This window comes from Panulirus ornatus, chromosome 52 (genome assembly GCF_036320965.1).
Source record: "Panulirus ornatus isolate Po-2019 chromosome 52, ASM3632096v1, whole genome shotgun sequence".
NCBI lineage: Eukaryota > Metazoa > Arthropoda > Malacostraca > Decapoda > Palinuridae > Panulirus > Panulirus ornatus.
This window is the reverse complement of record NC_092275.1, coordinates 7,109,016-7,181,104: the sequence shown is the minus strand read 5'-3', so window position 1 is coordinate 7,181,104 and position 72,089 is coordinate 7,109,016. Positions and strand designations below refer to the sequence as shown.

The 72,089-nt window shown below is 43.1% G+C and overlaps 2 protein-coding genes across 2 annotated transcripts; both read right to left on the bottom strand.

Annotated features, from left to right (window-relative positions):
- Nucleotides 1-33,445: 33,445 nt before the first annotated feature.
- Nucleotides 33,446-46,426, bottom strand: LOC139765025 (retinol-binding protein pinta-like). Its single transcript, XM_071692101.1, has 7 exons — nt 46,088-46,426; nt 38,992-39,280; nt 38,362-38,521; nt 36,747-37,005; nt 35,419-35,529; nt 34,489-34,594; nt 33,446-33,775 (listed from the first exon to the last, which is right to left on the bottom strand). Exons 2-7 carry the CDS (start codon nt 39,143-39,145, stop codon nt 33,621-33,623), a joined length of 945 nt encoding a protein of 314 aa, XP_071548202.1. The 5' UTR covers nt 39,146-39,280; nt 46,088-46,426; the 3' UTR covers nt 33,446-33,620.
- Nucleotides 46,427-47,361: 935 nt separating this feature from the next.
- Nucleotides 47,362-64,224, bottom strand: LOC139765026 (sarcosine dehydrogenase, mitochondrial-like). The gene is made up of 12 exons (XM_071692102.1): nt 64,086-64,224; nt 63,374-63,524; nt 61,549-61,712; nt 57,457-57,616; nt 57,156-57,344; nt 55,227-55,432; nt 54,777-54,939; nt 52,658-52,944; nt 51,611-51,805; nt 51,212-51,412; nt 50,240-50,567; nt 47,362-49,148 (listed from the first exon to the last, which is right to left on the bottom strand). Exons 1-12 carry the CDS (start codon nt 64,200-64,202, stop codon nt 48,556-48,558), a joined length of 2,754 nt encoding a protein of 917 aa, XP_071548203.1. The 5' UTR covers nt 64,203-64,224; the 3' UTR covers nt 47,362-48,555.
- Between the last annotated feature and the right edge of the window lie 7,865 nt (nt 64,225-72,089).

Below are 72,089 nucleotides of genomic sequence, written 5' to 3'. Positions count from 1 at the left end.
ATATCGGTGAGGCGAGGTAACAGCCCTCCTAGGTTGCTGGCTGTAAAATCCAGCAAACCAACCAACCGAGGTTGTAATGTTTCATTATAACTAAGGCAGTACTGTCGCCACTATCAGCAGTAACTTAAGTAATCTGTGATCATAAATGTTTCCAATATGATCTGTTTATAAGATTTAGCATCACCGGTTGTAGGACGTATGACGTTAATCTAAATTGTTTTGTAATGCTGAAAGTATATCAAAACATGAGGAGATTTGTGGAAGAATCTTTTTAGCAGCATTCGACAAGGAACAGGATTTGGTCAACAAATATACCATAATGTTTCTATTATGAAAAATGAGGTTAATAATAATTCCTTATTCTTACGTTTAATTGCATAATAATCAGTGCTAATTATGCGATCATTATAGAGCACAAAAAAAACTGCTACTGACGATCGTTAGCAAGGAAAGGAGGTACCCAGCTGTGATCATTTTAATTCCTGGTACAATACTCTGGCCAGTTGTTTACACTGTGTCTCGCCTGACTCTAGACTCACGCAATCAAGTAAATCCCAGCAAATTTAGTATTATTTATCAGGTGGTGATAAAGACTAGCTAATGTTACGCCACTGTTCCCTACTTCATCCTCAGAGAAGCAAGTCGTGATGAGTGTGGTGGACACTACACAGGCCACAGTCACCGTCCACCTCCCACCCCACAACACACAGCCCACACCTCTGAGACAGACCAGCCGTCACCACAGAAATAATTTAGTGAGTATAATTTACTCTAAATGTTCTATTTTCGAGTGAATTATATTCATTCACGGTTTTCTTGACTAGTATACATATTCATCCTATAAATGTGATAGCGAATAGTCAGTATAGCCTCGGCATATATGACATGAAGACATACACACTTATCTACTTGATATAGGGAATATAAAGACTATACAGCAGGGATCCGTGAATTGTGATGGTGGAGTTAAATTGTTAAAGAACTGGATGTTAAGGACAGAAGTCTTGTGTCTGTGTGTTGCTAATGAACAGTATCTATAATTCATCGATACATGAGTATCATTATATCACAAATATAACAATGTAACTGGCAGGAAGTTGGTTGTCTTATTCTCCTCGTGTTCTTCCTTGCTCCCTACTCCTTGTTCCACATAGACCCAGTAACGACCGGCCAACCATTTCCAAGTCTTGCTGACGCTGCATATATCTTATACCTATGAACTATTTCATACAAATTATTCTCTACATTTTATGTAGTTCATTAAAGCATTACACTTAATATCCATTATGGACATTTGAGATGTTGCCTTACGTCCCGTAATGACGACATGTTCCAAGAACTTATCATTCCCAGATTACTTACGTCATCACTGATACTGGTGATAGGTAACTCTGTTGATGGTGGACATTGGTTTGGCTTATTTTCAATACATGGAACTACAATCTGTGGCAGGGGAAGTATGGGAAAGTATACGCCAGACTTAAGACCCTCACTCTACCGTTCACCATAAATCTGAAAATTATATTTGAAGAAAAACTTTTATTCCATATTAAGCCATTAATGATATGTACATCAATATAAGTGATAAATATATTCCTAATAACACACAATCAAGCTTACGACGACACTAGCGGTAATATAATTGCAGACATACTTGTTATAACATTAAAATCTTCATTATCTTACAACTGTTTCATAAGTTGTTCAGTGAGTGACAGGAAACTTTTTATTTATATACCGTTTGGCGAAAATCTAGGATTTCACAGATAAGAACTTCAAGACAATTCGAACCAGGTTTCGAGATGTGATAGCTCTCTCCTAAGAATGAGTTCACTTGAATGTTTTGGGGTTAGGTGGTGTTCCTAAATCTGAGATGACTTGGCTCACATCTGGAGACGCTGTGGGAAGACAAGCTAATGAGGCGGTTAGTTAGTTGACATGAAGGAGGCAGGTGGCGCTTCTGTTTCGTCAGGATATGTGACGCGCGGTAGCAATGAAAGGGAAAGTAGCGGGTTCGAATCCTTAGCTTATTCAAGAACGTTTCTCTCTCTCTCTCTCTCTCTCTCTCTCTCTCTCTCTCTCTCTCTCTCTCTCTCTCTCTCTCTCTCTCTGTCATGAAAGGAGAAACAGTATAGCCTGGCGGCCTCTCAGGGATGAATTTAAACGTATTTGCTGTGCCCATGAAGTCTGTTAACATCAGCTAAGCAGGTTAGGAGCAAGTAATGCTGCAAGGCACTTCACTTACATTATCACTGGACACAGACGGAGGAGGAACATCATCCACCTACAGAACCTACGACAGCATTTATCATACTACCTACCAAAGCACCAACCATACCAAAAGTCACTATTATGTCCATGTGAAAAGGATTAGCAACGAAGTATCAACGAGATATGTCGCGTCCATTGTATACTCTTTTTAAAATCATACATATCTCTGTAGGACCATTCACTCGATCCCCTTTCTCTCTCGTACGTCAGACAGCGGTGTGACCCTTGGAAAACTTTCGTAATTTCTGCGGATTTGTAAACTCGTTGCTGTGTACCTCCACCTCTCCCATCGGCTCTCTGGCTCGCTTATTTCCTCTGATGCTTCTAGGCAAGTATTGTAAGTCGTATGACTGGCAACGATAACACGGCAGTAACACAACGTCGTACCATATGCACGGTCATGTTCGAAGGTTTGGCGAATACCCTCACCAACCCCTCACCACTGATTTTGTAGTTCCCAATATCGGTGAGGCGAGGTAACAGCCCTCCTAGGTTGCTGGCTGTGAAGCCCAGCAAACCAACCAACCGAGGTTGTAATGTTTCATTATAACCAAGGCAGTACTGTCGCCAGTATCAGCAGTAACTTAAGTAATCTGTGATCATAAATGTTTCCAATATGATCTGTTTATAAGATTTAGCATCACCGGTTGTAGGACGTATGACGTTAATCTAAATTGTTTTGTAATGCTGAAAGTATATCAAAACATGAGGAGATTTGTGGAAGAATTATTTTAGTAGCATTCGACAAGGAACAGGATTTGGTCAATGAATATACCATAATATTTGTATTATGGAAAATCAGGTTAGTAATAATTACCTATTCTTATATTTAATTGCATAATAATCAGGGCTAATAATGCGTTCATTATAGAGCACAAAAAACTGCTACTGACGATCGTTAGCAAGGAAAGGAGGTACCCAGCTGTGATCCTTTTAATTCCTGGTACAATACTCTGGCCAGTTGTTTACACTGTGCCTCGCCTGATTCTAGACTCACGCAGCCAAGTAAATTCCAGCAAATTTAGTATTATTTATCAGGTGGTGATAAAGACTAGCTAATGTTACGCCACTGTTCCCTACTTCATCCTCAGAGAGGCAAGTCGTGGTGAGTGTGGTGGACACTACACAGGCCACAGTCACCGTCCACCTCCCACCCCACAACACACAGCCAACACCTCTGAGACAGAACAGCCGCCACCCACAGAAATAATCTCGTGAGTATAATTTACTCTAATTATTCTATTTTCGAATGAATTATAGTCATTCACTGTTTTCTTGACTATTATACATATCTATCCTATAAATGTGATGGCGTAGATTTAGTATAGCCTCGGCATATAAGAAATGCAGATACATACACTTATCTAGTTAATATAGGGAATATAAAGACTCTACAGCAGGGATCCATGAATTGTGATGGAGTTAAATTGTTAAAGAACTGGATGTTAAGGACAGAAGTCTTGTCTTGCTAATGAACAGTATCTATAATTCATCGATACATGAGTATCAATATATCACAAATGTAACAATGTAACTGGCAGGAATTTAGTTGTCTTATTCTCCTCGTGTTCTTCCTTGCTCCCTACTCCTTGTTCCACACATACACTTGGTATCGACCGGCCAACCATTTCCAAGTCTTGCTGACACTGCATATATCTTATACCTATGAACTATTTGATACAAATCATTCTCTACATTTTATGTAGTTCCTTTTAAGCATTACACTTAATATCCATTATGGACATTTGAGATGTTGCCTTACGTCCCGTAATGACGACATGTTCCAAGATTTTATCACTCCCAGATTACTTACGTCATCATTGATACTAGTGATAGGTAACTCTGTTGATGGTGGACATTGGTTTGGCTTATTTTCAATACATGGAACTACAATCTGTGGCAAGGGAAGTATGGTAAAGTATACATCGACTTAAGACCCTCACTCTACTTTTCACCATAAATCTGAAAATCATATTTCAAGTAAAACTTTGTCTCATATCAAGCCATTGATAATATGTACATCAATATGTGATAAATATATATTCCTAATAACACACAAACAAGCGTACGACGGCATTAGCGGTAATATAATTGCAGACATACTTCTTAAAATATCAAAATTATCATTATCTTACGAATGTTTCATGAGCTGTTCAGTTAGGGACAGGAATCATTTTATTTATATACCGTTTGGCGAAAAGCTAGTACTTCAGAGATAAAAACTTCAAGACAATTCAAACCAGGTTTCGAGATGTGATAGCTCTCTCCTAGGAATGAGTTCACTTAAATGTTTTGGGGTTATCTGGTGTTCCTAAATCAGAGATGACTTGGCTCACATCTGGAGACGCTGTGGAAAGTCGAGCTAATGAGGCGGTTTGTTAGTTGACATGAGGGAAGCAGGTGGCGCCTCTCGTTAGTATATGTGACGCGCGGTAACGATGAAAGGGAAAGTAGCGGGTTCGAATCCTTAGCTTATTCAAGAATGCTTCTCTCTCTCTCTCTCTCTCTCTCTCTCTCTCTCTCTCTCTCTCTCTCTCTCTCTCTCTCTCTCTCTCTCTCTCATCAAAGGAAAAACAGTATTGCCTGGCGGCCTCTCAGGGATGAATTTAAACGTATTTGCTGTGCCCATGAAGTCTGTTAACATCAGCTAAGCAGGTTAGGAGCAAGTAATGCTGCAAGGCACTTCACTTCCATTGTCACTGGACACAGACGGAGGAGGAACATCATCCACCTACAGAACCTACGATAGCATTTATCATACTACCTACCACAGAATCAACCATACCAAAAGTCACTATTACGTCCATGTGAAAAGTATTAGCAACGAAGTATCAACGAGACTTGTCATGTCCCTTGTATACTCTTTTTAAAATCATACATGTCTCTGTAGAACCGTTCACTCGATCCCGTTCCTCTGTCGTACGTCAGACAGCGGTGCGACCCTTGGAAAACTTTCGTAATTTCTGCGGATTTGTAAACTCGTTGCTGTGTTCCTTCACCTCTCCCATCGGCTCTCTGGCTCGCTTATTTAATTTGATGCTTCTAGGCAAGTATTGTAAGTCGTGTGACTGGCAACGATAACACGGCAGTAACACAACATCGTACCATATGCACAGTCACGTTTGAAGATTTGGCGAATACCCTCACCAACCCCTCACCACTGATTTTGTAGTTCCCAATATCGGTGAGGCGAGGTAACAGCCCTCCTAGGTTGCTGGCTGTAAAACCCAGCAAACCAACCAACCGAGGTTGTAATGTTTCATTATAACCAAGGCAGTACTGACGCCAGTATCAGCAGTAACTTAAGTAATCTGTGATCATAAAAATTTCCAATATGATCTGTTTATAGGATTTAGCATCACCGGTTGTAGGACGTATGACGTTAATCTAAATTGTTTTGTAATGCTGAAAGTATATCAAAACATGAGGAAATTTGTGGAAGAATTATTTTAGTAGCATTCGACAAGGAACAGGATTTGGTCAACAAATATAACATAATACTTGTATTATGAAAAATGAGGTTAGTAATAATTACTTATTCTTACGTTTAATTGCATAATAATCAGTGCTAATAATGCGTTCATTATGGAGCACAAAAAAACTGCTACTGACGATCGTTAGCAAGGAGAGGAGGTACCCAGCTGTGATCTTTTTAATTCCTGGTACAATACTCTGGCCAGTTGTTTACACTGTGTCCCGCCTGACTCACGCAGTCAAGTAAATCCCAGCAAATTTATTATTATTTATCAGATGGTGATAAAGACTAGGTAATGTTACGCCGCTTTTCCCTACTTCATCCTCAGAGAAGCAAGTGGTGATGAGTGTGGTGGACACTACACAGGCCACAGTCATCGTCCACCTCCCACCCCACAACACACAGCCCACACCTCTGAGACAGAACAGCCGCCACCCACAGAAATAATCTCGTGAGTATAATTTACTCTAATAATTCTATTTTCGAATGAATTATAGTCATTGAGTGTTTTCTTGACTATTATGCATATTGATCCTATAAATGTGATGGCGTATAGTTAGTATAGCCTCGGCATATAACACATGCAGATACACACACTTATCTACTTGATATAGGGAATATAAAGACTATACAGAAGGAATCCGTGAATTGTGATGATGGGGATGAATTGTTAAAGAACTGGATGTTAAGGACAGAAATCTTGTGTCTGTATGTTGCTAATGAACAGTATCTATAATTCATCGATACATGAGTATCAATTTGAAGGAAAACTTTGTCTCGCATCAAGCAATCAAAAAAAAGTGCATCAATATAAAAGATGAATACATATTCCTAATAACACACATACAAGCGTACGAGGGCATTACCAGTAATATAATAGCGGACATACTTGTTATAACATTAAAATCTTCATTATCTTACAGCTGTTTCATAAGTTGTTCAGTGAGGGACAGGAATCTTTTTATCTGTATACCGTTTGGCGAAAAGCTAGTATTTCAGAGGTGAGAACTTCAAGACAATTCGTACCAGGTTTCGAGATGTGATGGCTCTCTCCTAGGAATGAGTTCACTTATATGTTTTGGTGTTAGATTAGGTTAGGTGGTGTTTCTAGATTTCATATGACTTGGCTCACATCTGGAGACGCTGTGGGAAGACAAGCTAATGAGGCGGTTTCTTAGTTGACATGAAGGAGGCAGGTGGCGCCTCTTCTCAGGATATGTGACTCGCGGTAGCAACGAAAGGGAAAGTAGCGGGTTCGAATCCTTAGCTTATTCAAGAACGTTTCTCACTCTCTCTCTCTCTCTCTCTCTCTCTCTCTCTCTCTCTCTCTCTCTCTCTCTCTCTCTCTCTATCATCAAAGGAGAAACAGTATAGCCTGGCGAACTCTCAGGGATCAATTTAAACGGATTTGCTGTGCCCATGAAGTCTGTTGACATCAGCTAAGCAGGTTAGGAGCAAGTAATGCTGCAAGGCACTTCACTTACATTGTCACTGGACACAGACGGAGGAGGAACATCATCCACCTACAGAACCTACGAAAGCATTTATCATACTACCTACCACAACATCAACCATACCAAAAGTCTCTATTACGTCCATGTGAAAAGTATTTATAACGAAGTATCAACGAGACTTGTCATGTCCCTTGTATACTCTTTTTAAAATCATACATATCTCTGTAGGACAGCTCACTCGATCCCCTTTCTCTGTCGTACGTCAGACAGCGGTGTGACCCTTGGAAAACTTTCGTAATTTCTGCGGATTTATAAACTCGTTGCTGTGTTCCTCCACCTCTCCCATCGGCTCTCTGGCTCGCTTATTTCCTTTGATGCTTCTAGGCAAGTATTGTAAGTCGTGTGACTGGCAACGATAACACGGCAGTAACACAACGTCGTACCATATACACAGTCACGTTCGAAGATCTGGCGAATACCCTCACCAACCCCTCACCACTGATTTTGTAGTTCCCAATATTGGCGAGGCGAGGTAACAGCCCTCCTAGGTTGCTGGCTGTAAAACCCAGCAAACCAACCAACCGAGGTTGTAATGTTACATTATAACCAAGGCAGTACTGTCGCCAGTATCAGCAGTAACTTAAGTAATCTGTGATCATAAATGTTTCCAATATGATCTGTTTAAAAGATTTAGCATCATCGGTTGTAGGACGTATGACGTTAATCTAAATTGTTTTGTAATGCTGAAAGTATATCAAAATATGAGGAGATTTGTGGAAGAATTTAGTAGCATTCTACAAGGAACAGGATTTGGTCAATGAATATACCATAATATTTGTATTATGGAAAATCAGGTTAGTAATAATTACTTATTCTTATATTTAATTGCATAATAATTAGTGCTAATAATGCGTTCATTATAGAGCACAAAAAAACTGCTACTGACGATCGTTAGCAAGGAGAGGAGGTACCCAGCTGTGATCCTTTTAATTCCTGGTACAATACTCTGGCCAGTTGTTTACACTGTGTCCCGCCTGACTCACGCAGTCAAGTAAATCCCAGCAAATTTAGTATTATTTATCAGGTGGTGATAAAGACTAGCTAATGTTACGCCACTGTTCCCTACTTCATCCTCAGAGAAGCAAGTCGTGATGAGTGTGGTGGACACTACACAGGCCACAGTCACCGTCCACCTCCCACCAAACAACACACAGCCCACACCTCTGAGACAGAACAGCCGCCAACCACAGAAATTATCTCGTGAGTATAATTTACTCTAATTATTCTATTTTCGAATGATTCATAGTCATTCACTGTTTTCTTTTACTATTATATATATTTATCCTATAAATGTGATGGCGTATAGTTAGTATAACCTCGGCATATATGATATGAAGACATACACACTTATCTACATGATATAGATAATATAAAGACTATACAGCAGGGATCCGTGAATTGTGATGATGGAGTTAAATTGTTAAAGAACTCTATGTTAAGGACAGAAGTCTTGCGTCTGTATGTTGCTAATGAACAGTATCTATAATTCATCGATACATGAGTATCAATATATCACAAATGTAACAATGTAATTGGTAGTAAGTTAGTTGTCTTATTCTTCTCATGCTCTTCCTTGCTCCCTACTCCTTGTTCCACACATACTCAGTATCGACCGTTCCTAAATCTGAGATGACTTGGCTCACATCTGGAGACGCTGTGGGAAGACAAGCTAATGAGGCGGTTAGTTAGTTGACATGAAGGAGGCAGGTGGCGCTTCTGTTTCGTCAGTAAAAGTGACGCGCGGTAGCAATGAAAGGGAAAGTAGCGGGTTCGAATCCTTAGCTTATTCAAGAATGTCTCTCTCTCACTCTCTCTCTCTCTCTCTCTCTCTCTCTCTCTCTCTTCCATCAATGGAGAAACAGTATAGCCTGGCGGCCTTTCAGGGATGAATTTAAACGTATTTGCTGTGCCCATGAAGGCTGTTGACATCAGCTAAGCAGGTTAGGAGCAAGTAATGCTGCAAGGCACTTCACTTACATTATCACTGGACACAGACGGAGGAGGAACATCATCCACCTACAGGACCTACGACAGCATTTATCATACTACCTACCAAAGCACCAACCATACCAAAAGTCACTATTATGTCCATGTGAAAAGGATTAGCAACGAAGTATCAACGAGATATGTCGCGTGCATTGTATACTCTTTTTAAAATCATACATATCTCTGTAGGACCGTTCACTCGATCCCCTTTCTCTCTCGTACGTCAGACAGCGGTGTGACCCTTGGAAAACTTTCGTAATTTCTGCGGATTTGTAAACTCGTTGCTCTGGCTCGCTTATTTCCTTTGATGCTTCTAGGCAAGTATTGTAAGTCGTGTGACTGGCAACGATAACACGGCAGTAACACAACGTCGTACCATATGCACAGTCACGTTCGAAGATTTGGCGAATACCCTCACCAACCCCTCACCACTGATTTTGTAGTTCCCAATATCGGCGAGGCGAGGTAACAGCCCTCCTAGGTTGCTGGCTGTAAAGCCCAGCAAACCAACCAACCGAGATTGTAATGTTTCATTATAACCAAGGCAATACTGTCGCCAGTATCAGCAGTAACTTAAGTAATCTGTGATCATAAATGTTTCCAATAAGATCTGTTTATAAGGTTTAGCATCACCGGTTGTAGGACGTATGACGTTAATCTAAATTGTTTTGTAATGCTAAAAGTATATCAAAACATGACGAGATTTGTGGAAGAATTATTTTAGTTGCATTCGACAAGGAACAGGATTTGGTCAACAAATATACCATAATACTTGTATTATGAAAAATGAGGTTAGTAATGATTACTTATTCTTACGTTTAATTGCATAATAATCAGTGCTAATAATGCGTTCATTATAGAGCACAAAAAAGCTGCTACTGACGATCGTTAGCAAGGAGAGGAGGTACCCATCTCTGATCGTTTTAATTCCTGGTACAATACTCTGGCCAGTTGTTTACACTGTGTCTCGCCTGACTCACGCAGTCAAGTAAATCCCAGCAAATTTATTATTATTTATCAGGTGGTGATAAAGACTAGCTAATGTTACGCCACTGTTCCCTACTTCATCCTCAGAGAGGCAAGTCGTGATGAGTGTGGTGGACACTACACAGGCCACAGTCACCGTCCACCTCCCACCCCACAACACACAGCCCACACCTCTGAGACAGACCAGCCGCCAACCACAGAAATAATCTTGTGAGTATAATTTACTCTAATTATTCTATTTTCGAATGAATTATTGCCATTGATTTTTCGTGACTATAATACATTTTAATCCTATAAATGTGATGGCGTATAGTTAGTATAGCCTTGGCATATAACACATGCAGATACGATACACACACTTATCTACTTAATATAGGGAATATAAAGACTATACAGAATGAATCCGTGAATTGTGATGATGGAGATGAATTGTTAAAAAACTGGATGTTAAGGACAGAAATCTTGTGTCTGTATGTTGCTAATCAACATTATCTGTAATTCATCGATACATGAGTATCAATTTAAAGGAAAAATTTGTCTCACATCAAGCCATTAAAGGTATGTGCATCAATATAAACGATGAATACATATTCCTAATAACACACAAACAAGCGTACGAGGGCATTAGCGGTGATATAATAGCGGACTTACTTGTTATAACATAAAAATCTTCATTATCTTACAACTGTTTCATAAGCTGTTCTGTGAGGTACAGGAATCTTTTTATTTATATAACGTTTGGCGAAAATCTAGTATTTCAGAGATGAGAACTTCAAAACAATTTGAACCAGGTTTCGAGATGTGATGGCTCTCTCCTAGAAATGAGCTCACTTAAATGTTTTGGGGTTAGGTGGTGTTCCTAAATTTGAGGTGACTTCCCTCACATCTGGAGACGCTGGGGGAAGACGAGCTAATGAGGCGGTTAGTTAGTTGACATGAAGGAGGCAGGTGGCGCTTCTGTTTCGTCAGGATATGTGACGCGCGGTAGCAATGAAAGGGAAAGTAGCGGGTTGGAATCCTTAGCTTATTCAAGAACGTTCCTCGCTCTCGCTCTCTCTCTCTCTCTCTCTCTCTCTCTCTCTCTCTCTCTCTCTCTCTCTCTCTCTCTCTCTCTCATGAAAGGAGAAACAGTATAGCCTTGCGGCCTCTCAGGGATGAATTTAAACGTATTTGCTGTGCCCATGAAGTATGTTAACATCAGCTAAGCAGGTTAGGAGCAAGTAATGCTGCAAGGCACTTCACTTACATTATCACTGGACACAGACGGACGAGGAACATCATCCACCTACAGAACCTACGAAAACATTTATCATACTACCTACCACAGCACCAACAATACCAAAAGTCACTATTACGTCCATGTGAAAAGTATTAGCTACGAAGTATCAACGAGACTTGTCATGTCCCTTGTATACTCTTTCTAAAATAATACATATCTCTGTAGGACAGCTCACTCGATCCCTTTTCTCCGTCGTACTTCAGACAGCGGTGTGACCCTTGGAAAACTTTCGTAATTTCTGCGGATTTGTAAACTCGTTGCTGTGTTCCTCCACCTCTCTCATCGGCTCTCTGGCTCGCTTATTTCCTTTAATGCTTCTAGGCAAGTATTATAAGTCATGTGACTGGCAACGATAACACGGCAGTAACACAACGTCGTACCATATGCACAGTCACGTTCAAAGATTTGGCGAATACCCTCACCAACCCCTCACCACTGATTTTGTAGTTCCCAATATCGGCGAGGCGAGGTAACAGCCCTCCTAGGTTGCTGGCTGTAAAACCCAGCAAACCAACCAACCGAGGTTGTAATGTTTCATTATAACCAAGGCATTACTGTCGCCACTATCAGCAGTAACTTAAGTAATCTTTGATCATAAATGTTTCCAATATGATCTGTTTATAAGGTTTAGCATCACCGGTTGTAGGACGTATGACGTTAATCTAAATTGTTTTGTAATGCTGAAAGTATATCAAAACATGAGGAGATTTGTGGAAGAATTATTTTAGTAGCATTCGACAAAGAATAGGATTTGGTCAACAAATATACCATAATACTTGTATTATGAAAATGAGGTTAGTAATAATTACTTATTCTTGCGTTTAATTGCATAATAATCAGTGCTAATAATGCGTTCATTATAGAGCACAAAAAAGCTGCTGCTGACGATCGTTAGCAATGAGAGGAGGTACCCAGCTGTGATCCTTTTATTTCCTGGTACAATACTCTGGCCAGTTGTTTACACTGTGTCCCGCCTGACTCTAGACTCACGCAGTCAATTAAATCCCAGCAAATTTATTATTATTTATCAGGTGGTGATAAAGACTAGGTAATGTTACGCCGCTGTTCCCTACTTCATCCTCAGAGAAGCAAGTCGTGATGAGTGTGGTGGACGCTACACAGGCCACAGTCACCGTCCACCTCCCACCCCACAACACACAGCCCACACCTCTGAGACAGAACAGCCGCCATCCACAGAAATAATCTCGTGAGTATAATTTACTCTAATTATTCTATTTTCGAATGAATTATAGTCATTCACTGTTTTCTTGACCATTATACATATTGATCCTATAAATGTGATGGTGCATAGTTAGTATAACCTCGGCATATATGACATGAAGACACACACACTTATCTACTTAAGATAGGGAATATAAAGACTATACAGCAGGGATCCGTGAATTGTGATGATGGAGATAGATTGTTAAAGAACTGGATGTTAAGGACAGAAGTCGTGCGTCTGTGTGTTGCTAATGAACAGTATTTATAATTCATCGATACAATATATCACAAATGTAACAATGTAACTGGCAGGAAGTTAGTTGTCTTATTCTCCTCATGTTCTTCCTTGCTCCATACTCCTTGTTCCACACATACTCAGTATCGACCGTTCCTAAATCTGAGATGACTTGGCTCACATCTGGTGACGCTGTAGGAAGACAAGCTAATGAGGCGGTTTGTTAGTTGACATGAAGGAGGCAGGTGGCGCTTCTTTTTCGTCAGGATATGTGACGCGCGGTAGCAATGAAATGGAAAGTAGCGGGTTCGAATCCTTACCTTATTCAAGAATGTCTCTCTCTCTCTCTCTCTCTTTCTCTCTCTCTCTCTCTCTCTCTCTCTCTCTCTCTCTCTCTCTCTCTCTCTCTCTCTCTCTCTCCATCAATGGAGAAACAGTATAGCCTGGCGGCCTCTCAGGGGTGAAATTAAACGGATTTGCTGTGCCCATGAAGTCTGTTGACATCAGCGAAGCGGGTTAGGAGCAAGTAATGCTGCAAGGCACTTCACTTACATTATCACTGGACACAGACGGAGGAGGAACATCATCCACCTACAGAACCTACGAAAGCATTTATCATACTACCTACCACAGCATCAACCATACCAAAAGTCACTATTACGTCCATGTGAAAAGTATTACCAACGAAGTATCAACGAGATTTGTCATGTCCCTTGTATACTCTTTTTAAAATTATACATATCTCTAAGACCGTTCACTCGATCCCCTTCCTCTGTCGTACGTCAGACAGCGGTGTGACCCTTGGAAAACTTTCGTAATTTCTGCGGATTTGTAAACTCGATGCTGTGTACCTCCACCTCTCCCATCGGCTCTCTGGCTCGCTTATTTCCTTTGATGCTTCTAGGCAAGTATTGTAAGTCGTGTGACTGGCAACGATAACAAGGCAGTAACACAACGTCGTACCATATGCACAGTCAAGTTCGAAGGTTTGGCGAATACCCTCACCAACCCCTCACCACTGATTTTGTAGTTCCCAATAACGGCGAGGCGAGGTAACAGCCCTCCTAGGTTGCTGGCTGTAAAACCCAGCAAACCAACCAACCGAGGTTGTAATGTTTCATTATAACCAAGGCATTACTGTCGCCAGTATCAGCAGTAACTTAAGTAATCTGTGATCATAAATGTTTCCAATATGATCTGTTTATAAGATTTAGCATCACCGGTTGTAGGACGTATGACGTTAATCTAAATTGTTTTGTAATGCTGAAAGTATATCAAAACATGAGGAGATTTGTGGTAGAATTTTTTTAGTAGAATTCGACAAGGAACAGGATTTGGTCAACAAATATACCATAATATTCGTATTATGAAAAATGAGCTTAGTAATAATTCCTTATTCTTACGTTTAATTGCATAATAATCAGTGCTAATTATGCGATCATTATAGAGCACAAAAAAAACTGCTACTGACGATCGTTAGCAATGAGAGGAGGTACCCAGCTGTGATCCTTTTAATTCCTGGTACAATACTCTGGCCAGTTGTTTACACTGTGTCCCGCCTGACTCACGCAGTCAAGTAAATCCCAGCAAATTTAGTATTATTTATCAGGTGGTGATAAAGACTAGCTAATGTTACGCCACTGTTCCCTACTTCATCCTCAGAGAGGCAAGTCGTGATGAATGTGGTGGACACTACATAGGCCACAGTCACCGTCCACCTCCCACCCCACAACACACAGCCCACACCTCTGAGACAGCCCAGCCGCCACCCAGAAATAATCTTGAGTATAATTTACTCTAATTATTCTATTTTCGAATGAATTATAGTCATTGAGTGTTTTCTTGGCTATAATATATACTGATCCTTTAAATGTGATGGCGTATAGTTAGCATAGCCTCGGCATATAACACATGCAGATACACTCACTTACCTACTTAATATAGGGAATATAGAGACTATACAGCAAGGATCCGTGAATTGTGATGATGGAGATGAATTGTTAAAGAACTGGATGTTAAGGACAGAAGTCTTGTGTCTATGTCTTGCTAATGAACAGTATCTATAATTCATCGATACATGAGTATCAATATATCACAAATGTAACAATGTAACTGGCAGGAAGTTGGTTGCCTTATTCTCCTCGTGTTCTTCCTTGCCCCCTACTCCTTGTTCCACATAGACCCAGTAACGACCGGCCAACCATTTCCAAGTCTTGCTGACGCTGCATATATCTTATACCTATGAACTATTTAATACAAATTATTCTCTACATTTTATGTAGTTCATTAAAGCATTACACTTAATATCCATTATGGACATTTCAGATGTTGCCTTACGTCCCGTAATGACGACATGTTCCAAGAACTTATCATTCCCAGATTACTTACGTCATCATTGATACTGGTGATAGGTAACTCTGTTGATGGTGGACATTGGTTTGGATTATTTTCAATACATGGAAATACAATCTGTGGCAGGGGAAGTATTGGAAAGTATACGCCCGACTTAAGACCCTCACTCTACCGTTCACAATAAATCTGAAAATTATATTTGAAGAAAAACTTTTATTCCATATTAAGCCATTAATGATATGTACATCAATATAAGCGATAAATATGTATTCCTCATAACACACAAACAAGCGTACGACGGCATTAGCAGTAATATAAAAGCGGACTTACTTGTTATAAAGATCTTCATTATCTTACATCTGTTTCACAACTTGTTCAGTGAGGGACAGGAATCTTTTTATTGATATACCGTTTGGCGAAAATCTAGTATTTCAGAGATAAGAACTTCAAGACAATTCGAACCAGGTTTCGAGATGCGAAGGCTCTCTCCTAGGAATGAGTTCACTTAAATGTTTTGGGGTTAGGTGGTGTTCCTAAATCTGAGATGACTTGGCTCACATCTGGAGACGCTGTGGGAAGACAAGCTAATGAGGCGGTTTGTTAGTTGACATGAAGGAGGCAGGTGGCGCTTCTGTTTCGTCAGGATATGTGACGCGCGGTAGCAATGAAAGGGAAAGTAGCGGGTTCGAATCCTTAGCTTATTCAAGAACCTATCTCTCTCTCTCTCTCTCTCTCTCTCTCTCTCTCTCTCTCTCTCTCTCTCTCTCTCTCTCTCTCATCAAAGGAGAAACAGTAAAGCCTGGCGGCCTCTCAGGGATGAATTTAAACGGATTTGCTGTGCCCATGAAGTCTGTTGACATCAGCTAAGGAGGTTAGGAGCAACTAATTCTGCAAGGCACTTCACTTACATTATCACTGGACACAGACGGAGGAGGAACATCATCCACCTACAGAACCTACGATAGCATTTATCATACTACCTACCACAGCATCAACCATACCAAAAGTCACTATTACGTCTATGTGAAAAGTATTACCAACGAAGTATCAACGAGATTTGTCATGTCCCTTGTATACTCTTTTTAAAATCATACATATCTCTGTAGAACCGTTCACTCGATCCCCTTTTTCTCTCGTACGTCAGACAGCGGTGTGACCCTTGGAAAACTTTCGTAATTTCTGCGGATTTGTAAACTCGATGCTGTGTACCTCCACCTCTCCCATCGGCTCTCTGGCTCGCTTATTTCCTTTGATGCTTCTAGGCAAGTATTATAAGTCGTGTGACTGGCAACGATAACACGGCAGTAACACAACGTCGTACCATATGCACAGTCACGTTTGAAGATTTGGCGAATACCCTCACCAACCCCTCACCACTGATTTTGTAGTTCCCAATATCGGCGAGGCGAGGTAACAGCCCTCCTAGGTTGCTGGCTGTAAAACCCAGCAAACCAACAACCGAGGTTGTAATGTTTCATTATAACCAAGGCAGTACTGTCGCCAGTATCAGCAGTAACTTAAGTAATCTGTGATCATAATTGTTTCCAATATGATCTGTTTATAAGATTTAGCATCACCGGTTGTAGGACGTATGACGTTAATCTAAATTGTTTTGTAATGCTGAAAGTATATCAAAACATGAGGAGATTTGTGGAAGAATTTTTTTTAGTAGCATTCGACAAGGAACAGGAATTGATCGACAAATATACCATAATACTTGTATTATGAAAAATGAGGTTAGTAATAATTACCTATTCTTACTTTCATTTGCATAGGAATCAGTGCTAATAATGCATTCATTATAGAGCAAATTTGCTGACAAAAAAAAGCTGCTACTGACAATCGTTAGCAAGGAGAGGAGGTACCCAGCTGTGATCCATTAATTCCTGGTACAAGACTCTGGCCAGTTGTTTACACTGTGTCCCGCCTGACTCACGCAGTCAAGTAAATCCCAGCAAATTTATTGTTATTTATCAGGTGGTGATAAAGACTAGCTAATGTTACGCCACTGTTCCCTACTTCATCCTCAGAGAAGCAAGTCGTGATGAGTGTGGTGGACACTACACAGGCTACAGTCACCGTCCACCTCCCACCCCACAACACACAGCCCACACCTCTGAGACAGACCAGCCGTCACCCACAGAAATAAGCTGGTGAGCATAATTTCCTCAAAATATTTTCTCCATTTGTAGCCAATGACTTTTAGTATAACACAGTGTCCTTGATGGATTGTTATACATTAATGCTGGTGATTACTATACATGTGATCGAGTATAGTTCATATAGCCTTGGCATATTACACATGCAGATACATACACGTGTCTACTTGATATAGGAAACATTGTTTATGCAGCATGAATACATAACTGTGATTGTGGAGCTAATTTGGGAAAGTATGGAAGTTAGGGACGAGAGAGACACCTGAGTCTATGTGTTACCTATGAGCAATATATACGTAACATAAGAAATGATATTTGACAAATGTAATTAATTATGATTAAGAAACTGTGCTATTGGGAAGTTAGCTCTCTTGTTCTTCTTTATTTCTTTCCTTTTCCCTATTCTTTGTTCTACACAATCTCACTAATGATCGGCCAAACTTTTCCCAGTCTTGCTACCATACATTTCCAACCTTTCTCCTCCACGGTTAGCTGATATAGGAATTTAAAACCTGAAGTTATCTGATTTTGTAAAACGTTTTATACACTTGAAATGTTGCAACTTAGCATTTGACTATTATAAACAAGTTCCTTTATACTCGTGTACCAACTTACAATGCATACATTAGATATTTATGAACTAATTAATACAAATTATTCTCGTATACCAACTTGTATACATCAGATATTAATGAAGTGATTAATACAAATGATTCTCTCCATTTCATGTAGTTCACTAAAGTATTACACTTAACAACTGTTAAGGACAATTGAGGTGTTGCCTTACGTCTCGTAATGACGACATGTCTCAAGCGTTTATCATTCCCAGATTACTTACGTCATCACTGAAACTGGTAATAGGTAACTCTGTTTATGGTGGACATTGGTTAGGCTTCTCACCGATAGGTGGAACTACAATCAGTGACAGGGGAAGTATGGGAATATGTTTTCGACTTTAAAATATAACTTTACCACTCGATATAATCTCTGAAAATTTTTATTTGAAGAGAAACAGCGTCGCATCTTAAGCCATGAACAGCATCTACATGAATATAAGCGACAGTTAGTGCATTTGCAGTCCTATAATCGAGGATATAATTGTTATGAATATTATGGTCTTCATTAACTTGCAACTGTTTCATAAGGTGTTGTGTGAGGGACAGGATTTTATTGGATTTATACACAGTGTGGCGCGAAGTTTCAGGGATAAGGATATTGCTTGTTGGTTATATTTACTATGCATTATTCATTGGTTATATACATTATGTATTGTTTATTGGTAATTAGGTACAGTAGGGTTGAGGGTCAAGTCAATTGGGAGGTAAGTTTGAATGGAGAAAAACTGGAGGAAGTAAAGTGATTTAGATATCTGGGAGTGGATCTGGCAGCGGATGGAACCATGGAATCGGAAGTGGATCATCGGGTGGGGGAGGGGGCGAAAATCCTGGGAGCCTTGAAGAATGTGTGGAAGTCGAAAACATTCTCTCGGAAAGCAAAAATGGGTATGTTTGAAGGAATAGTGGTTCCAACAATGTTGTATGGTTGCGAGGCGTGGGCTATGGATAGAGTTGTGCGCAGGAGGATGGATGTGCTGGAAATGAGATGTTTGAGGACAATGTGTGGTGTGAGGTGGTTTGATCGAGTAAGTAACGTAAGGGTAAGAGAGATGTGTGGAAATAAAAAGAGCGTGGTTGAGAGAGCAGAAGAGGGTGTTTTGAAATGGTTTGGGCACATGGAGAGAATGAGTGAGGAAAGATTGACCAAAAGGATATATGTGTCGGAGGTGGAGGGAACGAGGAGAAGTGGGAGACCAAATTGGAGGTGGAAAGATGGAGTGAAAAAGATTTTGTGTGATCGGGGCCTGAACATGCAGGAGGGTGAAAGGAGGGCAAGGAATAGAGTGAAATGGATCGATGTGGTATACCGGGGTCGATGTGCTGTCAGTGGATTGAATCAGGGCATGTGAAGCGTCTGGGGTAAACCATGGAAAGCTGTGTAGGTATGTATATTTGCGTGTGTGGACGTATGTATATACATGTGTATGGGGGTGGGTTGGGCCATTTCTTTCGTCTGTTTCCTTGCGCTACCTCGCAAACGCGGGAGACAGCGACAAAGCAAAAAAAAAAAAAAAATATATATATATATATATATATATATATATATATATATATATATATATATACATGGAGAGAATGAGTGAGGAAAGATTGACCAAGAGGATATATGTGTCGGAGGTGGAGGGAACGAGGAGAAGTGGGAGACCAAATTGGAGGTGGAAAGATGGAGTGAAAAAGATTTTGTGTGATCGGGGCCTGAACATGCAGGAGGGTGAAAGGAGGGCAAGGAATAGAGTGAAATGGATCGATGTGGTATACCGGGGTCGATGTGCTGTCAGTGGATTGAATCAGGGCATGTGAAGCGTCTGGGGTAAACCATGGAAAGCTGTGTGGGGCCTGGATGTGGAAAGGGAGCTGTGGTTTGCGTGGCAGCTAGAGACTGAGTGTGAACGAATGGGGCCTTTGTTGTCTTTTCCTAGTGCTACTTCGCACACATGAGGGGGGAGGGGGATGGTATTCCATGTGTGGCGAGGTGGCGATGGGAGTAAATGGGGGCAGACAGTGTGAATTGTGTGCATGGGTATATATGTATGTGTCTGTGTATGTATATATATGTGTACATTGAGATGTATAGGTATGTATATTTGCGTGTGTGGACGTGTGTGTGCATACATTGCGTATGGGGGTGGGTTGGGCCATTTCTTTCGTCTGTTTCCTTGCGCTACCTCGCAAACGCGGGAGACAGCGACAAAGCAAAATGAAAAATAAAAAAATATTATTGGTTATATACATCGTGTATTGTTTATTGGTTACATACATTATGTGTTGTTTATTGGTTATATACATGTATTTTCTTTTGGTTATATACATTATGTATTGTTTATTGGTTATATGCATTATGTATGCTCGCTGTGAAACATGTTTCTTTTATTTCACATGGACGAAGAATAATCCTACATCCATTATTGAACGTTCAAACTCCAACCAAACAACTCAGAATACAATACTGACGACCACCGTAGATAGAAAGCCCCATCTCCAGGAGTGACACTGAAGACTTACAATCGTAAAGATAACTAGGGGGGAAAAAATAACGTTACCACCGGATTTGACAGTTTGCAAAGACAAAAAGAAATGTCGATTCCCGCCGATGGCAGTTTACAAGCATAAAGTTAACATTTACTTCAAAATAGCACTATATTACAGATAGCTCTATATTCCAGATGGTACTCTATTCCAGATAGCACTATATTACAGATAGTGCTCTATATTCCAGATGGTACTCTATTCCAGATAGCACTTAATCCCAAATAGCGCTATATTCCATATAGCACTCTGTTCCAGATGGCACTATAATCGACATAGCGTCATCTTCGAAACAACGTCGTCTTTGATAAAATAAAGATTCAAGATTTATACATAAAGACGGTCCAATATTGGACCGTGTCAATAATCGAAGGGCAAAACGACAGCCTTATGTCTGTCGCTGAAAAAGTGCACATCTAAGGAAAATCGGCCCAGCATCGGCACTCGCGAAATAACAGACACGACTTAACGATATTCAGGGACTACCATTGTCATGCACGAGTTTACATGACGCAGACAACTGGAGGTCTGATTCGCCCACGACTGGGTCGTCTGGTTCAAAAAAGACAAAAAAAAGTTCACCTTGATAATGAATCCAACTTCGCTTAGCAGCTTTTTAAGCTATCACCGACTCGTCTCTCCTGCACATTTGTCTTCTACTGTCCCCGTTACTGCTGTCGTTTACACAGTTCATTCTTGGCGTTTTTCTCAGACTATACCTGAATGTATATTTCTCTAAACGACTTTTAAAAGTATTTTATGACCTCGGCATTCACTACATCTGCCGGTAACTTATCCCAGTGCTCAACACATCTATAGGAAAAGAAACTTTTTCCCACGTCAATTCTACATCTTTTAGCTTTAAGTTATGTTCCACTTGTCCTGGTAACCGTATTTTCTTGTATTTCAAGACGATATTCGCGATTTAGTTTATCGAACTTGTTCAGAGTTTTCAACACTTGGATTAAGTCGCCGCGAAGTCTACGTTTTTTAAGGGAAACGTAACGGGCACGACTTACAACATACAGGGATGACTGATGACGTCCAAGTACGACTGACGATATACAGGCATGACTGTCAACATACAGGAACGACTGACGATATACAGGAACGACTGACGATATACAGGCATGACTCACAACATACAGGGACGACTGACAACATACAGGAACGACTGGCAACATACAGGGACGACTGACAACATACAGGAACGACTGACAACATACAGGGACGACTTAAGACATACAGGGACGACTGACTATATATAGGGACACTGACAATAGATAGGGACGACTGACAACATACAGGGACGACTGACAACATACAGGAACGACTGACGACATACAGGGACGACTGACAACATACAGGGACGACTTAAGACATACAGGGACGACTGACAACATACAGGAACGACTGACAACATACAGGAACGACTGACAACATACAGGGACGACTGACAACATACAGGAACGACTGACAACATACAGGGACGATATACGGGTCCGTCGACTAGATTGTCAACTGAAGCAGTTTGGGGCTACTGGTCCTCTCCGCCAGTGCTGTCCCCCAGCAGTCCTGTGACATTCTGTGCCCAGTGCCTGGAAGGGACACGACGGGTCACAGGATGTCTCCTCCCCCACTAGAACCTCCTCACACTGCTTGTTGATGATCGTAACCTCACACTAGTAACCTAGTATGTTGACGATCGTATCCTCACACTAGTGACCTAGTATGTTGACGATCGTATCCTCACACTAGTGACCTAGTATGTTGACGATCGTATCCTCACACTAGTGACCTAGTATGTTGACGATCGTATCCTCACACTAGTGACCTAGTATGTTGACGATCGTAACCTCACACTAGTGACCTAGTATGTTGACGATCGTATCCTCACACTAGTGACCTAGTATGTTGACGATCGTATCCTCACACTAGTGACCTAGTATGTTGACATCGTAACCTCACACTAGTGACCTAGTATGTTGACAAACGTATCCTCACACTAGTGACCTAGTTTGTTGACGATCGTATCCTCACACTATGACCTAGTATGTTGACGATCGTAATCCTCACACTAGTGACCTATATGTTGACGATCGTATCTCACACTAGTGACCTAGTATGTTGACGATCGATCCTCACACTAGTGACCTATATGTTGACGATCGTATCTCACACTAGTGACCTATATGTTGACGATCGTATCTCACACTAGTGACCTAGTTTGTTGACGATCGTAATCCTCACACTAGTGACCTAGTATGTTGACGATCGTATCCTCACACTAGTGACCTAGTTTGTTGACGATCGTACCTCACACTAGTGACCTAGTTTGTTGACGATCGTATCCTCACACTATGACCTAGTATGTTGACGATCGTATCCTCACACTAGTGACCTATATGTTGACGATCGTAATCCTCACACTAGTGACCTAGTATGTTGACGATCGTATCTCACACTAGTGACCTATATGTTGACGATCGTATCTCACACTAGTGACCTATATGTTGACGATCGTATCTCACACTAGTGACCTATATGTTGACGATCGTAATCCTCACACTAGTGACCTAGTTTGTTGACGATCGTAATCCTCACACTAGTGACCTATATGTTGACGATCGTAATCCTCACACTAGTGACCTAGTTTGTTGACGATCGTATCCTCACACTATGACCTAGTATGTTGACGATCGTAACCTCACACTAGTGACCTAGTTTGTTGACGATCGTAACCTCACACTAGTGACCTAGTATGTTGACGATCGTATCTCACACTAGTGACCTAGTTTGTTGACGATCGTATCCTCACACTATGACCTAGTATGTTGACGATCGTAACCTCACACTAGTGACCTATATGTTGACGATCGTAACCTCACACTAGTGACCTAGTATGTTGACGATCGTAACCTCACACTAGTGACCTAGTATGTTGACGATCGTAACCTCACACTAGTGACCTAGTTTGTTGACGATCGTATCTCACACTAGTGACCTAGTTTGTTGACGATCGTAACCTCACACTAGTGACCTAGTATGTTGACGATCGTATCCTCACACTAGTGACCTAGTTTGTTGACGATCGTATCCTCACACTAGTGACCTAGTTTGTTGACGATCGTATCTCACACTAGTGACCTAGTTTGTTGACGATCGTATCTCACACTAGTGACCTAGTATGTTGACGATCGTATCTCACACTAGTGACCTATATGTTGACGATCGTATCTCACACTAGTGACCTAGTTTGTTGACGATCGTATCTCACACTAGTGACCTAGTATGTTGACGATCGATCCTCACACTAGTGACCTAGTTTGTTGACGATCGTATCCTCACACTGGTGACCTAGTATGTTGACGATCGTATCTCACACTAGTGACCTAGTTTGTTGACGATCGTATCTCACACTAGTGACCTAGTATGTTGACGATCGTAACCTCACACTAGTGACCTAGTATGTTGACGATCGATCCTCACACTAGTGACCTAGTATGTTGACGATCGTATCCTCACACTATGACCTAGTATGTTGACGATCGTAACCTCACACTAGTGACCTAGTATGTTGACGATCGATCCTCACACTAGTGACCTAGTATGTTGACGATCGATCCTCACACTAGTGACCTAGTATGTTGACGATCGTAATCCTCACACTAGTGACCTAGTTTGTTGACGATCGTAACCTCACACTAGTGACCTAGTTTGTTGACGATCGTAACCTCACACTAGTGACCTAGTTTGTTGACGATCGTATCTCACACTAGTGACCTAGTTTGTTGACGATCGTATCCTCACACTATGACCTAGTATGTTGACGATCGTATCTCACACTAGTGACCTAGTTTGTTGACGATCGTATCTCACACTAGTGACCTAGTATGTTGACGATCGTATCTCACACTAGTGACCTATATGTTGACGATCGTATCCTCACACTATGACCTAGTATGTTGACGATCGTAATCCTCACACTAGTGACCTAGTATGTTGACGATCGTATCTCACACTAGTGACCTAGTATGTTGACGATCGTATCCTCACACTATGACCTAGTATGTTGACGATCGTATCCTCACACTATGACCTAGTATGTTGACGATCGTAACCTCACACTAGTGACCTAGTATGTTGACGATCGTATCCTCACACTAGTGACCTAGTTTGTTGACGATCGTATCTCACACTAGTGACCTAGTTTGTTGACGATCGTATCTCACACTAGTGACCTAGTATGTTGACGATCGTAATCCTCACACTAGTGACCTATATGTTGACGATCGTATCCTCACACTATGACCTAGTATGTTGACGATCGTATCCTCACACTAGTGACCTAGTTTGTTGACGATCGTATCCTCACACTATGACCTAGTATGTTGACGATCGTATCTCACACTAGTGACCTAGTATGTTGACGATCGTATCCTCACACTAGTGACCTAGTATGTTGACGATCGTAACCTCACACTAGTGACCTAGTTTGTTGACGATCGTATCTCACACTAGTGACCTAGTTTGTTGACGATCGTAACCTCACACTAGTGACCTATATGTTGACGATCGTATCTCACACTAGTGACCTAGTATGTTGACGATCGTATCTCACACTAGTGACCTAGTATGTTGACGATCGTATCTCACACTAGTGACCTATATGTTGACGATCGTAATCCTCACACTAGTGACCTAGTTTGTTGACGATCGTATCTCACACTAGTGACCTAGTTTGTTGACGATCGTAACCTCACACTAGTGACCTAGTATGTTGACGATCGTAACCTCACACTAGTGACCTATATGTTGACGATCGTATCTCACACTAGTGACCTAGTATGTTGACGATCGTATCCTCACACTATGACCTAGTATGTTGACGATCGTACCTCACACTAGTGACCTAGTTTGTTGACGATCGTAATCCTCACACTAGTGACCTATATGTTGACGATCGTATCTCACACTAGTGACCTATATGTTGACGATCGTAATCCTCACACTAGTGACCTAGTATGTTGACGATCGTAATCCTCACACTAGTGACCTAGTATGTTGACGATCGATCCTCACACTAGTGACCTAGTTTGTTGACGATCGTATCTCACACTAGTGACCTAGTTTGTTGACGATCGTATCTCACACTAGTGACCTAGTTTGTTGACGATCGTAACCTCACACTAGTGACCTAGTATGTTGACGATCGTAACCTCACACTAGTGACCTATATGTTGACGATCGTATCTCACACTAGTGACCTAGTATGTTGACGATCGTATCTCACACTAGTGACCTAGTATGTTGACGATCGTAATCCTCACACTAGTGACCTAGTTTGTTGACGATCGTATCCTCACACTATGACCTAGTATGTTGACGATCGTATCTCACACTAGTGACCTAGTTTGTTGACGATCGTAACCTCACACTAGTGACCTAGTTTGTTGACGATCGTAATCCTCACACTAGTGACCTAGTTTGTTGACGATCGTAACCTCACACTAGTGACCTAGTATGTTGACGATCGTACCTCACACTAGTGACCTAGTTTGTTGACGATCGTATCCTCACACTATGACCTAGTATGTTGACGATCGTAACCTCACACTAGTGACCTATATGTTGACGATCGTATCTCACAAGTAAATAATGAAGGGGTGGGAGAGGTGTGTGATGGTGGCGAGGGTGTGGTTGAGGGAACGGAGGAGGGTTTGTTGAAGTGGTTTGGTCACATGGAGAGAATGAGTGAGAAAAGATTGCCAAAGGGGATACATGTGTCAGAGGTGGAGGGAACGAGGAGAAGCGGAAGACCAAATTGGAGGTAGGGGGATGGAGTGAAGGGGATTTTGAGTGATCGGGGCTTGAACATACAGGAGGGTGAAGGGCATGCAAGGAATGGAGTGAATTGGAACGATGTGGTGTGCCGGGGTCGACTCGCTGTCGGTAGATTGAACCAGGGCATGTGAGGCGTCTGGGGTGAACCATGGAGGGTTTTGTGGAGCCTAGTTGTGAAAGGGACCTGTAGTTTCTGTGCATTACACATGACAGCTAGAGACTGAGTGTGAACGAATGTGGCCTTTTTTGTCATTTCCTGGCGCTACCTCGCTATTTCATGTGTGGCGGGGTGGCGACGAGAATGGATCAAAGCAGCAAGTATGGAATATGTACATGTGCATATATGTGTGTGTATGTATAAGTATGTATACGTTGAAATGCATAGGTATGTATATGTGCGTGTGTTGGCGTTTATGTATATACATGTGTATGTGGGTGGGTTGGGCCATTCTTTCGTCTGCTTCCTTGCGCTACCTCGCTAAAGTGGCAGACGGCGATTACGTATGATATATATATATATTGTGTGTGTATGTGTGTGGGTGGGTGGGTTGGTGGGTGGATGTATTCTGGGAGAACATCCTCTGTCAATCATGTTTCATCGACTATAACTACTAATTCAGCATTGATCAGTTTCTTCCTGATGTTCTCAACTTGTCTAACGATTATCTTGCACTGCTCAGGTAAATTACCAATAAGCTCCCCATAGTCCATCACAAGCGTAGAACCAAACACGAGTAGAAAACAGCATTGTGCTTCTTCTTAGGTACACAACAAGAACGTTTTTATGACTTGTATACTCGAGTGTATATGACAGTATGGCACGATTCTCGTGTATGTACAAGGGTTGAGGAATAAGCAAAAAATGGTCAAAAATTTCCCTACATCCTTGACTTTTATATGTACATCTGGACTTTGCTGGGCAGAACAGAGACACAAGGAGGAAAATCAGCCAATCAAGCTGTGAATGATTAACATGTTCACGTAACGTGAAGTTGACGACCCTGGCTCGTATGACGTGGAAAGATGTAGCGAAAATGTGTTGGAAAATCTTGCATAATCTTTATGAATTTATAAGTCAAGGATAATATCGAAGATACACGATATTACTGAAGATATGCGTTGAGGCAATAGACTATAATAAACTAGATGGAAGACTTACCTTTTACGTGAATCATTCGCAATGCAAATGAGATTACATGTTGATTGGCCAGTCTTGCCTGGCAGCTTGGTGTGTGCACCTGGCACTCACCTGATTGCGGACAAACAAGGATTTAATGATACATCATTTGATGATACAATAATGAAGGAGTGGGATGGTCAGCTGGGTGTGTGAGACATCACACTGAATTGTGAGGTTTGAGAGAATCGTATTCCCTTTACAACATCAGCTCTGATCTCTGGAGAATGATGTTGAATGATGTTTACAGAAAACACCAGGACACAATGTAGTCTAATGATAATGCATATAATTTGGAAAAGAATAACATCATTAAGTAAAGATTATATATATATGATTCAGGACAATAATACGCTTCCAGATATGTCGAGAAGTAAAACACACTCCTAAATCAGTCTGAATTTACATGTTTGTTATAACGCACTGGTAAATCAATCTGAATTTACATGTTAGTCGAATTTTGTAAAATTTTATGGGAGTAATTGTCCACAACTTCACAACCCTTCATCATATTACTGTAAGATTCTGCACAAACACACACACACACACACACACACACACACACACACACACACACACTGTCGTGCTGTAACCCTGGAAACTTATTGTACCTCATCTAGAGAGGACGCCAGTACGAGGTTGTATGAAGTGGAGACTTGATTCTTCCACTACGTCAAGTTAGAAATTCATTCTTTGCCTTGTATTTCGAAAGCTGGTAGGCGTGAAGATAATACGATCTGGCTTGTAGAAGATTGTCTGTCTTCCTCTTTGATAATAATCTGTGACTTTCGCTGGATATATATATTCAATTTAGGATGGGAGATCTAAAGTACTGATGTGAGAATGAACATATACAGTATACCCTCCGCGGGAGCCGACAGCACTGCTCAAAGAGAAGAGAAACGTCTTTGGATCAACAGTTCATCAGATATCAACAGATGGAAATAAGATGTGAATAGGCAAACTATATAGTTCAATATTGCTTAGAAAATATTGCTCTCGACTGTTATTCGAGGGAGCGTCTGTGTGTCGAGAGTTTATAATGATTGTACATCTAATGGACACTGAGTGTGATTGCAGTCTTGTAGAAGGAGTTTGTAGTTACCCATTTGTACTTATGTGTTTGTACAAGATGAGGAAAGAGTCCTGCACTCGTGGGGTCTCATCTCTCGATCATTCTTGACCATCAAGTCACCTTTTTCACAACATGTGTATGCGGCCAGCAGCCTCGGCTTCATAACCTGGTCTTAATCCTACCGCCCGTCAGCCTCACACTGAAGCAGGCCATCTTGACGCTCCTCCGACCAAGGCTTTGGACGTATCTTCTCCTCTTGGTTTCTGGTTACTCCGTCACTGCATCTCATGACGACCCGGTCACTGTCAGCGTCGTCCAGTATCTTCTCCTCATGGCCTCCTCATGACGAAGTGGTCACTGTCAGCGTCGTCCAGTATCTTTTCCTCATGGCCTCCTCATGACGACCTGGTCACTGTCAGCGTCGTCCAGTATCTTCTCCTCATGACGACCTGGTCACTGTCAGCGTCGCCCAGTATCTTCTCCTCATGGACTCTAGTTACTATTTCTGCATCTCGTGAAAGACTACTGTTCACTGTCAGCGTCGTCCAACAAAGCTTGATACTTGAAGGCTGTCATTAGATCACCCCTCTCTCTTCTCTCCTCCACGGTGGACAGATCTGTCGCCCTCGTCCTCTCATAGTTCACATCTCTTACTTAAGCCATCATCTTGGTTGTTTCTTTGGTACGGTGTGGAATCATCCAATTTTGGTATGTTTGTTTGTATAAATATCCTGACTTTTTTTTTTTTTTAAGCGCGTGTTTAAATGCGATTATAACATTTACCAGCGGATCGTTCGCCTCTTTACTGCACAAAGATTCACCTGATGTGGAGGTCTGGTGACAGATTTGGCATACTGTCGACCCGTATGTCTGCCTCACATAGAGGCTCCTATAGTTCATTGTCCTCTAAGGAACAATCTCGCCGAGGCCTTCCTTCACGATGATCCATCCTCCTTAATTCTTCAATTGCTAGGATTAAATTTCATCACTCACTTGTCAGACTAAATCTAGGGTTTATAAAGGTTCCATTGCATTCCCCGTGACCTTAATGTCATACGTAAACATGTTCAAATAGAAATCCGTTCTATCAGGAAGGCCATTGACGTATACCAAGAACAGATTATGACCCAAGACCGCGTCCTGCAACACGCCACGGTGACGCTTTTCCAGCCTATGTCCTTTACTCCCTTCCTCTGAAGAAGCCCTGTACACAGTGAATGATTCTACCTCCTATTCCTGAATGGGGATCTATCCTCCTTTCCAGCCTCTGATGTGGTGGTGTCAAAAGCTTTCTGGTAGTCCACGAACACCCGATGTATCCATCCATTTCTTCGATCTAAGATGGTGTTCACCCTGCCATAAGAGGCTACATTTGTGATGCATGACTTACTTGCCCGAATCCGTGTTGTCTCCCAGTTAAGTAGTTGTTCGTGTGCAAGTAGTCGTCCATTGGCCTATTTGATTATATTTTCCAGTGCTTTGCAGACGACACTTGTTTGGGAAACTGTCATGTAGCCCTGAGTGATTTGCCGACCACCTTTATCAAACATGGGCACGACATTTGCACTCGTCTACATCTTTTCAACTTGCGATCTTTTGAACAATAGTTCGATCGGTCTAGCAAATGCCTCCACACATTCCATTCACCATATGTAAGGGGATTTCATCAGAACCACAAGTTGTATATGGTTCAGGAAATTTTGATAGGCTGGTAATAGCATTTCTATATGTTTCTATAACTTTCCTCCTTCCACCTCAATTATAGCAGTAGTGTCCTCCACTGTGAAAACTCTTTTAATCTTGTCGAGTGGGTGGTGAGAATTTGGCGAGTATATAACTAGCTGTGATTGGACATATGTCAAATCGTGATTTGAGAGTGTGTGGTGCACTGCAGCTAATATCTGTGGTGGGAGTATGGTATATGTGGGAAATATGTGGTGAAGGCATCACAAGTGTGTGACAAAGGAGGTAGCGAATATGTGGTCAGTGTGATGAGATCTGATTGAGTGTGAGTAATGACCAGGATTTAGTGAATGTGTGGTGAGTGTGATGAGGTGTGGTGAAAGCTAATTGTGAGTAATGATCAATATCTAGTGAGTGTGTGGTGAGTGTGTGGCGAGCTCTGAAACCAGAGTGAGTAATGAAGATTACTTAGATGAAATGACGGTGAAAGCGCGTGTGTGGTTGCAGTGTGATGACCCCCGTGGTGAAGATGTGGTGGAGTGGGGTCGTGTTGGAGTGGGGTCAGGGTGGAGTGGGGTCGGGATGGAGTGGGGTCGGGATGGAGTGGGGTCGGGGTGGAGTGGGGTCGGGGTGGAGTGGGGTCGGGGTGGAGTGGGGTCATGGTGGAGTGGGGGTCGGGATGGAGTGGTGTCGGGATGGAGTGGTGTCGGGATGGAGTGGGGTCGCGGTGGAGTGGAGTCGAGGTGGAGTGGGGTCGGGGTGGAGTGGGATCGGGATGGAGTGGGGTCGGGCTGGCAAATCACCGCCAAGAACTCAACAAGTTGCACCATCAACGAGGCCCAACTCCCTCGTCAGTTTCCGGACGTAAAATGATTATTAGAGACGTAAAAAAAAAAAGAAAAAAAAAAAAGTGGCCATACTGAGTTTAATTAAACAGCGGCGAGCCAAGATGGAGGACACGTTCCTCACTCGTGGCTTAAGACACTGAGACGCCTAAGAAGGCCTCCTCCAGTGAGCTGGGGTCTTGTGCCGCTGGGTTCTACGTGCGCTAGGAAGTTCACCATTTGAGGATGGGGGGAACGGCCTTCTGAGCATGATGGGACGTTTGAGTATGGCGGGACCTTTGAATATGATGGGACGTTTGAGCATGATGGGACGTTTGAGCATGATGGGACGTTTGAGCATGATGGGACATTTGAGCACGATGGGACGTTTGAGCATGATGGGACGTTTGAGAATGATGGGACGTTTGAGCACGATGGGACGTTTGAGCACGATGGGACGTTTGAGCACGATGGGACGTTTGAGTATGATGGGACCTTTGAATATGATGGAACGGCCTTTTAGTATGACGGTATGGCTACCGAACACGTAACAATACGGCCTATGGGTGTGAAGGCCTAGCCTTTGACCCGAACTCTATGTGTTAGGTCAATGCCCAGGTCATTGTACCCAAATTTCCTACCATCGTGGTTTAGAGCCATGCCCTCACCCTCAAGAGTCGTACCGTCGTACTCAAAATATTTCGATAGTGACCTCTCACTATGTTAAGAAAACCTAATCGATTTTCTTCTTGTGAATGACAAACGCCAGTCTATTTTCACTTGGTAAACAGGGTGTCCAGATGTCTCGCATCGTACCACTGGGGTCTGTTGTGTACCTGCTCTGTTTATGTTTCCTTGCTATGTACTTGTCGTGAGACCATATTTTTGTTTCTATGTTAGCAGAGACGCCACAGGCATCTGAGGCCCTAATCAAGGCCATCCCATTAATGACTATGTATATCCTAGCCTAAGCCAGGTACCCAGTTTTATCGGCCATCCCCTGGTGGTAGATGAACAGCTGGGTTGACTGTGGACCGACTGCCAGAACCAAGGATTCGAACCTATGAGCTCGACCCTAGGCGGCCCGAGGATGCGTCACAGTCAGGAACGCTAACCACTACATCACAGGAGTCCAAATACTTCTTGATTAGCTACCACATTTGCCTCAATGGTCCTACTGGTGGACGGGAAGAGAAACTTACAAGTGTGGTGGTGGTGGTCGTACTTAGATGTATTCGTGTCCAAGTGTGGAGATGTCCATGTGTGCTGGTTTCCAGATATGGTGTACAAGTATGGTGGTAGCCAGGTGTAGTGGTCGCCTGGTGTGGCAGTGTCGTTGAACAGCGTCCGGGGCTCCACAGTAAGAGATACAAGACAGAGAAATGTTATATTGTCACAAATGTTACGACCAATGGCAACTCTCTGGCAGACGTTTCCATATGAGTACAAGAATTCTGTCCCTGACTTATTACAGGGAAAGATTTCAAAGCGAGCGGTACTAGAAAAATCCTTGGTGTCCTGTACACTGTGGTTTATACATCTATGGTTTTCCTTGGCCTGTCACCAGTGCCACAAAATCATACGTCTTCCGCTACAGAAGCGCCCAATACGCCATATATTTATTGTACTACAAATCGCCACATTCCCCATTTTTTTGACGCTGGATGTTTCCAGTTCACAGCCAAGAGGCCTTCCCTGGCAACCACAGAGGGCTCTTCTCGCCTCCAGGTATTTGTACATCCAGACAGAATCGTCTCCCAGGCTCTTGCACTAATGAAAATAATGTTTTGCTTCTCCAAAGGTAAGATCTGTAACCCTAGTGGCCCTACCAGCCAACGACATGCCCCCAAGAGTTCGGTCTGGTTGCCCAGGTCCACAACTGGAACTGATAAATGATGTCTTTTCGTAAAGGAGTTCTATTGTTAATCAATGTTCGTCTGTGGAAAGTTTTCAAATTGTATGAAATTACTTCAAGATGCCTTGCTATAGTTGGCCCCTTCATTACCCACTGTCTAAACCGACAGACAGACAAGTTTGTACATCAAGAGGGACTGGTACCTGGAATGGAGTCTTATCTCCTACACTAAGGACAGAAATATATCAGTCAAGACCACGTCTCAACGTCCTGGACTGGACGAGGTTCTGGACGAAATCCTGGTCGACGGTTACGGGTAGTTCGACCAGGCTGAAATTCGTATGGAGAGAGAAATTAAGAAATATTCCACGATTTCTTTAATCTTTCTACAAGACTAGAATTCTCAGTGCGACTCTCCAGATCCATAAAGAACCCTAAGGCTCGCTGAGATCCAGAGACGCCGATGGTAACTGGAAGACTTATGACTAACATGAGGAGTCTGGAAGACGATCTAGAAAGGTACATCACAGTTGATCGTTAGTCGAAGTCGAGTTTCCTGAAAGACCCTTCTACACCGTCGAAGAGCAAGGACCCCGTCATGGGCTTGCCAGGGCGACGCGACTCGTCCGCACAATGCCTCTCGTCTTCCAGGAACCAGGCGCGGTGTTTGTCTATCTTTTGTAACCAGTAGTCTGGAATGCAGCACAGGGTTAGGTCCAGTAGATAAAGGGAAGGAGAGTGACAAGATCAAGTCTCGGTAGTACGAGAGAGTGGATGCCTCTTGGCTGCTAAGTCACAAGCTTAGTAATTCAATGGAGAGGAGATAGATAAGAGCGAGTAATGTGGAGTAAAAGATCATTTGTGGTATTCATAACACAAGGTTGATCATATGCCATGATGGGTAATGAGTTTAGCTTGATAGATAAGAAGTTTAGCTTGATGGATCCATCAAGAATTTAGCTTGATGGATTAGGAGTTTAGCTTGATGGATAGGGAGTTTAGCTTGACTGATAGGGATTTTAGCATGATGGATAAGAAGTTAAACTTTTGCGAATGAGAAGTTCAGTTTGACGCATAAGGAGTTCAGCTTGACGGAGAGGGAGTTCAACTTGACACGTAAGGAGGTCAGCCTGACGGAGAGGGAGTTCAACTTGACACGTAAGGAGTTCAGCTTGACGGATAGATTGTTCAGCATGACGCATAAGAAACTGAAAACTCTGCTAGGACGAATTTCTCACTGGGATAGGAGCTAATGTGATACGCTCACAGAAAAGTACATATTTCGGTGAGGACTTGCAATACAGAAACTTGTCTAAAACATGAGTATCCAACACATGAAGCTTTTTCCTTATAATAGAAAATGAGGTACCTATATATAGACATAGAGAGGATAGGGCCACTATACCTGCGATCTCTTGGACGGAGCCATTCGCACCACCGTACTCCGTCGGCAGCATCGCCCGAGGAACGTACTGGTACAACTGGTCGAGGTTGTGTCCGTGGACGTGGACCTGGTCAGGCATACGCAAGGTCATTACGAAGCTCCGGAAAACACATAGTCGAGTGTCAGGTCCCTCATAGAAATATAGACTCTAGTGTTAGGTCCTCATGAAAATATAGTCTCGAGTGTTTGGTCCCCATGAAGATATAGACTCGAATGTCAGGTCCCCAGGGAAATATAGACTCTAGTTTCAGGTCCCCAGGAATATATAGAAGAGTGTGTTAGGTCTCCATGAAAATTTAAGCTCGTTTGTTAGGTCGCCAAGAAGATATAGACTCGAGTGTCGAGTCCCCATGAAAATATGGATTCGAGTGTCAGGTCCCCAGGAAGATGTTGATTCGAGTGTCACGTCCCCAGAAAAATTTAGATGCGAGTGTCAGGTCTTCATGAAAATATAGATGCGTGTGTTAGGTCCCCCTGAAAATATATACTCGAAAGTACCATGTCCCCATGAATAAATTGACTCTAAGTGTCCGAACCTCATGAAAAATGGACTCAAGAATGTCAGGTTCCTCATAGAAATATAGATCCAAGAATGTCAGGTCCCCCTTAGGATACAGACTCAAGTTTCAGGTTCCTATGTTCTCTGAACATTTGATAGACACCTGTACCAGGTGGTAGAACAGATGTCGTCATTAGACACACACAAGTTAACAAGAGGGTTCTTATCAACATAAGGTGATTTCAATTCATGTAATAAGCGAGGAAGACTTAGTGTGAGGGAAGGTGCTCACGACACACTAGCTCTGACGCAAGGAAGATCACACTAGCTCGCAATTGCTCTCGTATAGAAGCAAGAACACATCCTTGGCAATGGGACTCAACAGTGCTCACCCGTTTCTTCATCTTCTCCTTCATAAGCGGCTTGCAGAGGTTGAAGAGGGTTTCGAAGGCTGGCGGCGTGTTGATGTAGTGGACGCTTTTGGGCTGAAGTGGGTAGCCCTCCTGTAGGAGACGAGAGGAGGTTCTTGGATGAGATGAACTTCGAAAACAAAAGCTCAGCTTACATCGCTCTCCTTCATACTACCTACAGTCATACATCATACGTTAGCTACCATATACCACGCAATACCTTACATCCACCACCTACCCCAACACCCTCATGTACTCATCGTCCATCTAACTTTATCTTTCGTCTATATTTAACCACTTACATCCATCTAGAACCTCTTCTCAACTTACCTCCTATCTGCAACCACCTATGCCCTATCTAACTTACCCACCTGAATACATCCATTTGATGTATTATTACTCGACACCCACTGACACCTGCCACTCAACACCCACTGACACCTGCCACTCGACACCCACTGACACCTGCCACTCGACACCCACTGACACCTGCCACTCGACACCCACTGACACCTGCCACTCGACACCCACTGACACCTGCCACTCAACACCCACTGACACCTGCCACTCGACACCCACTGACACCTGCCACTCAACACCCACTGACACTTGCCACTCGACACCCACTGACACCTGCCACTCGACACCCACTGACACTTGCCACTCAACACCCACTGACACCTGCCACTCAACACCCACTGACACCTTCCACTCGTCAACATTCATCTGACACACAACGTCACCTGCATACACATCAGCCTGACACCATACCCTACCCAACTACTTCCTCAACCCACCATCACTCGCCCACATCTTCATGCTACCCACGTACACTCATCAACCAATATCCACCTACACTTATTACTGTCGCCTACTTGTCCGACGTCATCCACCTCTTTCGTATATCACATATACTCAACACCCACGTATGTCCACCTTTATCCATTTTCACCACCCACCCACTGCATTAAATGTGCTCACCACCCACGTATGTCTACCTTTATCCTGTTTTACCACCCACCCACTGCATTACACGTGCTCACCACCCACGTATGTCTACCTTTATCCAGTTTTCACCACCCACCCACTGCATTAAATGTGCTCACCACCCACGTATGTCCACCTTAATCCAGTTTCACCACCGCACCCACTGCATTAAATGTGCTCACCACCCACGTATATCCACCTTAATCCAGTTTCACCACCCACCCACTGCATCACACATACTCCTCACCCACGTATATCCACCTGCATCCAGTTTCACAACCCACCTACTCGGCAAACCTCCTTTCCATCCACCCTCCACCCACCTGCCATGTCCTAATTACCCGCCTAATGAGAGGGGGCGGCAGGGCAGTGACGTGCTTGAGGGTCAAGCCCGACATGTCGTTGGCCTGGACGATGCCAGTGATGGTCGTCTGCTCGTCTTCCAGGAAGAGGACGTCCAGCAACATCGAAGCCGCTTTGAACAGGTCCTCTGACCTAACGCCTTTGGGGTCCCACGCTGCCATGCGCCCGAAGATGACCTTCCGCCCAAGGGGATCGTAACCAGGCAGGGGGAACATCAGCCTGTGTTGATGATAGGGTCATGTCGCACGGGTGTTAACCTTTGACCCTCAAGGTTACTCTTAGGGTTGTTAACCCTTGAACCATAGGGTTACTCTCAGGGTTGTTAGCATGTGTACCTGTGGTCCTAGGGTCAATTTCGTCGTTGTTGATCTTTACCTTTGACCTTAGGGTCACTCTTATGGTTTTTAACCTATGACATGCGACCCTTGCTTGTGTTCTGTGACGCTTGACTGTGATGAACTGTGACCCTTGACTGTGATGACCTGTGACCCTCTACAATGACCTATGTCTGGTACCTGTGACCTGTGGCTCTTACCTTTGACCTGTGATGCTATACCTGAACCGCGAGCTTCTAATTTTCTTTGTGCCTGTGAACATTTACCTGTAACTTGTAATTAGGTACTTATCTATACTTCTAACTTAATATGTGACCTGTAGTTTTCTGTACTAGTTACTGTAACTATTTGTACATAAAACATGTAACCACAACTGTTATCTGTGCTACGTACCCAACATCAAAACCCTCTAACGCCCTTGGCTGCAGCTTCCCATAGTTTCTGTGTGGAAACGAGCCACACGAGCATTGACCGTTATGTTACAATGAGGCTGTGGAATCCCCGTCTTTCCTCGAACAGCGAGGCTGTGGAATTCCCTTCCTTCTTTCGTCCCTCCCTCTCTTCCTATAACCTTGCTATTTAACCTCGTCATGTCTGCAAACATTTGTGGAAGCATTACTAATTTCTTCATAATTTTTTGTACCCGAGTTGACCGTGATTAGAAAAAGATCTGCCTGTACCATGTCGATCACAATGTAAAGAGAAAATGTCGTGTTTTTTTTTTTCTTAACGTTAGATTAATGATAAACGTTACTTAGTCTTGTATAAAAAGAGATATATATATTCATCCCGCATCTCTTGTAACACGCAAGTCTTTTTTTCTAAAGATTTTTAATTCACTTGTAAACCCTGTACCTTGTGTGTCCTGTAACCCTAGCAACTGTAGTTACGTCATAGTCAGTAACTTTGTATACAGTGTGCCAGGGCAAGGCTACCTTCTCCACCCTGAACCACATCACAATAGGAAAGAGCTCCTGGAACAGGAAACATATGGGGAAAATCTGACTGATTTATCTTTTAAAAACACAGATGAAAAGAAAAATCACTTTTTGTAAATATCATAAAAAAACATGCAAATTTAATGAGCCATACGAACAGTGCTCTTAAATTTGAATTTCATGAGTGTCGACAATATAATAATATTCTCTAAAAGTCTGTATAAGAATTCGCTTTGAAAGTATAATCCACCGAATAAAATGCTATTAGAAATTCCAGCATAATCAGGACTAGTGGTTCTCACCCCAGCTTCAGTATGGCTCTCAGCGTCGGGTCGTCAGGGTCTCTGCCCTGGAACATGTCTGGCAGGGCGCCCTTGCAGGTGTAGTACATGGCCAGCTTCTCTTTCGTCCGCTCCAGGGAGAACTTGCACCCGCGCAGGTAGCGTAAGATGGTTGCCCTGTCTGTGTGAGGAGGAGGAGGAGGAGGAGGAGAGCAGGTCATGAGACTCGTATTATATCAGCAGGTGACTCGTATTAATCATAAAACCTATAACCATTTTCTGAGTGATTAATATATTCTTTTATGTACAGTTGATGATGTAGAACACGGCTGACGGCAGTAATCAAGGGAGTTTTTATTTGATGAAACAGACTAACATACTTTTGTTCTTAAGTTTCGGGAAGGTAATGAAACGAACAGGTGGTTTCAGTGGTGGCTAATATGAATCACTAATAGAAGCTGATTAGACATACGTATACATATATACATTAATCATTTCTTTCAAATGAGTAAAAAGGATTAGAATGATTAGAGAGATATCTAAATCATCATTATCAACTTGAATGTATATGCGTAGCTCGAGGAAGGGAGGGAGTGATTGCCTGGGTCGTTCACCCGCCAGGGGCACGACCCTCCTCAGCAGTGGGCGTACCTGTGCGGGCGTTGAGGTGTGGCTGCTTAATCAGCCACTCCCTGACAGCCTCCACGTCCTCCTCCAGACGACCTGGGTCCTCCCCAAGCTCCTCCTTCGCCAACCGCTGCACCTCCTCCCTCAGCGTGCTTGAGTTCACCTCCGCGCCTGGCATCTTGATAACCACACGTACACACACACGTAAGCGTGCGCGTTCTCCCAGGTGCTGCCCTGGTCAGGAAGGGTTCGAACCCGTGAACCCAAACAGTCACGAAGCACACTGTCTCGTTTTGGGCTCGAATCCTGTTCACTGAAAGGAATAACAACAAAGATTAAGCGATGCACAGGTAGCAAGAACGGTGCTACAGAAAGGGTACAGGGATAGGACATAAAAACGGTACACTGTGTGGTACAGATGGGTCAGGGGAAGGTACATGCATTGTGTAGTGTGTCGCATGAGGTGAGAAAATGATGCGGAAATGGCACTTGGTTGTCAGGGGAGGGTGTGTTCATTGGGATTTTAGATGGTACTGGGGTTATGGGACGTTACACAGAATAGAGAGATGATAAAGAAGGTGAGGGAACGGTACAGAAGAAGTGGACACAGGAATTGACAGAACGAAACAGTGGAGAATAGAGAGATGATAAAGAAGGTGAGGGAACGGTGCAGGGGAGGTGGACACAGGAATTAAGGGAACGAAACAGTGGTTAAGACCTGAGCGGACGACAGAAGGAGATACTTGGGGAGATAATACAGATATGGGGTTGAGAGAGAGAGAGAGAGAGAGAGAGAGAGAGAGAGAGAGAGAGAGAGAGAGAGAGAGAGAGCAGCTGACGCAGATGGTGACTATGCTATAGGAGGTGAAGTGAGTAGTATAAAGGGTGAGAGAGACTGTACATGTGAAGGGGGAAAGGTGGATAGTACAAAGATAAGTACATGAAGTATGGAATGAGGGAGGTGGTATAGAGGGAGAGGGAATGGAACATGAGGTGAGGAAGATTGGAGAGGACGTTACTGGTTGGTACAGGCTGGGCAAAGATGATACAGAAAACGAGGGGATGTTACAGAAGATGAGGAAGATGGGACATGGGAGAGGAGACTGAATTGTTGGTCTAGAATTGACAATAGTTCAATGCAACGTTTGAAAGGTGACGCCCTTATCGCTGGTATCTTGGTAATGATACTGAGGACAGTGCATGATCATAGTACACAGTCCGCTACTGAAATACCGTCCTGTTATCATTGCAAGTTGCCAGGTACTGCCAGACAGAACCCACCCAGAACTCTTGCCAGCTGGTGTCTCAATATTTTTACCCCTATTTGTGATTTAAGAATTCCTGGGCGGGTTGCTTGGTTTCATGAGCTTCTAGAATGAGAAAGCTATTGCTCATGAAACGAGTAAGAGGAGGGTGGGCTTGGAAAACAGACTTGCGTGAAGAAATTTTAAGGAGAGAATGAATGTAGCATGGCAAAAGGTGAGAGCAAGCAAAGCTAGGGGGAGTGGATGAGGAATGGGAGGTATTTGGGAAAGCTGTGCGAGAGAAGTGTGTGCAGGTGGGAGGTGGGCAGATGGGAGGTGGGCATGCGGGAGGTGTGCAGGCGGGAGGTGGGCAGGTGAGAGGTGGCGAGGTGGGCAGGTGGGAGGTTGGCAGGTGAGAAAGGGTAGTGAATGGTTGGATGACAAAGTCGCCCGGGAGAGAAAAGAGAGGTGTATGGGTGGTAATTACTGGGAAGGCGTGTGAGTGATTGGGAGATGTATGAGAAAATAACAGGATGAAAGTGTAGAGGATGAAAAGGGGGCAAATGAGAGTTGAGCTGAGCGACTATCGGCCAACTTTATAGTCAGTGTTATGTTTTGACGACGTTGTACGAGAAACACAAGAGAGGACATGGGAACATCTGCGAAGGGGGCAGATGAAGTGGCAACAGCCAGTGATGAGCTGAGGAGATGAAAGGTGTCTTTTGCAGGACTGTTGATTGTGTTTGGTGATAATGTAGCAGGTATAGGACGTTTAGATCGGGGAGGTATGAGAGAACCATGGAAAGTGGTTTGATGAAGAGAGAAGTGGTAAAAGCCTTGCGTAAGATGAAATGCGGCAAGGCGGCTGGAGTGCATGGTATTTCAGTTTGACTTTCATAAGAGAGGTGGTGGCTGTTGTTGATTGGTTAGATAGAATTTTCATTATATTCATGGATCAATGAACCTTCAGTGGACATCCCACTCTATGCCCAGTTTGATATAATTGCTCATATCCCAAACCCCCCAACGTTTTCTGTCTATCTTAAGTGTCCGTCTTAACAAAACTTTGCAAACCGAACGTAAGAAATACCCTTCGCTCTATAGGTTTGGAAAATCTAATTTGCATAACGTTTCACAAGTAATGCTAGATATGATGAATGAATCACCAAAACTGTTAGAATTACTTTTCCCCATCATAGTGTTGAATGTAAGGATCATACATGAAGCGAGTGCGTAGAGAATTAGAATTAACTTGAACACCTGAAGGTGTTTAATGTTACTTCGACTGATGGTTCCAATACTATGTTGTAGGCCCTAATGACCCTGACACTTGACTGGCTTAAAGCCATATATATATATATATATATATATATACCTACATACCTACACAGCTTTCCATGGTTTACCCCAGACGCTTCACATGCCCTGATTCAATCCACTGACAGCACGTCAACCCCGGTATACCACATCGATCCAATTCACTCTATTCCTTGCCCGCCTTTCACCCTCCTGTATGTTCAGGCCCCGATCACACAAAATCTTTTTCACTCCATCTTTCCACCTCCAATTTGGTCTCCCACTTCTCCTCGTTCCCTCCACCTCCGACACATATATCCTCTTGGTCAATCTTTCCTCACTCATTCTCTCCATGTGCCCAAACCATTTCAAAATACCCTCTTCTGCTCTCTCAACCACGCTCTTTTTATTTCCACACATCTCTCTTACCCTTATCTTACTTACTCGATCAAACCACCTCACACCACACATTGTCCTCAAACATCTCATTTCCAGCACATCCACCCTCCTCCGCACAACTCTATCCATAGCCCACGCCTCGCAACCATACAACATTGTTGGAACCACTATTCCTTCAAACATACCCAATTTTGCTTTCCGAGATAAAGTTCTCGACTTCCACACATTCTTCAAGGCTCCCAGGATTTTCGCCCCCTCCCCCACCCTATGATCCACTTCCGCTTCCATGGTTCCATCCGCTGCCAGATCCACTCCCAGATATCTAAAACACTTTACTTCCTCCAGTTTTTCTCCATTCAAACTTACCTCCCAATTGACTTGACCCTCAACCCTACTGTACCTAATAACCTTGCTCTTATTCACATTTACTCTTAACTTTCTTCTTTCACACACTTTACCAAACTCAGTCACCAGCTTCTGCAGTTTCTCACATGAATCAGCCACCAGCGCTGTATCATCAGCGAACAACAACTGACTCACTTCCCAAGTTCTCTCATCCACAACAGACTTCATACTTGCCCCTCTTTCCAAAACTCTTGCATTCACCTCCCTAACAACCCCATCCATAAACAAATTAAACAACCATAGAGACATCACACACCCCTGCCGCAAACCTACATTCACTGAGAACCAATCACTTTCCTCTCTTCCTACACGTACACATGCCTTACATCCTCGATAAAAACTTTTCACTGCCTCTAATAACTTGCCTCCCACACCATATATATATATATATATATATATATATATATATATATATATATATATATATATATATATATATTTTTTTTTTTTTTCTTTTTTTTTTTTTTTGCTTTGTCGCTGTCTCCCGCGTTTGCGAGGTAGCGCAAGGAAACAGACGAAAGAAATGGCCCAACCCACCCCCATACACATGTATATACATACGTCCTCACACGCAAATACACATACCTACACAGCCTTCCATGGTTTACCCCAGACGCTTCACATGCCTTGATTCAATCCACCGACAGCACGTCAACCCCGGTATACCACATCGCTCCAATTCACTCTATTCCTTGCCCTCCTTTCACCCTCCTGCATGTTCAGGCCCCGATCACACAAAATCTTTTTCACTCCATCTTTCCACCTCCAATTTGGTCTCCCTCTTCTCCTCGTTCCCTCCACCTCCGACACATATATTCTCTTGGTCAATCTTTCCTCACTCATTCTCTCCATGTGCCCAAACCATTTCAAAACACCCTCTTCTGCTCTCTCAACCACGCTCTTTTTATTTCCACACATCTCTCTTACCCTTACGTTACTTACTCGATCAAACCACCTCACACCACACATTGTCCTCAAACATCTCATTTCCAGCACATCTATCCTCCTGCGCACAACTCTATCCATAGCCCACGCCTCGCAACCATACAACATTGTTGGAACCACTATTCCTTCAAACATACCCATTTTTGCTTTCCGAGATAATGTTCTCGACTTCCACACATTCTTCAAGGCTCCCAGAATTTTCGCCCCCTCCCCCACCCTATGATCCACTTCCGCTTCCATGGTTCCATCCGCTGCCAGATCCACTCCCAGATATCTAAAACACTTCACTTCCTCCAGTTTTTCTCCATTCAAACTCACCTCCCAATTGACTTGACCCTCAACCCTACTGCACCTAATAACCTTGCTCTTATTCACATTTACTCTTAACTTTCTTCTTTCACACACTTTACCAAACTCAGTCACCAGCTTCTGCAGTTTCTCACATGAATCAGCCACCAGCGCTGTATCATCAGCGAACAACAACTGACTCACTTCCCAAGCTCTCTCATCCCCAACAGACTTCATACTTGCCCCTCTTTCCAAAACTCTTGCATTCACCTCCCTAACCACCCCATCCATAAACAAATTAAACAACCATGGAGACATCACACACCCCTGCCGCAAACCTACATTCACTGAGAACCAATCACTATATATATATATATATATATATATATATATATATATATATGGCGGTATCCGGAATTCCAAGTTATCTGTTCTTATTTTATCACAGTCACTATTTACCATTGCATTTCCTTTGTTTTAGAGTATTGTCAATGTCTTTTCCTGTGACAATAGCATTTCAGAGTCACCTGATCATTGTGTTTGGAAATTTCCAAGGATGATACACACACACCCCTGCTGTGACACACACACACCCCTGCTGTAGATTAGATAGGAACAAGTCGTGTGATAACATTTATCAAACGCTTACTGTTTTTCTTTTAGCATGACTCTTATATCTCGTCCATTCTTATTCATCACATTATTACAAGCAGAAATAACTAATAATGTGAAACGCAATCGCCGTTTCCCGCGTCAGCGAGGTAGCGCCAGGAAACAGACGAAGAATGGCCCATCCACTCATATACACATTATATACATAAACGCCCATAAACGCACATATACATATCAACATATACATACACAAACATATATACACAATACATATTCGTATTTGCTTGCCTTCATCCATTCCTTTCGCTACCCCACCTCACAGAAAACAGCTTCGCTACCCCCGGCTTCAGCCAGGAAGCTCCAGGAAAACAGACAAAAAGGCCACGCCCATTGCAACCACTATTCCTTCAAACATACCCATTCTTGCTCTTCGAGATAACGTTCTCTCCTTCCACACATTTTCCATCGCTCCCAGAACCTTCACCCCCTCCCCCACCCTGTGAATCGCTTCCGCTTCCATGGTTCCATCCGCTGCCGAATCCACCCCCAGATATCTAAAACACTTCACTTCCTCCAATTTTCCCCATTCAAACTTACATTCCAAATTGACTTGGCCCTCAACCCTACTAAACCTAATAACCTTGATCTTATTCACATTTACTCTCAACTCTCTCCTTTTACACACTTTTCCAAAGTCAGTCACCAGCTTCCGCAGTTTCTCACTCGAATCAGCCACCAGAGCTGTATTTTCGGCAAACAACAACCGACTCGCTTCCCAGGCTCTCTCATTGCCAACAGACTGCATACTCCCTCCTCTCTCCAAAACTTGCATTTACCTCCTTAACCACCCCATCCATAAACAAATCAAACCCCCATGGCGACATCACACACACCTGCCGCAAACCGACATTCGCTGGGAACCAATCACTCAGCTCTCTTCCTACCCGGACACATACCTTGTTGCTTCTAGCAACATGCGTCCCTCACCATACACTCTTAAAGCCCTCCACAAAGCATCTCTATCAACTCCATCATATGCCTTCTCCAGATCCATAAATGCTACATACAAATCGATCTTTTTCGAAGTATTTCTCGTACATTCTTCAAAGCAAACACCTGATCTACACATCCTCTACCACTTCTTAAACCACATCTCCAATCTGATGCTCTGTACATGCCTTCACCCTCTCAGTTAATACCCTCCCACATAATTTCCAGGAATACTCAACAAACTTATACCTCTGTAATTTGAACACTCGCCTTTATCCCCTTTGCCTTTCTACAATGGCACTGTACATGCATTCCGCCAATCCTCAGGCACTACACCATTGTCCGTACATACAATGAATATCCTTATCAATCAATCAACAACACAATTCAAGGACAACTCGAACTACCCCAAACAGGATGTGTGTTAGTCAAGCTAGCTTCACAAGTATAGATCGCAGCTTGAATGTACACGCGTTATCTCTCTCTCTCTCTCTCTCTCTCTCTGATAAACGAATGCCCTCCTACTTGGAGATAACATCATGTACATCATTGTCTTTCCTCTAGCTACAAGTCACCTCCGTAATTCTCGAGAGTTTATTATATAGTAAATGCAGCCTTTACGGTCGCTAGGATTTTTGAAAGTCTGAAAGACGAACATCAACAGCGACCAAAACACGTCGTCAGTATGACAGAGAATGCAAACTCATACAAGCCAAGAGAGTCGGTAACCCTATATCAGAGCATACAGAAGTGATCCTTAGTCACCTGATGTTTACAGGGACACTGTAAATTCCGGTGCATCTAACGGACGTTCAGATAACTAACGCATTCGTTTAAACAATTATATTCCTTTCATAACAGTACATTTGCAGTGATTCAAACCACGAATATACTTCCGATTACACATGGCTTGTGTACCACATAAACAACATTCTTCTTACCTGTTTGGTCATCGTGTCGCCAAGGGGCGTTGTCCAATTTAATTCCTCAATCACAAATACTTAACGATGGTTTCTTGGTCTTGTTAGATATCTGCAAGATCGAACTTAAGTTTTCACTTTACTGTGGTCGAAACGTTAGCGCTGTAATGACCAAAATGTCTCAATTATCCTCAGACGTTTGGCGACGTTTTGATGTATTCTCTACACAAATTTGGTCATAGTCAGTTATGGGTTATGTTGGCGAGGACGGGAGGTTGTATACTGTAGTTGTAGAAAACCTGATGTCTGTTGTTGGCGATGCGTGTGTTGTAGTCGTGGTGGTGGCGAATGTGTGTGTGTGGAGGGCGGAGAGAGCAATTGACAGAGTGCACCCTTATCACTCTGATAGCAAGGCAACGAAGTATATCATACATAAAATTGATTGCACTGTAACACGTTGGCGATGTAGCGCCAGGAACAGACTGAAAAAAAAGGCCACATTCGTCCACACTCGGTCTGTAGCTGTCATGTGTAATGCACCGAAACCACAGCTCCCTTTCCACTTCCAGGCCCCTAAGACTTTGCCATGTTTTGCCCCAAACGCTTCACATGCCCTGGTTCAGTCCATTATCATCAGGTCGACCCCAGCATATATCGCTCGAATTCACTATCAAATGCAAGCTTTTCAATTGCCTGCTTGTTCAGGCCTTGATCACTCGAAACCTTTATACCATCCCTCAGTCTTGTCTCTGCTTTCTCTTTGTTCCCTCCACTTCTAACACTAATCCTCTTAGTCAACCTTTCCTCGCTCATTCTCTCCATATGTTCAAACCATTTCAACACACCCTCCTCCACTCTTCCAACCACACACACTTTTCATTACCACACAGCTCTCTCACCATTACATTACTTACTCGATCAAACAACCTCACACCACATATTGTCCTCAAACATTTTATATCCAACACATCCACCCTCCTCCGTATACCCTCCACCTATAGCCCCTGCCTTGCATCCAAAATGTTTATCTATTTATTTGCATCGCATTCGTAGACTGGTATCCGTCGACCCTATACCATGACATTCTGATCCCCTTGTTGCTGTTGTACATTAGGGGCCCCAGCTCCTGTACCCTTGGGTCCATTGCTGTACCACAGGGACACCCTCCCCCATTACTCCTCCTTACTCTTCTTCTCCTCTTCCTCCTCCTCCTCTTTTTTCTTCTTCTTTATGTAAACTGCCACACGAGCAACAGATGTAGACGAAAGTAATGGGTAATAAACATACTTCAGAAATAAAGTGTAGCCTTTTCTTCGTATACAAGTTATGGATTAATTGTACAAGATATAGCTTATATAAACTTAAATCACTATTGTTATGTATCATACACAGGATTCATTTGTTTTCTCACGTTTACTGCCTGTTTATAACAGTGTTCTCTGAACGAATTTTGATCAAGTGGGAACAGCAAAATTACCAAGCATGCAAGTCAGTCTATCATGTACCATAAATGTAAAAATTGTTGTCAATCTTCATACAGAAACTCATAACCTTATGAAATTCATCATACGGGTCGTAGCGACCCAAACGGAATACCAGAAGCTGGTGTGGGAACATATAATGCCATACCTTGAGAAGGTCAGCTTTAATGTTGAACAATTGGCTAAATATCCACACCTGATAATAGCACCAATATGGAACGCTTGATTGAGCTTTGCATCTCCTACATTTTGCTTCCAGAAACCAAAACGTCTTAGGAGTAGTTTCTGTCTGGAATGCAATTCCTGTAATCTCTCTCTCCTCCACTGTGTACCACACCATGTCTTTTTAGCAGCAAAATACTTTAAACTTCAATATAACTTACTGTGTCACACACAGAGGAGAGAACTGTGTCGAATATAATGACAGTTTATGTAAAATCTGTTTTACTCACGACGAAGATCCGTTAAGTAGCACACATACCACAGGCTTGCCTCTTAAGGGGTGTTAGAAATATATATATATATGTTGGAAAGGATCACAATTTTGCGCGTGATCAAGATATTCCTATGAGTCCACGGGGAAAATGAAACACGAAATGTTCCCAAGTGCACTTTGGTGTAATAATCACATCATCAGGGGAGACACAAGAGAGAAATATAACAGTTGATGTATATCAACTGACTTATATTTCTCTCTTGTGTCTCCCCTGATGATGTGATTATTACACGAAAGTGCGCTTGGGAACTTTTCGTGTTTCATTATCCCCGTGGATTCATTGAAATACATATATATATATATATATATATATATATATATATATATATATATATATATATATATATATACCATCGTCCATAAGTCCTATGCACCTCTTTCACTAACATTTCCAGTTGTCTGCATCTGTCGTCCGTGGTCTTTGGCAAGTGTTGTACATACGTCTACAGAAGAAAGGTCCTTGTTCTCACGAAGCAGTTTGAGTACTCGCATTCTACCTCCGTTGAAGAAAGTCAACCACTGGTGGTGTGAAGAGCTTCCTTGTTGTCGTATATGCCCTTCACTCGCAGGTTCTTTGGGTCGAAAGGTGATCGGGTGTGGAGAGTGGCATCAAAGAGGTTCATCATGGATTCCAGCTGCCACGTTCCAGTTTTGAGATAGTCCGTGGTCACAGGCGCTCTGTCGGGTCGCTGGACGTAGCCCGAGGCGATGGAACGACCCAAGGTAAAGGCATACTCAGCTCGGCGGATGTGTCCCACAATTTCCCCATCGCGCCTGATGGCTTCCATGCCCCAGAGGGGTCGTGTAGGGTCGTCCAACGTGAAGGTCACGAGTCGTTTTGAGAGACCTTTCTTCTTCTGCAGCTCAAGGGCCTCACGACCCAAGAATTTAGTGGCGGAGTTGAGTTTGCAGGTGAAGCCGAGGCCGGCTTCGAGGGGCGTGTCGTCCGGACGAACATCACCATGCCAGTGTCGGTAGCCCTTCTCGCAGGAGAGGGAGTCTAAAGCCCTAAACCCAGCGTTGATCAGACCCAGCCGTCTGCCGGCAGCCATCACAGCCTCGTATACCGGCAGCGCCGAGTCTCGCGGGACATGCAGCTCCCAACCTGGGATAGTAATTGTAATTAACTTCCTGCCAGGTTCAAGTCCCAAGATATCCCCACTAAGATGAGGTTAGGACACGCGTAAAAAAACACGAAGTCTAGCGAGTGTGTCTTTTAACCCTGCCCAGGGTTCGAATCCGACCTGTGAATTACTCTAAATGATCAGGATTCTAATGCCTTTGATATTTAGGATCTTCTGACGAAGAATGGAGGATTAGAAGTTGATCTGACCCAAGTGTTAGAAGAGGAAATCGATTTAGATAATTATAGAAGAAAAGAATTAGCTGTCGCCAGGAGAACCAACATGATTGTATATACACGAATGATATCTAGATTTTCCAAGACCCCCATTGCTCGCAGCCTTTACACTGATATGTAGATGTTCCTAAGGTTTTTACAAGTATTACCTAAGCATATCTCAACGAGGCACTAGGCGCCATCTGTATGGAGTTAACCCACGAGCACAGAGTCATCTGTGGCCCCATCACTCGGTACAGAACTCGCCCCAAAGGAGTCTAGCGTAAGATTCCCTGCTATTGGGAGTAATGCAGCAGGAGCCTCTGTACAAGAGAGGTCGTGGGTAACATCAGAACCCTTTCTTAGAGAAGGGATCTTAGGACAATTATAGACGCATATATGAAGGGGTAAAGGCTTCCTATCAACATTGTCAGAACCAGTAAAGCTGTGTATACTAAAGCATAAAATTTCCACCATTACAGGTTTCCACTCTACCCTTTTCACTCGCAGTCCAAGACCAGACCACAGTAACTCTGTCCCCATCATTAAGGTACTGCCAACAATAGGTTCATCCTAGTTCGATGCGTTTCTAACCTTGCCTGTCTATAATTATATCTCCAACAAAGTTGTGAACAATTGCTCATTCTTCCAGCAAAGTCGTGAATAATTATCAGTTTCTCCAAGAGAGTCATGAATATTTACCCATTTCTCCAACAAAGTTATGAAAAATTACCCTTTTCTCCAACAAAGTCGTGAATAATTACCCATTTCTCCAACAAAGTTATGAAAAATTACCCATTTCTCCAACAAAGTTATGAAAAATTACCCATTTCTCCAGCAAAATCGTGAATGATTACCCATTTCTCCAACAAAGGTGATCCTGAGGGCGCGAACTTTGTGCCCGGCGACGGTGATGATCCTGTGGGTGGAGAACGGGAAGGCATAATCACTCAGGTCCTCGTCCGTCACCTTCTCCAGGATCGCACGACTCTGGGGACCTTGGACGGACAGTATGGACATATCCTCAGTGTGATCCAGCACCCGGACGTCCCACTTGTGCGCCCGGGCCTCCATCAGGATGTGGGTCTTGTTGTAGTTGCCTGTAGAACCCCCAGTCGTCAAGTAGAACCCGCGACCCTCAAAAGCCGGGTCACAAGCCGAGCCTTCCCCACCCTCACAGATACTCTGTGGGGATGATAGTCAATAATAGTCCTCGTACGTGTAAAAAGAACGTCAGAAAACAAATAATTGTTTGATTTACCTGTCCATTAATCTACTAGACATCAATAGATAATTAGAATACCAAAACAGAGTTCACAGATGAGATGATATGCGTCACTTCATGCAAGTTACAAGATATGTCATATCAAACGAGGAGCAACTTTTAGTGAAATTTTCCTTCTTTATATACGTCATTAAGGTGGAATGTCCCTCACTGTAGCTGGCAACATGTATTATCTACCTAGGTTTTATGTACCTCACTGTAGCTGGGACTAGCTACAGGTTAATCAGGTTGAATGTACCACATCCCTGTAGCTGTATCGACCCCAAGTTGAATATGCCTCCCTGTAAGTGGCATAATCTATACCAAGCTAGTTGAATGTACCTCCATATACCTGGCACCAGCTATATCTACCCCAGGGGAAAAGAAATGAAAGTTGTAGGAAAAGCATGAATGGGAACATTTGTGTGAAGCAGTTTAGAAGGAAATGACAGTTTACTTTGATGATGTAAAGCACTTCAGTTACGAGCTTCGGCTGCCGTTTAAAACCAAGACAGACCAAAGAACAGACTGCATAGCTGTGGGTGGGGAGGGGCGACATACTCACCACGGTGAGGTCCGCCTCTGTGCCGCCCCTGTGGTTCAACATACAGGTGTAGACGGTAGTGCCAGGGGCGCGGGAGACGTCCGCTGAGAAGACCCAGTTGGCGACTTTTTGGGCGTCCCTCCCCGTCAGGTACAGCTTGCCGAAGGAGGTCATGTCAAATATGACAGCTGTCTCGCGGCAGGTCAAACACTCGTTCTGGATCTACCAACAACATGAAATCATGAATCATGCCCATTTTCTTTGGGTAAACAGCAACAGACGCAGATGAATACTTTTCGTACTCGAAAAAATACAGGATATTCATAGAAAAATATTATTCAGTTAAATGCTCAATCATACGTATCCACTACACTATGGCCATATTGCAATTAATACACGAAATACTATAAGCGTCCGTACTAAATCATGATGCGCTGGGAAGCCAAAGGAATAGTCTCCCCTGAGGGAGTTCCAGTACCGCTGGTCTGTGTTGAGGGGAGTGTTGTAGGCGCCATACCAGTCGTACTCCTGCACGGAGGCCAAGTCCTCCCCGAACCAACCTGGCCGCTCCCACCCCTGCCGCTCCTGGTACACGCAGCCCATGTCCTCCAGTACCTGTGCCAAAACAGATTCTCCACAGCCTCCAGCAAGAACAATGACTATCAGAAAACATCAAAGAAAGAGAAAAGTTGCTCTTCTCTATCTCCTACTGCCCTCTGGTTCCTCGAGTCACTGGGAATCGAACGAGGATATTTAGAGTTTCATTTTCACTGAGCACATGTGAGTTAGCACACCTCATTCACAACGTAACTGTAGCACCAACTCGAAGCTCGTAATGGTCGATTGTGATTAGCGTTTACCAAGTGTGAGATCAAAGTCTGCCTCAATGATCACTTTCAGCGACTCATTAAATTCCTTGCTATCTTAAACTAGAAGAGTTTAGAGTGATTTGACGAGACTTCTGATAAACTGCCAAATATTCGATTGTTATTTTTTTTACATATTACCAGCCATTAAACCTGAATTACCATCTGCTGCACTGTACAGTGAACAACCTCTGGCCATCCTCACGTTTCTGGCTAGTCTCCCAGGAACCAGAAGCCACCGAGTGAACTATCTAAGCATAAATCACCACAGTGGCTGTAGGAGACTCCACACACACACACACACACACACACACGCTGTAGGAGACTGCACACACACACACACACACACACACACACACACAGGCTGTAGGAGACTCCACACTCACAGACACACACACACACACACACACACACACAGAGGATGTAGGAGGCTACACACACACGCTGTAGGAGACTCCACACACACACACACACACACACACGCTGTAGGAGACTCCACACACACACACACACACACACACAGGCTGTAGGAAAGTCCACACACACACAAACGCAGGTTGTAGGAGGCTACACACACACACACACACACACACACACACACCTTGTGCAATGGAGAGCACCTCTGTCTGCGGCCGGCCAGGGGTTCATCATGGGGGAACTTGAGGCTGTAGTTCTTGGCCAGACCTTCGTGGGAGCGAGCCAGTACCCAGGCCTTGTTGGTGGTGAGGGGCGGGTGGAACCTGCGTATGTCCAGACTGAACAAGTCGAGTTCCGGCCGCCCCTGCACCACCCACTTGGCTATCTGGTCGCCACAGCCGCCGCCCAACTGCATCCCGTGGCTGTTGAAGGCGCAACAGTGGAAGAAGCCCTGGACGTTAGGGTCTTCGCCTGCAGCAGTGACGAAGAAGAAAATATAATCAACAGATGGCAGCACGCGTCCCTACATCAACGGTGAAGCTTCAGTTGATATATTCAACAAACGTAAATATCACAAGGGGCATTAATGTCCCCCGGAGTATCTCTTACTCAGGGGAACCTAGAGATAAAACAAGACATGGCGACGACACAGAGAGACAAAGAGAGACCTTGGAATTTATGTATAGCCTTGGATAGAAACCAACATGGAGCGAGCATGCATTGAGATAGAGTGGACCTGGGAATATCTATCCACTGATAGAAACCATCTTACGATAATATACTATTTTGGTGACCTTCGCTAAGGAGAGGAGGAGGAGGTGGTGGTATCTATGTCGGGAAATTCCTATGGGAGAGTTATTAATCACAATTAGCCTCTTCATATCACGTACTGAACATACACGTGATAGTATTGTGTACTGGACCGATATATTTCACCTGTATATACAGTATTGTGTACCACACACTGTCATCTACACAAGCCATATACTATTTATAATTTCCTGTCACAGGTCATTCTCTAGGCAATGTTGTCCAAGATAGATGAATACGTATCATTGTAAATGACTATAAACCACATGATCATGCCTGTACACCTCATGACTATACCTGTACACCTCATGACTATACCTGTACACCTCATGACTATACCTGTACACCTCATGACTATACCTGTACACCACATGACTATACCTGTACACCTCATGACTATACCTATAAGCCACATGATCGTGCCTGTACACCTCATGACTATACCTGTACACCTCATGACTATACCTGTACACCTCATGACTATGCCTATAAGCCACATGATCGTGCCTGTACACCTCATGACTATACCTGTACACCACATGACTATACCTGTACACCTCATGACTATACCTGTACACCTCATGACTATACCTGTACACCACATGACTATACCTGTGCACCTCATGACTATACCTGTACACCTCATGCCTATACCTGTACACCTCATGACTATACCTGTACACCACATGACTATACCTGTACACCTCATGACTATACCTGTACACCTCATGCCTATACCTGTACACCTCATGACTATACCTGTGCACCTCATGACTATACCTGTACACCACACGAGCATACCTGTACAAAACATGACTATACCTGTACACCTCATGACTATACCTGTACACCTCATGACTATACCTGTACACCACATGACTATACCTGTACACCTCATGACTATGCCTGTACACCGCATGAGCATGCCTGTACACCATACGAATATATTTGAAAAATGGTTCTGGTTAGAAGTTACTGTAATACAAAGTTTCGTGTAAACATTGTATATGAATTTACTTATGTTACATATAAGTCACATCAATGAATTGGATTAACGACAAACTTTGGTTTAAAATAATCTAATCCTATCAGAAGTATTGAGCATTTGTTTGCTACACAAAACATAAAACTCTTACTACGATGGATATTTTGGATTGATGCACGTTAGGTTAGCCAGCCCTCTGCTTAACAGGGAACTTTGGACCCCAACGACGGCTCTTTCTGTCCTTCCTGGCAGCCAGGGCCAAGCACTAGCGAAATAGACACAGCAACAACGCCTCGCCTCAATACCTTAACTTGAAGCACAGATAGTTTTCGACATGATAGAGAAAGCTAAAGCTTCCTAACATGTTAGACAGAGCCAGAATCTCTCTCTATGGAGATAGATATCACACGATAGAAAGCGCAGGTTGAAGTGGACAGAACGACAGGCTTTGGACGGGTAGATAAGAGACAGACAGACAGACAGACGACAGACAGACAGACAGACTAACCCACGACAGGTTTGTTGTCTGGGGTGAAAGACTCAGGACCGTAGACAGTCGACTTTATTCCCGTGTTCTCCAACACAGGCAGACGGATCGCAGCCTCCTGCAGCAGGTCGCTAACAATGTCCCAGTCTGGCTCATACAGCCCGAAGGGGAAATCCGGGTCGAGCTGTGAGAAGATTTACGTAGAGGAGTCAATAAATGGTGGTTCGTACATGCTAGGGTGGGAGGGAAAGGACTACTTGGTTAGGTGTACGAGGGAGGTAATATGGATCAGCGTAGGAGGGCAGTGTCAGTGTAGGAGATAGACAAAAGACTTCAGATCAGCCTAGGAGACATACTCAAGTCATCTCAGTCTCAGCGTACGACATTCTACGTACGGTTCTCATAGTACAACAAAGGGCAAAAATGGCGGAGGACCTGTTGCCCCACACACACACACACACACACCCTTACCTTCTCGATCGGGACGGGGTTTTTCTCGAACCCTCCAATGGTGAGGGCGTCGCCCTGTGGCTTGACGTAGTAGGAGGCATTGTAGTCACGAAAGTTAGGCATGTTCTCGATGCCTGGGATCCCCTCAGTCACCACGTATCCATGACGAAAGGCGGCGAGAGGAACGTGCACGCCGACCTTGCTGCAGATGTCATTCGCCCAAGCACCTGTGCTATCCACAAACACACACATCAAGTTTACAATGGGTTTATAGAATTAGATCCTATTCTGACGTTACCTACCGACTGTCTATTGTCTCTTGCTTCCCCTTAATCTGTCACATAATGAATCCCTTCTTACTTATAATGTCCTTGGTCTCCTTAAGTACACTTGTCTGGTTGAACACCTCAGATTACCAATTCTCCACCTGGTATACCTCAAACTACATTTGGCACGTCTGTAGCAATCTCTCCTCCTTGGCTAAATTATGATCTCCCACTCCAAAAAGCATTACTGATCTCCATCTCAAAAGAAACCCTGCCTCACTTATGTTCTTGTGTGCCACCCACTTATAATTATAAGACTACTACTGTCTTGTCACCTCCGAAAAATCTTCTTTTATCTCAAATATTGATTCTTGAGAATATTCACAGATCCTGAATATCCTGCAATTTGTCTTTACCCTCTCACCAAACAAACTATGAACTACCGATTAGACATTCTCTAATAAATGACAATTTGTATATAGCTTTATTTCATTTCCTTTACTTACGAATTGAAAAAAAAAAAAAATCGCTACCCTTGCATTCGATGGAATTCGAAATGAGCAATATTACTCTCGATAAAGATTAGTATTTCATAGCATTTCTTACATGTTATAATATTCCTTCCTTACACCATATTCTTTGAAAAACTGATGATTTTTTTTTTCAAACGATAAAACAATGTAATTTATTACTCTGGTGATACTTATTCCATGAAGTAATTCAGATAACGGATGGTATGGTCTGCTGTATATATCAAATACGTGGCTATGAGAGAAAACCAAGAAAATGAAATCATTGACAAACATTTTTGCAAACTCTCAATCTATTAAACGTAAACATTTGTAGACAAATAATACATCAGTTGTCAGGCCATCATTATTTGTCTGCAAGGGAAGAGTCATTCCAATGTATGCTAATTGTTCTTAATTGAGGCATGATGACCATATACATGTTAAGAATAATCGATACGTGCGTATACCAGTCATTTGATTCCTCATTGAACCTGTCAAGAGAAAAATGCAGAAAGATCGAATTAATGTGAAACAAATAAATTACGTTGATTTTTTGCCAAATCAAAACTGCATTGTTATTATTCTGAAATGAGTTTTTTGGGACTCCAAATTCTCTAAATATTGTTCCATTGTTGCCCGTCTAATTATATCGTAGAATGCCAAATAGTCTGGTAAAATTGACGAGGACAAGAAACTTTTCCAAATACAATGATCGGCAACAAATCTAGTGATATCTGGTACTTCCATTCAAAAGATTTTCTTCATCTCCTCCATCGGCATCCCATAGTCTCCTATCTCCAAATGTATAGCGCGGCAAGAGTAGCGACTTTTTTTTCTCTCTCTCTCTCGCATTATACATACATTTCAATGTCGCTATGTCTGTCTGATTCCATCAGACAAAGAATCTATTTCTATTCATCCCTCCTAGAATTAGCTCTCGTTCCCTGCCCTCTGTTGTTAACAGTTTCTCGTCTCCGTGTTATGGGCATCTTCTTTTGTCTTATCTACAAGATATCCTAAGGAGGCACTTCTGATCTTTTTCTCTGGAGCCTCTCTCACTCTGCCTATATTCCATGTGTGTGTGTGTGTGTGTGTGTGTGTGTGTGTGTGTGTGTGTGTGTGTGTGTAAAACATCAAAATAAAACCCTAGAGGAGGATAGGAGGAGGCTGACCTGAGGCGTTGATGAGGGCGCTAGTCTTAATGACGCCGAGGGGAGTATGCACTTCGCTCACCCTCCTGCCTCCGAGGCTCGTCTCCACAGTCCTAACGTCGGTGACTGGACAATGCTCCACCACCAGCGAACCCGCTCGTTTGGCTGACCGTATCAGCGCCTCACACAGCCCCGAGGGGTCCATAGATCCTGCAAACACCCCGTTCAGCTGTGTGTGTATAAACGTACACAAGGCATTTCGTCATATAATCTGCAATATATAGCAAATATAACCTGAAGGAGGAGGAGGAAGAAGACTCACCATCCAAAGTATGATACACTGCACACTCGAGGTCTTGCACGTTCATGAGAGGGTAGATCTCTTTAATCTGGCTGGGCTCGAGGAGACGACCCTCCAAACCACACACCCTCCCCATGGTCACCAGCCGCTGGAAGTCATACCGCCGTTGCTTGCCATAGGTCTGTCCAAAATAAGTTTAGAACCTGTTGGTTTCTTCCTTCCCTAGCCTTGAAGACAACAGACTCTCACTTCACAACACTGAAAACTACATCATTGATTATAACTCTTCCTACCCCCAAGATCCCCCTTTCTGAAAGCGTCCTGGTGTTATCCTACAAGACTCCTTTCCGAAAAGGGTCCTAGTGCTATCCTAGAATACCTTTCCAAGGATCTCAGGTGACCTAGAGCTGCGCTACATACAGTAGCTGAGGTAGGATGATTTCCTTCGAGGCTAGAAGTTCTTAATCCGTTTTCAGTTTCGTTAACTGTAAATGTTACATCCTCACCAAAGATGTAACCTTATACAAGAGGAGTCCGGTAGCGCAGAAATATGAAATTACAGCCCCCTATATATATATATATATATATATATATATATATATATATATATATATATATATATATATATATTATCATTATTTTGCTTTGTCGCTGTCTCCCGCGTTTGCGAGGTAGCGCAAGGAAACAGACGAAAGAAATGGCCCAACCCACCCCCATACACAATGTATATACATACACGTCCACACACGCAAATATACATACCTATACATCTCAATGTACAAATATATATACACACACAGACACATACATATATACCCATGCACGCAATTCACACTGTCTGCCTTTATTCATTCCCATCGCCACCTCGCCACACATGGAATACCATCCCCCTCCCCCGTCATGTGTGCGAGGTAGCACTAGGAAAAGACAACAAAGGCCCCACTCGTTCACACTCAGTCTCTAGCTGTCATGTAATAATGCCCGAAACCACAGCTCCCTTTCCACATCCAGGCTCCACACAACTTTCCATGGTTTACCCCAGACGCTTCACATGCCCTGATTTAATCCACTGACAGCACGTCAACACCGGTATACCACATCGATCCAATTCACTCTATTCCTTGCCCGCCTTTCACCCTCCTGCATGTTCAGGCCCCGATCACTCAGAATCTTTTTCACTCCATCTTTCACCTCCAATTTGGTCTCCCACTTCTCCTCGTTCCCTCCACCTCCGACACATATATCCTCTTGGTCAATCTTTCCTCACTCATTCTCTCCATGTGCCCAAACCATTTCAAAACACCCTCTTCTGCTCTCTCAACCACGCTCTTTTTATTTCCAAACATCTCTCTTACTCTTACATTACTTACTCGATCAAAACACCTCACACCACACATTGTCCTCAAACATCTCATTTCCAGCACATCCACCCTCCTCCGCACAACTCTATCCATAGCCCACGCCTCGCAACCATACAACATTGTTGGAACCACTATTCCTTCAAACATACCCATTTTTGCTTTCCGAGATAATGTTCCCGACTTCCACACATTCTTCAAGGCTCCCAGGATTTTCGCTCCCTCCCCCACCCTATGATCCACTTCCGCTTCCATGGTTCCATCCGCTGCCAGATCCACTCCCAGATATCTAAAACACTTTACTTCCTCCAGTTTTTCTCCATTCAAACTTACCTCCCAATTGATTTGACCCTCAACCCTACTGTACCTAATAACCTTGCTCTTATTCACATTTACTCTTAACTTTCTTCTTTCTCATAATTTACCAAACTCAGTCACCAGCTTCTGCAGTTTCTCACATGAATCAGCCACCAGCGCTGTATCATCAGCGAACAACAACTGACTCACTTCCCAAGTTCTCTCATCCACAACAGACTTCATACTTGCCCCTCTTTCCGAAACTCTTGCATTCACCTCCCTAACAACCCCATCCATAAACAAATTAAACAACCATGGAGACATCACACACCCCTGCCGCAAACCTACATTCACTGAGAACCAATCACTTTCCTCTCTTCCTACACGTACACATGCCTTACATCCTTGATAAAAACTTTTCACTGCTTCTAACAACTTGCCTCCTACACCATATATTCTTAATACCTTCCACAGAGCATCTCTATCAACTCTATCATATGCCTTCTCCAGATCAATAAATGCTACATACAAATCCATTTCTCACATACATTCTTCAAAGCAAACACCTGATCCATACATCCTCTACCACTTCTGAAACCACACTGATCTTCCACAATCTGATGCTCTGTACATGCCTTCACCCTCTCAATCAATACCCTCCCATATAATTTACCAGGAATACTCAACAAACTTATACCTCTGTAATTTGAGCACTCGCTCTTACCCCCTTTGACTTTGTACAATGGCACTATGCACGCATTCCGCCAATCCTCAGGCACCTCACCATGAGTCATACATATATTAAATAACCTTACCAACCAGTCAACAATACAGTCACCCCCTTTTTTATTAAATTTCACTGCAATACCATCCAAACCTGCTGCCTTGCCGGCTTTCATCTTCCACAAAGCTTTTACTACCTCTTTTCTGTTTACCAAATCATTTTCCCTAACCCTCTCACTTTGCACACCACCTCGACCAAAACACCCTATATCCGCCACTCTATCATCAAACACATTCAATAAACCTTCAAAATACTCGCTCCATCTCCTTCTCACATCACCACTACTTGTTATCACCTCCCCATTAGCGCCCTTCACTGAAGTTCCCATTTGCTCCCTTGTCTTACGCACTTTATTTACCTCCTTCCACAACATCTTTTTATTCTCCCTAAAATTTAATGATACTCTCTCGCCCCAACTCTCATTTGCCCTCTTTTTCACCTCTTGCACCTTTCTCTTGACCTCCTGTCTCTTTCTTTTATACATCTCCCACTCAATTTCATTTTTTCCCTGCAAAAATCGTCCAAATGCCTCTCTCTTCTCTTTCACTAATAATCTTACTTCTTCATCCCACCACTCACTACCCTTTCTAATCAACCCACCTCCCACGCTTCTCATGCCACAAGCATCTTTTGCACAATCCATCACCGATTCCCTAAATACATCCCATTCCTCTCCCACTCCCCTTACTTCCATTGTTCTCACCTTTTTCCATTCTGTACTCAGTCTCTCCTGGTACTTCCTCACACAAGTCTCCTTCCCAAGCTCGCTCACTCTCACCACCCTCTTCACCCCAACATTCACTCTTCTTTTCTGAAAACCCATACAAATCTTCACCTTAGCCTCCACAAGATAATGATCAGACATCCCTCCAGTTGCACCTCTCAGCACATTAACATCCAAAAGTCTCTCTTTCGCGCGCCTGTCAATTAACACGTAATCCAATAACGCTCTCTGGTCATCTCTCCTACTTACATACGTATACTTATGTATATCTCGCTTTTTAAACCAGGTATTCCCAGGTATATATATATATATATGTATATATATATATATATATATATATATATATATATATATATATATACATATATATATATATATATATATATATATAAACCATCGATAGCAATCGGAAGTAGATTCAAAATCTTGCGAAACATTATGATCTTCCGTGTCTCAATCACAAGATATGAAACACTATCAGCCTCAAATTGCAGGAAATTATCAAACTTTCCCAGATATCATTACATCCCATTAGAACCATTTTCCGGCTCTACCTCGCCCACAGGAGACAGCATCGCTACCCCTTGCTTCAGCATGGTAGCGCCAGGAAAACAGACAAAAAAGGCCACATTCGTTCACACTCAGTCTCTAGCTGTCATGTGTAATGCACCGAAACCACAGCTCCCTATCCACATCCAGGCCCCATAGACCTTTCCATGGGTTTACCCCGGACGCTTAACATGCCTTGGTTCAGTCCATTAACAGCACGTCGACCGCGATACGTTCCAAATCATTCTATTCCTTGCACGCCTCTCACTCTCCTGCATGTTAAGGCCCCGATCGCTCAAAATCTTTTTCACTCCATCTTTCCACCTCCAACATATATGATTTTCTTACAAAGCAAAGCACAAAAAGAAAAACTCCTCTTCTTTACTTCCGAGTGGAGCTACCTTCTTTGAGGCGATGTACATGGACCCATTACTGTTCCAGCCTGGGTCGACCCCTGTCTCTTCTTGCAGCCCCAGAAGCAGTTTGTATGTGATGTTCTTCAGCAGGAAGTCAGTCTCGCTCCAGTTCAACAGGTGCATCAGCCCAGCAGTGTGCCAAGTAGTCCCTGGAAAAGTATAAGATATATACACTTGCATCAATGTAAAGAACGGGAGGAGGTGTAGTACACAGCCACTTCAGGAGGGTGTATAGTATACAACTATTTCAGTGTAGAGGATGGGAGGTGTAGTACACAGCCACTTCAGTGTAGAGAACGAAAGGGTGTGTAGTATACAACCATTTCAGTGTAGAGGATGGGAGGTGTAGTACACAGCCACTTCAGTGTAGTGAACGAGAGGAGGTGTAGTACACTCGCTCATTCAGTGTACCGAGCTCTCGGTGTCGCACAACTTAGTTCAGTGTGGGAGATACACTCATTCGCTTCAGTGTAGTGAATTAGAAGTGTATACACCCACAGAGTTCAGTGTAGTGTAGGAGATACACCCACTTGCCTCAGTGTAGTGAATGAGAAGTGTACACACCCACAGAGTTCAGTGAAGTGTAGGAGATACACCCACTTGCCTCAGTGTAGTGAATGAGAAGTGTACACACCCACAGAGTTCAGTGAAGTGTACACGAAGTGTAGCAACCTCACTTCAGCGAGGAGGAAGAAAGTTTCAACACACTTACCTGGCTCAGTGGCGGGAACAAGAAGTGTAGAACACTGTATCTAGTGTTATCGCAGGATCTATACACACACACACACACACACACACACACACACACACACACACACACACACACACAGTGTTTACACAGACAGCAACCATAAACTTAATTTGTATGACAGTATGGAACGTTCACAAGAGATGGGGGCCCCTCCACGAGTGTAAAACTGCCTCTCCCGTACTGTATAAACAAGTAATTAGGTAACCACACACGCAGTCTTCCAGCGAGGGATCCTAGACTTATGTATATACGTAGTTCCATTCTATGTATATATGTAGTTCCAGTTAACACAGTCGAAGGGGGAAAAACTTTTATGGGCTCAAGACTATACTCCCACAATGACAAATTTTGCATTCGTGTTATTTACACAAGGTACAGTAAGCCACAGTGTTAGGGGTAGACACATCATGTGAAGCAATTAGGAGGCTCTATCAAGCTTTACGTGTGTGTGTGTGTAAAACAACTTAAGAAAATTGCCAACAGCAACATATCTACAATGTTGAGGTTTTCTGCACGAACCGTAAAGTATAAACTGTGTGTACGGAAGCAAACGTGGAATACCTACAAACAGAGTGTGATAGTGTCCAGTCACAACCTGTGTGGTACATAGTCAAAACAGAGGAACCTGCAGGTTGTAGTGCATATACAGAGAGCGTGGAACACCTACAGTGTGAGTGTAGTAGGTACGTACCTGCAGTGTGGAACACCTACAGTGTGTGTAGTAGGTACTTGCAGTGTGGAACACCTACAGTGTGTGTAGTAGGTACCTACAGGGTGGAACACCTAAGTGTGGAACTCCTCCGGTATAGTAGGTAACAGTGTGGAACTTCTACAGTGTGTGTGGGTGTGTGTGCAGTAGGTAAAATCAGGGTGGAACACCTATACCGAGTGTTATAGGTACCTGCAGTGTGTGTGTGTGTGTGTTCTAGGTACCTACAGTGTACGTTCTAGGTACGTACAATGTATGTTCTAGGTACACCTACAGTGTGGAACACCTACAGAGTGTGTGTGTGTGTGTGTGTGTGTGTGTGTGTGTGTGTGTGTGTGTGTAGCAGGTACCTGCAGTTAGCTTATGAGCCTCGAGAAGAATTGCGTTCGTGACCCCAAGTTTGGCCAGGTGGTACAGGGCACTGCATCCCACGATGCCTCCTCCGATCACCACCACGTCAGCCTCAGACGGTATGGAGGCCACGCCGGAGACATCCTTCTCCTGGACACAGAGATAATATTATTCTTTAAAACATAAATGATTCTCATCATTAAAAAGATCTGCCATAATACTTCAAAGAACGACACGGGAGGGAAAAAGTACTTTAAAGTACTTTCTACTTTTAAGATGCCACGATCGTAGTACCAAAGTAAGTGATGGTAGATATTTCATTTATGATGTGTCTCTACTTCTTATCTCAACGGACTGTGGTTAGGGCAGTGGCCTTGTTGGACTACGAACCATCTCCGTGCTGTGCTACCAAGGGTTAGCCCGAGCGGTGGTCTGAAAAGCGGCGGAGGGGGGATGGCTTTCAACACTTACCTTTTTAACTATTAAGTGTAGACACTGATCTTGTCTGATGAAGATCACTTCTCTATCCGAGTACTGACCTTCATGTGGTAACTTAGAGAGATATTCCTGACCTTGCCTTAATCCAGTAAGGACCTTGTCCCTATCCATATAACTTTCCATCATGTGGTTCGGTGTAGCGGTTTCTGACCTTACCTAAGGACTGACCTTTTCGGTGAAGTATAAGAACCCTGACCCTGAGTGTTTACCGACCTTTATGTTGGTTTTGTTTGGCACGCCCGTCGCCCCGCTCACCGCCCTCAGAGCCACAACACCATGCAGCCTCCTGCCAGCGTCCAGCACCTTCCTCCTCACCAGAATCGACGCCATCGTCCCCCTGCCTCACTGTGAGGGAGCCAGAGATAACACACATTGAGGTACCCGCCAGGTCTCTGTTGCCATGTCCCTACACTATATCCAAGATAACATGTACCGTAGGGAACCAAATCAGTGATAACCTTGACTACAATACGCTATTGATAACATTAGATATGATAGCACACAACCATAGCAGAGTACTTCTAAAAGCCAAGTGATTACTGGAGTTGTCATATTAATGTGATTTGCTGTGGTGATCCTTAGCCGGTTCTTAGGGGCGGCAGTGACGACTGTGGTGGTGGTAGAATTGTGGTAGGGATCCTGATTGTCATCTTAGTGATGTGTGTGTGTGTGTGTGTGTGGTGGGAGATATTTCACTTGTTTGCTTTAAAGTGGTGGTGGTGGTGGTGGTGTATTATCCCGAGCAGTGGTGATGGTCCTATACGTGGCCTGGATGTTGGTAGTTGTGGTTGAAGTTGTGGTTGAGACACTGCCAGTGGTGGTACCGCTGCTTTTACAAGCAGATCAATGTGTTGTGTTGGTATAATGGTTTGGGCAAACAATTGTGGTGGGATGATGGTGGATGATCGTATAGGTGATGCAGGTGGTCGTCAACCACTCCACCTCCTTCTGTATATAAGAGGTTTGAGATCACAGAAACAAGTCAGCCTCGATGGCCTTGCTTCGAGTTGTTATGGACAACCACATCGACCTTCTGTGTCATACACATAACGACCATTCCCCTCCTCGAACATTGCCATGGCGAGGCACATTGACCGCTCACGCCACAGAATTAATTTCGCTGATAGATTATGCCAACACTTTAAAAGTCCAGATCACGTCACAACTGTTAGAAGAAAAAAACACGAACAAGAAAATCTTCAAGCGAAGGTTGATCTTATGTGCAGTCAGGAATAAAAATACGGTTACACTTGAATTCAACAATTCTACAACAGTTGTTAGGGGTAAGTGGGTACTGAAGAATATTTGCCGATTTTCTTGTAGACTTAATGATATGTCTTCCTTATGCCATATTCGATGATAGATATTCAAAATATCTTTACCGAAATAAGACAAACGAGCATAACTCACTACTTTGGAAATATTCTAAAGAGTAATTGCATCATACACAGCTCAGAAATGAGGTTTGGAAAACTGAAGGGACGAGTTTACTTCTACAAAATGTCATGTGGTTATGGAAGAAAACCGAAATAGAAAAAAAAGGGTCGACTAATATCGTCAGAAAATCTAAATAGACGCTCAATAGAAACAAACAAGAACACAAAACGAAAACAGACTCAAAAGAAAATACACAGACAAAACGAACCCAATTACTAAGATATCATTATCATGTTTATGAGAGGAATATCAGACTCATACACACTGATTTTCCTGTACTTGGACACTTTTGAAACACGAATGAACATAAATGATAAAGATTCGAAACGTACCAAACAATCAGACGAGAAATCGTGTGTGGATGTTCGCCAGCGAACGTTAATACTGTAATAACATTGTCGAACACAGAAACGATAACGAGATGTCACAGGAAACGCCAGAAGCGATCCACTACGAGGCCCTAAGCACGATAATTACCAGTTTGTGATGTACAATACGTGGAGGAAGTTTGGCACTCGAGGGGGCCCCATCTCGAGAATATTCTCTATCATCTTACACTTTAAATCATGCATCCTGTTATTAGTAATCATGTCCTTTGGCAGTCTACTTCACTCATCTACCACTCTCATACTACGTAAGTACTTCTTTCCATCTTTTTCCCCAAGTTTTTTGTTTAGTCTCATGTTATGTCCTGTGGGTGCTCTGTCCCTCCATCTCTCCAAGTTCACTGTCTACCATCATGATGTGTTGTCAAAAAGGTTGTGATTAGGTCACCCACCCTTCCTTCTCTCTTCCAAAAAGGACATATTCAAAGTTTTTAGCCTTTCCGTGCAACTCAGCTCTCTTGATTCTTTGTTACCCTCCTCTGGACCTTCTGCATTAGCTCTTTGTGCTTCTTTAGGTGGGGTGACCAAACATCAAAACCACATTCTAGTCTTGGTCTTAATTCAAATATGAACAGCTTACTAAATATTTCTTTATCCAAGCACACAGTATGTCTCCTTATCTGTTCCCCTGAAGATTACATCTTGTCTTATCGAGACCTCCTTTCACTTTGTCCAATCATTACTTTACTTTTTCTTGAATCGAATTTCATCAACCATGTACCAGACTAAATTTTGGAGTCTGTTTAGGTCCCACTACAAGCCGATGCAATCCTCCTCACTTTTCACTTCCAACATAACTTTTGCATCATCTGTACATATATTCGAGAGAGATTCCATACCTTCAGGGCAAGTCATTTGCATAGATCAGGAAGAGTGAAAGTCCCAGCACAGAACCCTACGTCACCCCACCGATTAATTGGACCTATTTGGTGAAGGCTCCTCTTACACGTGTCCTCTTTTCCTTCTACGATAATCTTCTATCCCATGTTGAAGGTTCTCCACTATTCCCACCTGGTGATACAGTTTCTTACGCAGCCTCCGACGCTGCTCAGCGTCAAATGCTTTCTGACAGTCTAGATATAAACGATCCACCCAGCCCTCCTTTTCGGTCTAAGAATTCGCTCTCTCGTAGAAATTTTAAGGGGTTTGTTACACATGACCTCCTACCCCTAAAACCATGTCGTTTCTCACTTAAGCAATTACTCCCCTATAGTAAGTAATCCATTTGCTTTTCGATTATCTTTTCTAGAACCTAAAAGATCATACTTGGCTGTAAGACCAGTCTGTGGCTCTGTGCCCCCTCCCGCCTCCTTTTCATTTCGACAGTTATGGTGTTCGCTTCTTATCTAGCGTCACTGAACACACCGTCAGCACAGCGAAATTCCACCAGGACCTTGTAAGAATCGAGGAACTTTAGCTATTTGGTTAGCAATTTTTTCTAAACATAATGTTTGCCAAAACCTTCTCCCCATCTCACTGTTGTTGGAGCTACAGTGTCTTCCACTGTAATAACACTTTTGAACTTGTTATCGAGTTCCTCACGTATATCTTTATGTCCTAAATAATGATCATTCCCTACGAATCCCTTAGCCTGATTAGCTGATCCTTAACAGACAACAGACTCCTGATGAATTCATGGAAAAGTTTACTTTTTCCTCCTGCCTTATCAACAATACTTTCAAAGTCTTTCTCCTTCTTATCTTATCCATGCTTGCTTAGATCTTGAAAAATACTGGATGGCTGAAGCTCCGTCTACATATTTTCCACTGCATTATCTCGAAGCTCCTTTGGTTTTTTTTTATATCTTTTATCAAAGACGTTTTCTTCCTCTTTCTTGTCATTTCTTCTGCATTTAGGACAGGATGTAACCATGTTCCAACTCCTTCATTGTAAATTCCATAGAACCTGTCTCCACAATGCCCTGGTTCCGGTTTACTGAACCATCTCCCAATCTACGTAAAAACTAAGTGTTAAAGCTAGTATACAAGTTTCCATGACTGCATTTCATGTCATGTTTCACCTCTACTTCTTTCACAGTCCTCATTCACCACACAATTGAGCATGACATGAACACCTTTGCCATCTTGCAATATGCCGAGAAGGAGGACCGAGGCAAGCGAACCGCATTACCAAGGTGTCTTAGACCACACAAAACACCTGTGCCACTCCACAACAAGTCGAGGCTACTGCATCTGGTGCAGCAGAGGCCCATCGCTTCTCCAACATTGTTGGCATCCACATACAACTCCACAGCCCACACGCTCTCCCACATAGTTGGCAGCAGTGTTTTCACACCACCGAGTTGCATAGCCGTTACTTCAGCAGAGCTGAATGAAATGCTGCAAGATGGAGAAGGGAATGGATATCTGCCATGGAATATGGAGACAAACCATAAACCTTTTGTGAAGATGAGGACCACTCTCCAGTAACTTTGGTCGTGGATTCTACCAACATTTGTTCGATAGTGTTCTAATGCAATTTGTCCATTAACTTACAAAGGAAATAGATTTAGCTCTAAGTACAAATAAGAATCTCGTTGATAGTATACTATATATATATATATATATATATATATATATATATATATATATATATATATATATATATATTCATTTTTTCATTTTGCTTTGTCGCTGCCTCCCGCGTTAGCGAGGTAGCGCAAGGAAACAGACGAAAGAATGGCCCAACCCACCCACATACACATGTATATACATACACGTCCACACACGCAAATATACATACCTATACATCTCAACGTATACATATATATACACACACAGACATATACATATATACACATGTACATGATTCATAGTCTGACTTTTTTCATTCCCATCGCCATCTCGCCACACATGAAATAACAACCCCCTCCCCCCTCATGTGTGCGAGGTAGAGCTAGGAAAAGACACAAAGGCCCCATTCGTTCACACACAATCTCTAGCTGTCATGTAATAATGCACCGAAACCACAGCTCCCTTTCCACATCCAGGCCCCACAGAACTTTTCATGGTTTACCCCAGACGCTACACATACCCTGGTTCAATCCATTGACAGCACGTCGACCCCGGTATACCACATCGTTCCAATTCACTCTATTCCTTGCCCGCCTTTCACCCTCCTGCATGCTCAGGCCCCGATCACTCAAAATCTTTTTCACTCCATCTTTCCACCTCTAATTTGGTCTTCCACTTCTCCTCGTTCCCTCCACCTCTGACACATATATCCTCTTGGTCAATCTTTCCTCACTCATTCTCTCCATGTGACCAAACCATTTCAAAACACCCTCTTCTGCTCTCTCAACCACACTTTTTATTACAACACATCTCTCTTACCCTATTATTACTTACTCGATCAAACCACTCTACACCACATATCGTCCTCAAACATCTCATTTCCAGCACATCCACCCTCCTCCGCACAACTTTATCCATAGCCCACGCCTCGCAACCATACAACATTGTTGGAACCACTATTCCTTCAAACATACCCATTTTTGCTTTCCGAGATAATGTTCTCGACTTCCACACATTCTTCAAGGCTCCCAGAACTTTCGTCCCCTCCCCCACCCTATCATTCACTTCCGCTTCCATGGTTCCATCCGCTGCCATATCCACTCCCAGATATCTAAAACACTTCACTTCCTCCAGTTTTCTCTATTCAAACTTATCTCCCAATTGACTTGACCCTCAACCCTACTGTACCTAATAACCTTGCTCTTATTCACATTTACTCTCAACTTTCTTCACACACTCTACCAAACTCAGTCACAAGCTTCTGCAGTTTCTCACATGAATCTGCCACCAGCGCTGTATCATCAGCGAACAACAACTGACTCACTTACCAAGCTCTCTCATCCACAACACACTGCATACTTGCCCTTCTTTCCAAAACTCTTGCATTCACCTCCATAACAACCCAATCCATAAACAAATTAAACAACCATGGGGACATCTCACACCCCTGCCGCAAACCTACATTCACTGAGAACCAATGACTTTCCTCTCTTCCTACGCGTACACATGCCTTACATCCTCGATAAAAACTTTTCACTGCTTCTAACAACTTGCCTCCCACACCATATATTCTTAATACCTACCACAGAGCATCTCTATCAACTATCATAAGCCTTCTCCAGATCCATAAATGCTACATACAAATCCCATTGTATTTCTCAAGTACATTCTTCAAAGCAAACAGCTGATCCACACATCCTCTACCACTTCTGAAGCCACACTACTCTTCCCCAATCTGAGGTTCTGTACATGCCTTCACCTTCTCAATCAATACCCTCCCATATAATTTCCCAGGAATACCCAACAAACTTATACCTCTGTAATCTGAGCACTCACCTTTGTCCCCTTTGCCTTTGTACAATGGCACTATGCAAGCATTCCGCCAATCCTCAGGCACCTCACCATGAATCATACATACATTAGATAACCTTACCAACCAGTCAACAATACAGTCACCCCCTTTTTTATTAAATTCCACTGCAATACCATCCAAACCCGCCGTCTTGCCGGTTTTCATCTTCCACAAAGCTTTCACTACCTCTTCTCTATTTACCAAATCATTTTCCCTAAACCTCTCACTTTGCACACCATCTCGACCAAAACACCCTATATCTGCCACTCTATCATCAAACACATTCAACAAACCTTCAAAATACTCACTCCATCTCCTTCTCACATCACCACTAATTGTTATCACCTCTCCATCAGCCCCTCCACTGAAGTTCCCATTTGTTCCCTTGTCTTACGCACTTTATTTACCTCCTTCCAAAACATCTTTTTATTCTCCCTAAAATTTAATGATATTCTCTCACCCCAACTCTCATTTGCCCTTTTTTCACCTCTTGCACCTTTCTCTTGACCTCCTGCCTCTTTCTTTTATACATCTCCCACTCATTTGCATTATTTCCCTGCAAAAATCGTCCAAATGCCTCTCTTCTCTTTCACTAATAATCTTACTTCTCCATCCCACCACTCACTACCCTTTCTAATCTGCCCACCTCCCACGCTTCTCATGCCACAAGCATCTTTTGCGCAATCCATCACTGATTCCCTAAATACATCCCATTCCTACCCCACTCACCTTACCTCCTTTGTTCTCACCTTTTTCCATTCTGTACTCAGTCTCTCCTGGTACTTCCTCACACAAGTCTCCTTCCCAAGCTCACTTACTCTCACCACTCTCTCCACCCCAACATTCTCTCTTCTTTTCTGAAAACCTCAACAAATCTTCACCTTCGTCTCCAGAAGATAATGATCAGACATCCTTCCAGTTGCACCTCTCAGGACATTAACATCCAGAAGTCTCTCTTTCGCGCGCCTATCAATTAACACGTAATCCAATAACGCTCTCTGGCCATCTCTCCTACTTGCATACGTATACTTATGTTAAATCTCGCTTTTTAACCAGTATCCAGGTATATATATATATATATATATATATATAATAAAAAATATATAAAATATATAAATATCTATATATATATATATATATATAAAACAACCATCGATAGCAATCGGAAGTAGAACAAAATCTTGCGAAACATTATGATCTTCCGTGTCACCCCCCCACCCCCCTCCCCCCCCCCCCCCTCAACACAAGAATATGAACACTATCATCCTCAAAAATGCGGAAATTATCAAACTTCCAGATATCATACATCCCTTTAGAACCATTATCCGCTCTACCTCGCCCACAGGAGACAGCATCGCTACCCCTTGCTTCAGCATGGAACGCCATGAAAACATAGAACAAAAAAGGCCACATTCGTTCACACTCAGTCTCCTAGCTGTTCATAGTAAATGCACCGAAACCACAGCTTCCCTATCCAACATTCCCAGGCCCATAGACTTTTCCATGGATTACCCGGAACCTTAACATGCCTATGGTTCATTCCATTAACCAGCACGTCGACCGCGATACGTTCCACATCATTCTATTCCATGCACCCTCTCACTCTCCTGCATGTTAAGGCCCCGATCTCTCAAAATCCTTTTCACTCCATCTTTCCACCACCAAACATATAAATTTTCTTACAAAGCAAACACAAAAGAAAAACTCCTCTTCTTTACTTCCGAGTGGAGCTTAACCTTCCTTTGAGGCGATGTACATGGACCCATTACGTTCCAGCCCTGGGTCGACCCCTGTCTCTTCTTGCAGCCCCAGAAGCTTTTTGTATTGATGTTCTTCAGCAGAAGTCATCTCGCTCCAGTCAACAGGTCCATCAGCCCGCATGTGCCAATAGGACCTGGAAAAGTATAAGATATAAACACTTGCAATCAAAGTATAACGGGAGAGGTGTAGTACACAGCCACTTCAGTGTAGAGAACGAAAGGGTGTGTAGTATACACCAATTTCAGATGTATAGGTGGGAGGAGTAGTA

What these genes read in the sequence shown, in the direction of transcription:
- LOC139765025 (XM_071692101.1), bottom strand. Translation starts at nt 39,145, where the DNA reads ATGCCAGGCGCGGAGGTGAACTCAAGCACGCTGAGGGAGGAGGTGCAG. An exon ending in ACACCTCAACGCCCGCACAG is followed by an intron (nt 38,522 to 38,991) that starts GTACGCCCACTG and finishes CTCCTCACACAG; the next exon opens with ACAGGGCAACCATCTTACGC. An exon ending in GGGTAATTAGGACATGGCAG is followed by an intron (nt 35,530 to 36,746) that starts GTGGGTGGAGGG and finishes CGTCTCCTACAG; the next exon opens with GAGGGCTACCCACTTCAGCC.
- LOC139765026 (XM_071692102.1), bottom strand. Translation starts at nt 64,202, where the DNA reads ATGGCGTCGATTCTGGTGAGGAGGAAGGTGCTGGACGCTGGCAGGAGG. An exon ending in TCCCAGCGCATCATGATTTA is followed by an intron (nt 51,413 to 51,610) that starts GTACGGACGCTT and finishes TGTTGTTGGTAG; the next exon opens with ATCCAGAACGAGTGTTTGAC. An exon ending in CAGAGGCGGACCTCACCGTG is followed by an intron (nt 50,568 to 51,211) that starts GTGAGTATGTCG and finishes TCATCCCCACAG; the next exon opens with AGTATCTGTGAGGGTGGGGA.